The following is a 72,089-nucleotide window of genomic DNA, read 5'->3' as shown; positions in this document are numbered from 1 at the left end:
AAGCAAGCGGGACGACGGCCCACCCAGGTGGGCACGAGCTAGGGGAGCCCCCAGTCGCAGCCAAGGGAGGCGGTGATTGTGCGACTCTGCCCAGGAAACCACGCTTCTCCCACGGATCTTGGCAACCTGCAGATCAGGAGGTCCCCTCGTGAGCCCAGCCCCCATGGCCTGGGTCTGAAGCACAGAGCTGTGTGGAGTCTCGGCGGAGAGCTCGCTGGCTCACTGGGGCATGCTGGAAACTCAGGAGTTTTGCGTACTCTGCCCGGAGAATTCCAGCAAAGCGGGATACATCCACGTATTCCCCTAGGAAGGGGGCTGAATCCAGGGAGCCAAGTGACGTCATTCTGAGGCCCCACTCCCACAGCACCTCACAAGTGACATCATTCTGAGGCCCCACTCCCACAGCCCCTCACAAGTGACGTCATTCAAAATAATTTTCATGTAGAGGTTTACATATGCGGATCAGGAATCTCCATGTATTACAAAATTTATGAGAACATAACAAATGTTGATATACACATTTAATTCTGAAATAAATCTTACAACAAATAAAATTATAACAAATCAAGAAAATTCTGTAGGTTACACATTTTATGTCTAAAAATACAGGTATTGAACACTCAAGGATGGATAAAAGAAGAAATCATAAGAGAAAACAGAAAATATTTAGAGACAAATTAAAAATATGAAATACCAAAAGTTAAGAGAGATGTCAAAAACAGTACTAGAAGAGAAAAATTTATAGCTACAAATGATTATAAAAAAATAAGACATCAAATCAACAACTTAACTTTATACCTAATGAACTAAAAACAGAGGGGAAAAGAGGGAACAAAGAAAAGCTAGCAAAATAAAAAATGATAAAGATAGCAGTGGAAATAAGTGAAACAGAGAATATAAAAACAATATCAAAAATCAACAAAACCGAGTTTATTCTCTGAAAAAGTTCAACAAAACTGAAAAACCTTTAACTAGACTGACTAAGAAAAAAAAGAGAATAATCAAATTACAAAACTCAAATAAAATGGGTTCATTACTACCAAATTTTTGGAGTAAATAAAGGATGTTAGAGAGTACCATAAGGAATTGTACACTAAAAAATTGAATAACCTAAATAAAATGAACAAATTCCTAGAAACAAAAAACCTACTAAGACTGAATCAGAAAAGTTGAATAAACCTATTCAGCAAGGAGATTCAGCAAGAAGATGGCATCAGTAATCAAAAACTCAGCAACGAAGAAAAGCCTGGACCAGACAAAATTAACGCCAGTTTTTCTCAAACTTTTTCCAAACATTGAAGAGGAGGTAACATTTTTCTAACTTATTCTATGAGGCTAGTATTACCCTGACACCAAGCCAGACAAAGGCACCATAAGAAAACTACAAACAAACATCCCTTACCAATGCTGATGCAAAAATCCTCAACAAAATACCAGCAATTCAAATTTAGCAGTACATTAAAAGGATTATACACTATGAATGAGTATAATTGACTCCTGAAATAAAAGTATGTTCCAACACGTGAAAATCAGTGTAATATCACATTAACATAAAGAAGGAAAAAACCCTCATGTGTATCTTAATCAAAGAAGAAAAAGCATTTGTCAAAATTTAACCCACATTCATGATAAAATATACTTAATAAACTATAAAAAGGAATAAAACACCTTAACATAATGTTACATTTAAAAAAAAAAAAAACCAGCAAACACAGCTAACATTATAATGAAAGACTGAAAGCTTTTACCCTAAGAGCAAAAACAAGGATACCTGCTTTTACTACTTTTATTTAATATAGTACTGAAGGTTCTAGTTAGCTAAAACAATAAGGCAAGTAAAATAATAAAAGATATTCCGATTTTTAAAAAAGTAAAATTTTCCGTTCGCAGATGACAAAATCTTATATATTAAAAATACTTTACTTTCTGTGAGATAAACTATCAGATGCAATAAATAACATTCAGCAAAACTACAGGATACAAAATCAACACACAAAAATCAGTTGTATTTCTACAATAACAAACTATCTGAAGAAGAAATCAAGACAACAGTATCATTTATGATAGCGTCAAAAAATAAAATATTTAGAAACCAACTTAACCAAGGAAATGAAAAACTTGCATAGCAAAAACTATAAACATTGCAGAAAAATATTAAAGATGACACAAATAAATGAAAAGACATCATGTGTTTATGAATTGGAAGACAAAACCTTGTCAAGATGCCATTGTTATCTATAGTCACCTACAGATTCAATAAAATCACTATAAAAATTCCAATATTTGAAAAAATAGAAAATCCTATTCTAAAATTCAGATGAAATCTCAAAAAACCCCAAGTAGCCAAATCAATCTTAAAAACTAACAAAGTTAGAGAACTAACACCTCCTGGTTTCAAACTTACTGTAATGCTTCAGTGCCCAAAACGATGTTGTACCAGCATAGAGACAGACATAAAGACCAATGCAATAGAAAAAAAGAACCAAAAAATATGGTCATGATTTTTAACAACGGAGTCAAAACTATTCAATGGGGAAAGGACAGTATATTTTTTAATGGTGTTAAAAATGAATATTTACATGGAAACCAATAAAGCTGGACCCTTGCTTTACACCATATAAAAAACTTAATTTAAAATGGACCAAACATCTAATTGTAAGAGCTAAAACTATAAAACCCTTAGAAGAAAACACAGGAAATATGTTTCATATCGTAGAATCTGGCAATAATTTCCTGGATATGACAGTGAAAGCACAGACAACAACAACAAAAATACATAAAAAGAACTTCATCAAAGTGAAAAGCTTTTATGTATCTGAAGATACAATCAATAGGTTGAAAATAAATTCACGAAGGGAAAGAAAATATCCATACATTATATATTTGAGAAGTAATAACCAGGCTATATAAAGACCTCAGCAATAACAACAAAACAATCAAATTTAAACATGAGCAAAGGTTTTAAAATACACATTTCTTTAAAGAAGACAGATAAATGACCAGTAAGCACAGTATAAACTGCGCAGCATCACTACTCATGAGAAAAATGTAAATCCAAACCACAACGCAATACCAACTGACACATATAAGTGTAGCTGCCATCAAAAAAACCACCAGCAGCAAACCAAAACAATAAAGCCCCAGAAAACAGCAAATGCTGGATGTGGAGAAGTCAGGACTCCTGCACACTGCTGGTGGGAAAGTAAGATGCCACAGCCACTGTGGAAAACAGTAATCATCATATGATCCAGTAATTCCACATCTGGGTATATACGCCAAGAAACCGAAAGTGGGAATTTGCACACCCATGTTTATAGCAGCATTCACAAGAGCCAAAGGGTAGAAAAAGCCCAAATGTCCATGTACAGATGAATGGATAAGCAAATATGATCAATACACACAATGATATATTATTCAGCCTTAAAAAGGAAAGGCATTCTAATACATGCTACAACATAAACCTTGAAAAGATTAACACAAAAAATGCAAATACTCTATGTTTTCCACTTTTATAGCGTACCTAGAGCAGTTAAATTCATAGACACAGAGAGTAGGATGTGGTTTCCAGGGAATGGGGGGAAGGGAAAGGGGAGCTATTGTTCCGTGGATACAGAGTTTCACTTTGGGGTGATGACAGGTTTGGAATGGATAGTGGTGATAGTTGCACAACAACGTATTTGTACTTAATGTACTTAAATTTTCTGTTATACATATTTTACCACAGTAAAAAAATTAGCAAATATTTAAAAATCTACATATTTCTTTGAACTGTTTCTTTACATCCCTTGTCCATTTTTCAATTTGGCTGTTGGTCTTTTAATAATTTAGGATATATATATACATATATACACACACACACACACACACACACACACACACATATATATATATATATATAAAAACCCAAATTAGCTTTTTGTGTGTCATGTATGTTGCAGATCTATTTCCCCAGTCTGTTGACTTTTGACTTTGAGGCATTTTTCTCGCCTATAGAGTTTTAATTTTTATGGAGTCAAATGCATCAGAGTCTTCTAGTCAAAGACTTATTTATGGGTATGGTGTTTCAGTTTAGGATGATAAAGAAGTTGTAGATATGGATAAAGCAGAGGTGTAAAAAGTTGTAGATATGGGAAAGCAGAGGTAGAAAAAGTCCAAAAAGTTGTCCCCTGTTCTGGATCAGATGGGAAGGCATGCATGCAGGTGAGCTGGAGGTCAAAGACCTCCCACCCCCTACTCTGGAATCAGATGGAGGAAGGCAATGCAGGCTGAGCTTGAGGTCAGTGTGAGACCTCCCACCCCCTGTACTCTGGAATCAGATGGAGGAAGGCATGCATGCAGGCTGAGCTGGAGGTCAGTGTGGGACCTCCCACCCCCTACTCTGGAATCAGATGGAGGAAGGCACGCATGCAGGCTGAGCTGGAGGTCAGTGTGGGACCTCCCACCCCCTACTCTGGAATCAGATGGAGGAAGGCACGCATGCAGGCTGAGCTGGAGGTCAGTGTGAGACCTCCCACCCCCTACTCTGGAATCAGATGGAGGAAGGCATGGATGCAGGCTGAGCTGGAGGTCAGTGTGGGACCTCCCATCCCCTACTCTGGAATCAGACGGAGGAAGGCATGCATGCAGGCTGAGCTGGAGGTCAGTGTGAGACCTCCCACCCCCTACTCTGGAATCAGATGGAGGAAGGCATGCATGCAGGCTGAGCTGGAGGTCAGTGTGGGACCTCCCACCCCCTGCTCTGGAATCAGATGGAGGAAGGCATGCATGCAGGCTGAGCTGGAGGTCAGTGTGGGACCTCCCACCCTCTACTCTGGAATCAGATGGAGGAAGGCATGCATGCAGGCTAAGCTGGAGAGATGAGCTGGGTGGCAGAACAGTCCTCCCATGACCCTAGACCTTAAGTGCTCCCACATGCTCTCAGGCATGTATCAAACCAAGAAAGCAGGCTAGGAGGGTAACACAGCTACCTGTGTACAGGGAGCTACGAAATACTTGAGCTGAGCAAATGACACACAAGGAGACAGAAGCAGTATGACTTTTACACAGTGACCTGGCTCAAATCATTTCAGGCTCTCATTAACCAGGCGAGCTCCACTTTCTCTCTGAGGTAGGTAAACTTGAGGGGGTAAAGTGGGAGTTGGGGAAAACAGAAAAGAAAGCCTGGCAGTATTTCTTCTAACTCTGTTATAAATAAAAAGTAAAACATAAATGCCCTGTCTCAGGGCCCAAATGTTAGGTGAAAACATGTTTGTCATCTCAGTCATGTGACATGGACTGTAGCAGAGCAGTACACACATGGTCATTATTCCTTTCCCTCTGCACGTTGTGTGCTTTCTCAGTTTTATAACGTACCTGATCCACTTGTCTCATCACACTAGCTGCAAACAAGGCCACTGAATGTCACACCAGGTGGCCAGCATGTCTGTGAAGGGCGGAAACTGGGGCAGCCAAACAGCTGGCAGAGGCCCGCTAGAAAGTCTCCGATGCCCACTCCATGGAGGACTCCACACTTAAAAGACAAGGTAAGCACGTGTCCGGCTGCCTCACTAGCTATCCCCCCAAATAAAAAAATAAAAGTAACCCCTCCAGGGAACGTGTGTACACACAAAAGTACGTGCACACAGCTACATGCAAAGGGGAAAGGCTGGGAAGGAACCAAATTCACCTCTGAACACCAGTTACTTGTGGCGAAGGGGCAGGTGAAGCCGCCTGTCCACATTACTCACCTTTTCAACTGATGAGCTTGCATCGGTTTCGGCAATTTCTCATAAAAAGGCAATTTTCACTCCTTGGGTGATCACCCAGGTCCTGCAAAACTGAGCCACCAACAACCACCTGCACCACTTCCCATGAGGCCAAATAATGGCTTCCCTCAAAGCTCAGCCCTCCCACCCACCTCCCAGTCCTGTCCCATGCAGGGGGCTACCGGCCTCCTGGGGTACAGGGGTCCAGGCCAAACCCAACCCATAGACGGTTGGTGAAACCAGCATGTATCCAAGGGCCTTTCCCCAACCTAGGCCACGTGCCCACTGCATAGATAGGCCTGTGCTTGCTCCCCTAGGACACAGACTCCCTTTTCTTCAGTTGGAATGAGGGATGGGGAGATTCGATGGTGTCCTGTACAGGTTGGTTTCTTCGGTTGGAACGAGGGATGGGGGGATTCGATGGTGTCCTGTACAGGTTGATTTCTTCGGTTGGAACGAGGGATGGGGGGATTCGATGGTGTCCTGTACAGGTTGATTTCTTCGGCTGGAACGAGGGATGGGGAGATTCGATGGTGTCCTGTACAGGTTGATTTCTTCGGCTGGAACGAGGGATGGGGAGATTCGATGGTGTCCTGTACAGGTTGGTTTCTTCGGCTGGAACGAGGGATGGGGAGATTCGATGGTGTCCTGTACAGGTTGGTTTCTTCGGCTGGAACGAGGGATGGGGAGATTCGATGGTGTCCTGTACAGGTTGGTTTCTTCGGCTGGAAGGAGGGATGGGGAGATTCGATGGTGTCCTGTACAGGTTGGTTTCTTCGGCTGGAAGGAGGGATGGGGAGATTCGATGGTGTCCTGTACAGGTTGGTTTCTTCGGTTGGAACGAGGGATGGGGAGATTCGATGGTGTCCTGTACAGGTTGATTTCTGTGGTTGGAATGAGGGATGGGGAGATTTGATGGTGTCCTGTACAGGTTGATTTCTTCGGTTGGAACGAGGGATGGGGGGATTTGATGGTGTCCTGTACAGGTTGGATGCTATTCTGATGAGGTGCTCTTGGAGAAGCTTGCCTGAGTTCCGCGCTTTCTCAGCACGTGATGTGTGCTGCTCTTCAAGCTTCAGAAGTCCTGGAAGGAAAGTGCTTCTGTAACCCCCATTTACTGGTGAACAGAGGTCAGGTGGTTTGCAACCGGCCAAGCAGCTGCTAAGTGGCCAACAGGCTGGATCTGTGTCTCACTTGCAGAGGCCCTGCCTGGCTGCTGGGGCTGCCCTGAGACTCCCTCCTCCTCCTCTTCCCTCCACAGCTTTCCTGGCTTCTATCCACAGCTGTGCTCCAGGTGGGGAACACCTGTGGGTGCACCAGGGTGCAACTACTCAGATTCCAGCGTGCAGAAGGGCCCTGGCTCCATGCTATTTCCGTATCCAAGCCCAAGCCTGTCTATAGTTTCAGCGAATCCAAGCCTCCCTGAATTCCCTGCAAGACCAAACTGAGCCCTACAACCCCCACTACACTGGTTAGCTGCCAGTCCCAGCCCCTGCTGCCTCCTGAGCCGCTGTCTGTACAGTTCTGAAGTCCTTCAAGAATGTTGAGATCCTAAGCCGACTCTCACCCAAAGAGGTAAACAACCAGGGTCCCCCAGGGGTAGAGAACATACCCAGACAGGTTCTGCTGCCTGTAGGCTTGATGTCCTTCCCCTACAACACACCATGCTTGCCGGGCTGGAAGAGCGGCTCCAGAAACTTGGGAAACCTGGGCCTATAGCTGGCATGTGGAAAAGAGGCCTGGAAAAGCACACTCCTGTCCATGAAGCCCCCAGATGGAACCAGGTAATTGGGAAATACATGGGTACCCAGGCTGACTCCCACTCAGATCCAGGTGGGAACTGCAGCAGTGACTTGCGCCCTCTGCCACTCTGGCTGCACCACTACAGGAGGGAGGAGCATCTAGCCCCACGCATGAGTGGAGACACTAGGTGTGGGCAGGTTCCAGTTGTTGCTGCAACTGAACCTTCCCAACCAGGTCCATGCAAGGCCATCTCAGATGGGTGCGCACCTGGGTTGGGCAAGGACACCCCTCAGAGTGAGAGCCACTGAGCAGGGCTGTCACAGAGGCCCCTTTTCCTGCTCCAAGAGCAGGTTGGGGGAGTATGAGGGACCTCTGCCCCCTCCCAGCTGCTTCCAGGAGCCACTTCTTTCGAGATGAGGCACTCTCCTGCCTGCCCGTTCCCATTTGGCTGCAATAGACCATTGCCAACATTCAGATAACAAAAAGGGGCCTCACCTGTTTCCCCGACACGTCGGAGGCAGGTGGGTATGCCCAGGGGATCTGGGGTAGAACCTGTACATGGGCCCACCCCCAGGCCATGCTGGCTTCATCTTACCTGTGTGATGGGGGTGGGGGTGGGAATTACCAAGAAACCATCACACAGGCCGTGGACAAGTTCTACAAGAGCCAGGTAGAGGAGCACCGTCCGTGCATGCTGCCCAGCACCCAGCTCACACACACATCTTATTTGACAGCTTCCCCAAAGCAGGCTTTGAAGTCCAGGCTCCCAGAGAAGCCTGGGGAGGAGACTGCCAGGCTAAAGGGCCTATCCACAAAGGTGCCACCCTCACCAGTCTCATCCTGACGATCTTGGGTTATTTTTGCCCTGAAGTTTTGGAGTGGGGGACAGGGAGACGCAGACAGTACGCATTAGCCACCTTTCCAGAGAGCATCAGGCCTCCAGACTGGGGCAGGTCAGACCTCCACTCGGGCGTTTTTCTCACTGGCTGCCAGTTGGGGGAAGCAGCATTGTGAGCACCTGCCCGTCTCCCCAGGTCCTGTTCAGAAACCCCATCTGTGCCTCTGGAGAGACTGCCCCGAGCACACAGGCCCAGCAACCGCCATCTATGGTCCCCAGGACCTAATCCCCTTCTACATAGGGGTCAGTGCATGTGAGTATACGCTGGGTTTGATTTCTGCCCACTAGTCCCTGCCAGATATCCCATGCCCACCTCAAGAGAATGAGGCCACACAAACACACCCAGGCCGTCATGGTGATGGAGTGGCTGGGGTCCTACTTGCCCACCCTTCATTGCTGGTTCAGAGCCAGCTGTCTGACCACATTCCTACCCTGAGATGGGACTTTGGGGACATTGCCCACCAGGGTCACTGACCATTTTTAGGGTTCCAGAAACAGAGGGCCAGCTGGTCCCCTAGAAGTCTGGAACATGGGATAAGCCAAGGCTTGCCTTCAGAACAGGTTTTCCACCACGCAGCCACCCAAGGCCCAGGGCATCCCCAAGTTCATGTGAAGCCTGCCTGCCATGTCCACAGCCCATGCCGACCCCTCCTGGAGCCACTGGAATGCTTGTTCCTGGGCACGTGACAAACCCAGACAGCTTCAGCCTTGCAGGACAACCATGCGCACCTGGCAGCCGCAGCCAGAGGGGGGCCCACAGATAGAAGTTGGAGGTGAAGCCAGATGCTATGAGAATACTTTATTAGGCAAAATCGTATACTATAAAAATGCTTTACAATGCAGCAGGAGGAGAGGTGAAGACACGAACAAGTGCGTAGTGACACATGGCAGTCAGAACACAGTAAAGAATCCACACTGCTTCCCCCCTTTACCTAGAAAAGGAAAGTTCTAGGCCTCTCCTCCTCCTCGGCTGTGGCATCCTGATACTGTCGATACTCAGAAACCAGGTCGTTCATGTTGCTCTCCGCCTCCGTAAATTCCATCTCATCCATCCCCTCGCCCGTATACCAATGGAGGAAGGCCTTGCGCCGGAACATTGCTGTAAACTGCTCTGAGACACGCTTGAAGAGCTCCTGGATGGCCGTGTTGTTCCCAATGAAGGTGGCTGACATTTTTAGCCCCCGGGGTGGGATGTCACAGACGGCTGTTTTGACGTTGTGGGGGAGCCAGTCAGCGAAGTAGCTGCTGTTCTTATTTTGAATGTTGAACATTTGTTCATCCACCTCCCTCATGGGCATGCGACCCCTGAAAATGGCAGCCGCCGTTAGGTAGCGGCCATGACGGGGGTCACACGCGGCCATCATATTCCTAGCATCAGACATCTGCTGCGTAAGCTCAGCCACCGTCAGGGCCCGGTACTGCTGCCTGCCCCGGCTGGTCAGTGGGGCAAAGCCAGGCAGGAAGAAATGCAGCCAGGGAAACGGGACCATGTTCACAGCCAGCTTCTGCAGGTCAGCATTCAGCTGGCCTGGGAAGTGCAGGCACGTGGTGACCCCGCTCATGGTGGCAGACACCAGGTGGTTCAGGTCACCATAGGTGGGCGTGGGCAGTTTCAGGGTCCTGGAACAGATGTCGTATAACGCTTCATTGTCTATACAGAAGGTCTCATCCGCATTTTCTGAGCTGGTGGACCGAGAGGGTGGCGTTGTAGGGCTCCACCACCGTGTCTGACACCCTGGGCGAGGGCAGGATGCTGAATGTGTTTATGATCCTGTCTGGGTACTCCTCCCGGATCTTACTGAGCAGAAGGGTACCCATCCCAGACCCCGTCCCCCCACCCAGGGAGTGGGTCAGCTGGAAACCCTGCAGGCAGTCACAGCTCTCAGCCTCCTTTCTGACAACGTCCATCACTGACTCCATCAGCTCCGCGCCTTCTGTGTAGTGCCCCCTGGCCCAGTTGTTTCCGGCCCCACACTGACCTGTAAGACAGTACAGCCAGTCACTCGATGGCCAGGTATACGGTCATCAGTGGTCACCATAATGCAAAAAGGGCCAAGTGTCATGTGAGGTGAGCGCAGCGTTCTCCCTACAGGTGAGCAAATGAAACCCCTCCCCCAGAGTTACAGGACAGCAGCCTCCCCTGTTAGAAATTAAGTCAGGAGTCAAACCTGAGACGGGCTAACAGACCTCCCTGCAGGTGGCTCCTGCCCATTTTCAGGGAAGGCAGTAGCCACAGCCCCAGCTCAGCTCCCTGAAGGGAGTTCACATCAGTAGCTCTTCACCTTGAGGAGACACCTGGGCCTTCCTCCCAAAGCCCGTTTAGGAGGCAGTTGGAGCCACTCGACTCGGAGGATAGGAGGGTGTTCTGGGGCCCTGGCTCCACAATTCCCACGGCAACGACCTTGAGGCACTCCTAGATTTTGAGCGGCTAAGGAACCTCACCCCAGTCCTCCCCCACAGCTCACCAAAGATGAAGCTGTCCGGCCTGAAGATCTGCCCGAAAGGCCCCGAGCGCACAGAGTCCAGGGTGCCCGGCTCCAGATCCACCAGCACAGCGCGGGGCACGTACCTGCCACCTGAGAGGGGCGGGAGGGCATGAGCGAGGGGAGGGCCGCGTTCCCAGGAGGGCGGTGGGGAAGGTCGGGGGTCTCACCGCAGGCCTCGTTGTAGTACACGTCGATGCGCTCCAGCTGCAGGCGGCTGTCCCCGTGGTAGGTGCCCGCGGAGTCGATGGCGTGTTCATCAGAGATCACCTCCCAGAACTGCGAGACGGGAGGGGCCGGACAGGCCAGGGCCAGTCACGGGGGTGCCCCATCTCCTCTCCCACCCCCACCCTCCGCACCCCCATCCCTAGGCCGCCGTGTCCCTGGGTCCACCCCGGCCGCCTCGCCAGCCGCCCAGTCCCACCGCGTCCCCGGCAGGGACCCGCCCCCGCCCCCGCCACTGCCAACACCTTCCCTGGCCACCCGCAGGCCCGAGCTGAGCCCTCAGAGGCCCCGCTGCCAACCTTGGCGCCGATCTGGTTCCCGCACTGCCCGGCCTGCGTGAGCACGATCTCCCTCATGGCTAAGGCGGGATCAGGGCGGCAGGAGAAACGCGAGGAGGAGGAGCAGACGCGCAGTGACCCAGCCCGCCCTCCGCCAAGGCTGAAATAGCCCCGCGCCCACCTCCCCAGCCTCACATTGGGCTCCCAGAATAAGCAACGGAAAGTTGGTCAGCTGGAGAACTTCCTCCCACGTCTTTACTAAGACTAAATCCCTAGCTGAACTGAAACTGAATTTTCCTCCCATGTGGGAGAGGAGGACTCCAGTTTCAACACTCACAGAATGCCTTGCACCTGCCCTAGATTGAGGACATATTTTTGTAATTGATGAGTCCTGTCCTCTATTAGGAGACCTGTGGTTAGGAAAGGCCTTCCCTATGTTAACTCAACAAGACTTCGTTATAAGTTTGACTTTGGAGCAGTTCAAACCCACGGTAAGCTATGGGTGTTAGAGATAGGCCTCTGATTTAGCTAGAGTCTTCTTTAGAGTGGGATTAGCCCTTTCACCTTTCCAGAGGACTGCAGTCTCCATGCAGAGTGAAGGTCATATTGGATTCCTAAAGCTGAGGATAGGTGTGGGATATGCCTGCTGTGAAAGATGGGCCATTGTCACTTTGCAGGCTTTTAGATGACCCAAACTGAGGAGTTATTTCTTCTGGCAAACATTTTTCAGATAGGGTGGGAAATGCCTCGATCTAATCAGTGAAGGTATCAGTGAGCATTAGCAAATATACGAATCTCCTGTAGAAAGACAGCTGAGTAAATTAGAGTTGCCAGTTCTCACCTGGATAGGTTCCTCAATTTTGGACAGGTTTAACTGGAGAAGGAGAAAATTGCTGGCTGTTTGGGTCATGTCAGGCACAAAGCTCTCAGTGCTGAGTCACCTGTTTTAGTGTCTTGAAAAGATTTACCCCATAAGCAAATGAGATATTAACAAAAACAAAGAATCCCTTCTAGAGTGAAAAGAATCATGAAAGTGCTGAATTATATTTCTATGATTGGTACTTGGCATTAGTAATTTATTACCATCATTCAGCCAGCCAGAGGGGCCCTGGACTGAAATGCAATCCCTGGCCCATTTTTGTTCTTCTTCAGAGTATTCTGGCCCAGTTCTATGTATGCTGACCAGCACACCCATAAGCTTCATTGGCCCTTTCAGTGCAGGGGCCTTGGCTGTGGCATCTACAAGGGCATTTCCTTTTACACGGTCAGTCTCTCTTTTGATGTCCTCTGCAATTAATTATAGTCACTTTTTGGCAGCAAAGCAGCATTCTAACAAGCTCAAAATCTGAATGATGTTGTATGGAAAAGCCCTTGGGGGTCAGGAGTCCCTACCCATTCCAAACTGCAGCATAAGCATGAAGCACTAAAAAAATCACACTTGGAATCAGTGTAAATGTTAACTCTTAAATCCTTTCCCAACTGTAGGGGCCTAGTAAGTTCAATTAACTCAGGTTTCTGAGCTGAGGTAGAGGCCAGCAAGGCTTGTGCCTTGACTCTCTTGTGCTGACTAATAATAGCATATCTAGCCCTCCTGTTTTCCCGATGCATAAAACAACTTGCATTTGTTAACCACTCTTCTTTGGGATGGTCAAGGGATTCATCTCTCTTAAGTCTGGCCTCCTAGAGTAAATTTGTTTCATAATCTGTGACATGCTTTGGCTGTGTCCCCAGTCAAATCTTATCTTGAACTGTAGCTCCCATCATTCCCATATATCATGGGAGGGACCCAGTGGGAGGTAATCAAATCGGGGGATGGGTCTTTTCCATGCTGTTCTTGTGACAGTGAATAAGCCTCGTGAGATTGGAGGTTTATTTATTTATTTATTTTTGAGACATAGTCTTGCTCCATTGCTCAGGCTGGAGTGCAGTAGCATGATCTTGGCTGACTGCAACCTCTGACTCCCGGGTTCAAGTGATTCTCCTGTCTCAGCCTCCTGAGTAGCTGGGATTACAGGCACCCACCATCATGCCTGTCTAATCTTTAGTATAGATGAGGTTTCACCATGTTGGCCAGGCTGGCCTCGATCTCCTCACCTCAGGTCATCCACTGCCTTGGCCTCCCAAAGTGCTGGGATTACAGCTGATGGTTTATAAAGGGGAGTTTCGCTACACAAGCTCTTTTGCCTGCTGCCATGTAAGAGATGTGACTTTGCTCCTCATTTGCCTTCTGCCATGAGTGTGAGGCCTCCCCAACCATGTGCAACTGTGAGTCAATTAAACCTCTTTCTTTAAATATAAATTATCCAGCCTTAGATATGTCTTTATTAGCAGCATGAGAATAGACTAATACAACGTGTATGCCGGAAAGGCTAGGAGCACCTGTGGACTCTGGCAGATAGGTAGCTGCGTTTATGGTTTGGCAGGCTTTAAGGGTTATGTCTGGAGTGTCTAGCAATAAGGCCTGATGCTTTCATAAATATTCTCCTATTATCCACTGGTGCCCTTTATCTTCTAGGACCACCTTCCCTTGGTGTGGGGTCAAAAACCTGTAGGTGCTGTTCTAATGTTAGTTTATTAGCTTTGCCTACTAGAAAAGTGGTAGCAGCAATAGCTCTAAGACATCAAGGCCACCCTGAGGCCACCTGGTCTATCTGCTTAGAAAATTAGGCTACTGGCCTTGGAATGTCCCCCAGTTTTGGGACAAGATTACCCAAGGCCTATGCCTTGCTTTTTGGCTACATAAAGGAAAAAATGGTTCATCTAACTTGGGGACTGCCACGGCTGCAGCAGAGCCCAATTTCTCCTTGAGAGTAATGAAGGTTTGCTTGCAGTTCTAATTACATTCTAGGAGTTCTAAATCTTTCCCTTTAGTGTATCATATAAAGACTTGGCTACATATCCAAATCTGGGTACCCATAAACAGCAGTACCCAGCCATCTCCTTAAAAAGCCCACAGTCATTTGTTGGGCTGGGACCCTTGGATGACTAAAATAACTTTTATCTTCTAGGGATGTTGATCAGTTCTAGAGGTTAAGATAGATTCCAAATATTTAAGTCTTTGAGTCAAAATCTGTGCCCTGTATGGTGATACCATGTATCTGCAAGTTCCCAGAAAATTTACCAACTTAACAGTATTATTATTTGAGTCTTCTTTAGTTGAGCTAGCAATGAGCAAGTCACCTACATACTAATAATTTTGTCCCTTTCCAACTGTAGATTTCTTAAGTCCTTAGCTAGAGCATTTTCAAATAAGTGGGGGCTATCCCAGAACCCTTCAGAGATGACTGTCCACGTTAGTTTTGAGGCTGAATGTGTATCTGGATCAGTCCATTCAAAGGCAAACATATTATGAATCTGGATGCAATAAGATGCAGAAAAATCCATCTTTCAGATTTAAGAATGTAAACCAGCTTGCATCCCCTGAGACTTGCTAAGTATTGGGGACAATGAGTTGTATGGAAACAACTGCATTTATTAATGCTCTAAGGTTTCTGACAAATCTGTACTTGCCATTAGGCTTTTCATCTGGTGACGTGCAAGTATTGTAAGGAGACTCTCGCGGCCTTAGTAACTCATGCCATTAGGCTTTTCATCTGGTGACGTGCGAGTATTGTAAGGAGACTCTCACGGCCTTAGTAACTCATACGGCAAGAATTTGGCAATAAGGGGTTGAATTTCCCCCTCATGCTTCTTGCCTTAAAATGTATTGTCTCTTCTGAGGGTGAGGAGCACTAGGCTGAAGTTGGATTTGAATGGAGGAGGTGTGTAGTGAGTTTCCCAGAGCCTGTGTGGCCCAAACCTCAATATTTACTTGAGACAACACCTCAGGTGGTAAATGTGACAGCTCATTCTTAACTTTTTTTTTCCCCTGAGGGGTCAGGAACAAAAGAACAGATCTATGCTTTATGATCTGTGAAGGTGACCATGACTTGGTCTCCTGAGTCAATAAACCTCTCCCCAGTAAGAGGTCAGGCATTCAGACAGTACTAAAAAGGCAGGTGAGAAACCCAGAGGCCCTGGAGGACAACTTAGAAGATATGAAAAGCAGTGTTTTGGGGCTTGTCCATCATGAGAAGACAGGAGCCCATTGTATTGAATCAGGACAGAGTCATCTGCTCCCATATCTAATAAGAAATTAATGCTCCTACCTGCCACTTCAAGAGTCACCTGAGGCCCCTACATCTCTTGATAGATAATAGTCCAATGGGAGTGGAGGTAGGAAGTATCAGGCCCTGAGTCTGCTGAGCTCTGATGATGACTCCCTTGGAAGCACAGTGCATTTCCTTTGGCAGTGGCCGACCTTCTTACAGAAGGCACATTGATTTATATGCAAGGCACAGTGGCCCAGAGGCACGGACTGGGGACTTTTACCTTCTCACTTCCTCTGTGAGGGCCAGGGATTAAAGGGCTGCCTCTGAAGTCGTAGAGAACACAAGGCTGTAGCTAGAAGCTGGGCCTCTTGGGAGATTTGCTTTATGTTTTCTCTGCCCTATACCTGTGATGGAAAACTGCAAAATCCAAGTCTAAAATCTGATCCATGGGAGTCTGGAAGCCTAAGGCTGCTTTTGGCAGCTTCCTGCAGATATCAGAAGCAGACTGGACTATAAAATAAACTCCTAGCAATGCCTGTCCCTTCTTTGAGTCAGGGTCAGTGTTAGTGTATGTCCTCAAAGTCTAAATTATCCACCCTTGTAATAAGGCTAGGTTTTTATCTTTTCCCTGACCAATTTTCTAGACTTTATAAAAATTAAAAAGCTTTATCACACTTTTTTTATTTCTTCAAGGAGTCAAATGATCATAATTTTTTCTCTCTATGTCCCACTTTCTTCCTAATTCATTTCCCTTTTCTAGATTCTAGTTGTCTTTTGGGTCCTAGTCAGGCACTGCTGTGCCTCCTACTTGATAGGTGTCAGGTCCCTGGTTGCAGGCTGCCACCCTGTTAGCATGTGCTCTAGTCACTCCCATAATACACTGCTTTTCTACCATGCAGCAGGTGAACATAAATATATGCAAATCTTGCCTGGTCAGATCATACATCAAGATTAGCCTCTCAAATTTGTCTATGAATTTTCCTGGAACTTCTGAAAACTGTTTTAGTTTTTCCTTGCATATGGCTAATTCAGACATAGAAAGGGGTACATATACCTATATAGTATCCCTATTATCATCTGTTACTTCCCAGAGAGGGCAAACATTCAACTTTGCCAGCTGATAAGAGGCCCCACCGCATGTTGTTCTGGTGAAGCTCGGATGTTTCGAGAGTGGGGTATGTATGTAAGCCAGGACTCGAAGGGCAGGGAGAAGATGATGACAGGACACTAGAAAGCTCTGGAAAACTAGAAGAAATTAATAACATGTTGCACACCTCACCAGAACTGGAAGGAGTCTGACTGTGTTCTTATGGGGTGCTCGGACTGGCAGGGGAGAGTTCAGCCCCAGCTAAGAAAAGCCTAATATTAAGAGGCACTTGCATTAAAAGGGTAATCAATTATCTGCCATCCCTATTTTGTCTTTTCCTCAATCAAACATATAGAAACCCATTTAAATTTTTTATCCTGACCAAGCATCAGAGAAGCCTCTATGTAAAGTATTTCCTCCTATTTAGTTTCTCTTCTATAAAACAAATTAAGCTGCAAAAAAGGGAGTCAGACCGAACAGGGGAAATGGGGAGGCTATAACTTGTGTATTGTAATGTATTAGTCCATTTTCACACTGCTATGACAAAACTCTTTCAGGAAAAAAGTGACATGCTGGGTTTAGAAAGTAGTGTCCAGCTGCCCTATATCAGCTCATCAAAGATGACCTTAAGGTTAAGAAATGAGAGAAAACTGTTAAGAAAAAGTCTCATGTTCTCCATCTTGAGGCTAATTGTTTGCAGGCGGTTGTCATAAAAGAGGCTGTCACTAAACAGGCATATCTGATCCTATCATGTAGGGCTGTTAAATACCACATTTCAACTCCTAGTCATAATGATGGAGAGGTTATTGCTGATCTTTTCTGATAACTAAGGTACAAAAATACTAGGTTCCAAGACATCTCTTTTTTCAGAGTAACTTGGACCAATGGCAAGTTAAATAAGCAATCAGCTAAAAGTCAGAGGATCACTGAGAAAGTAAAAGCTAAACTGTTTGGGGCCTCTTTCTTGGGGCAGCCTCCAGGCTACTACAAAACAGAATCGGTGAGCAGAAAGGTGACAAGATGCAGAGCACTCAGGTAAGGGACAAAGAGCACAAGGTGGACAGTCCAAAAAGAGAAAGTGGCAAACATCTTCTTTAGCTACTTTACACTGTTGGTGGGACTGTAAACTAGTTCAACCATTGTGGAAAAGAGTGTGGCGATTCCTTAAGGATCTACAACTAGAAATACCATTTGACCCAGCCATCCCATTACTGGGGATATACTCAAAGGATTATAAGTCATGCTGCTATAAAGACACATGCACACGTATGTTTATTGCACACTATTCACAATTGCAAAGACTTGGAATCAACCCAAATATCCATCAGTGACAGACTGGATTAAGAAAATGTGGCACATATACACCATGGAATACTATGCAGCCATAAAAAAGGATGAGTTCGTGTCCTTTGTAGGGACATGGATGCAGCTGGAAACCATCATTCTCAGCAAACTATCGCAAGAACAGAAAACCAAATACCGCATGTTCTCACTCATAGGTGGGAATTGAACAATGAGATCACTTGGACACAGGAAGAGGAACATCACACACCGGGTCCTATTGTGGGGAGGGAGGAGGGACGAGGGATAGCATTAGGAGATACACCTAATGTAAATGATGAGTTAATGGGTGCAGCACACCAACATGGCACATGTATACATATGTAACAAACCTGCACATTGTGCACATGTACCCTAGATCTTAAAGTATAATAAAAAAAGAAAAAACTTGCCTTCCTGGAGGGTATTTGTAGCTAAAAATAAACTAGATTTCAACTTAGATTGCCACTAAAATACATTATAAACTGCAAAGTATTACAAAAATACATATATAATATTAAGGCTATATGTGTATCTAAATTTTACCTAAATCTGAATTTGCTTTATTTGACAAAGTCTATAAACAACCCCAGGACAATAAAAATTTTATCCTTAGAAAGTTTCTACCAATCCCCTTTCATCCTATCCCCAACTGCACCTGCCTACGGGTTCCCAGCCTGCCCAGGCTCTGTAGCTTCCATACACTTCTTCCATTTGCAACTGCTCCTGTGTTGTATATTTTATAATAAATGGTTAAACACAAGTACAGTGTTTGGCTGAGTTCTGTGAGTATTTTAATCAAATTCTTAAACTTGAGAAGGGGGTTATGGGAGTCCCCATTTCTTAGTAGCTCGGAAGTATGTATGGGTACTTGTAGTTTGTGACTGGCATTTGCTGTAAGAGCAGTGTTGTGGGACTAAGCACTGGATTCTAGGGCCTGTGCGGACTTTGGGTGGTGTGAGATGTAAAATGTTAAACAACTAGTTGGTGTTGGAGAACTGCTTTGTATTCCTCAAACTCTACAGATGTAGTGTTAGAAGAAAGACACCGGCCAGGTGCGGTGGCTCACATCTGTAATCCCAACACTTTGGGAGGCTGAGGTGGGCAGATCACAAGGTCAGGAGTTTGAGATCAGCCTGACCAACATGGTGAAACCCCATCTCTACTAAAAATACAAAAATTAGCCGGGCGTGGTTGTGGGCGCCTGTAGTCCCAGCTACCCAGGAGGCTGAGGCAGGAGAATCGCTTGAACCCAGGAGGCGGAGGTTGCAGGGAGCTGAGATCGTGCCACTGCACTCCAGCCTAAGCGACAGAGTGAGAGTCCGTCTCAAAAAAAAAAAAGAAGAAGAAGAAGAAAAAGAACAAGGAAGAAGATATCACAGGGGCTGGAGCTGGAGAAAGACTGGGTGTCTGGGGAAGAAGGGCTCTCTTCTCCGGTATACAGGCTGTCACTCTGCACATTCTCCTGTGATTCCAGATCTTCTCCCCTGGCGAGAGGGGACTAAACACTTCAGAACAGACCCCCTTCGCCTACAGCTACCATCACGTACATTTCACTCACTTATAAACATACTCTTAGGAGATATTAATGTGGCCATGCCCCTCCCAGAACTAAGTACCGCCCTCAGCAATCCCATCACAGTGCCTTCTCTTCTAGTTTCTTGCCAAAAACCTACACAAGTGCCCATGGGTATCCTAGTTTAGTTCTACCCTCAGACACTGAATCTGCAGCAGCAATCTGTTCTCTCCACCACCTGTTAATAATCTCAACTGCCTGCATGGACACAGGAGTAATTCTGAGTATAGCCCCTCCTAGACCATTATCTTTAACACAAATCAGTCCTTCCAACTACCTTTTACTCTCCCCCACTCATGGATTTTTGGTGGCTCCTTTCTCTTTTCTACATTTTTCCCCACAGCCTCTCTTTTACGTGTACACAGTGTGTCCAGGATCACCCATTAGATACCTAAATCCAGTGTATACTGAAATTCAGATGTCTGGAAGTTCAAGATCATGTCCATAATCCGGCTGTTGCTTTTCTTTAAAAAGCATTTAGCCTACATGTACATTTTTCTTTGCTTCTTTTGAAATATACATATATACAAATTATTTTAACAGCTAAATAAACCTTAACTTTTTTTTTTTTTTGACTCAGGATTCTCTTTACCTAGGACCTGAGAACCATTACTTTGTTTTTGCTTTTGATTTGGCAAAGGTTTTGGTTCCCCCCCCCCCCCATTTTCAGCCTTTTAAAGAAGACACAGATTTGTTTAGAATAATAAAGCTCATTTTAAGGTCACACAAAAGTTGACCACAAAGAATAGGATTCAATTCAGCAATACAGAGTAATGAAGAGTAAAAGACACTAAGTTTCTCCAACAGAAAACTAATCATCCAAGGCGATTATATTAAAGGTGATAATATCTGGAGCCTAAAGTATTTAACACTGCAAAAGCAAGAACAGTTTAGGGTATAAACTGAGCAGTGGAATTTTTAGCTGTGCCTTGGTTTCTACTTATTACTTAAGAAAGATTGGCCGGGCGCGGTGGCTCAAGCCTGTAATCCCAGCACTTTGGGAGGCCGAGGCGGGCGGATCACAAGGTCAGGAGATCGAGATCCTGGCTACCACAGTGAAACCCCGTCTCTACTAAAAATACAAAAAATTAGCCGGGCGCGGTGGCGGGCGCCTGTAGTCCCAGCTACTCAGGAGGCTGAGGCAGGAGAATGGCGGGAACCCGGGAGGCGGAGCTTGCAGTGAGCCGAGATCGCGCCACTGCACTCCAGCCTGGGCAACAGCCTGAGACTCCGTCTCAAAAAAAAAAAAAAAAAAAAAAAAAGAAAGATTAGCATAGTTTTGTGTAGTCTTTAGTAGACAACATGCATCCATGTAAATTAAACAGTATTTTCTACAATTGTGTGACTATAAGGCCACAATATTTATTTTGAATAAACCTCTTAAATAGTAATTTTAATATTATTAATTTGTTTGAAATATAAAGCATTATAGCTTTATTTAAGTTTATATAACTTTATTATAAGTATTAATTTGTTTGAATTAAGTTTATATAACTTTAATATAAGTATTAATTTGTTTGAAATATAAAGTATTATAAAATATTGTAATTAAGCTTACAGATAATTTTAAAAATATATACATTATGAGTAGTATATTAAAATCATTTATATGTAGACATTTATATTTAATACCCAAAGAAAATTTACTACCACATTGCTATAGTAGATATTAACCTGACATGCTTATTAATTGATCCTATAGGTATAATTATAGGTCAACATAATTTTACAGCCTATTCTTTTATTTTACTAAATTAGGAATGCCACTATTCCAGGACAAATAAATGCAGGTGATGTGGCCACCCAAGAATCATAGTAGCTCTTTAGTTAGCTATCTTGCAGTCTCTGATATAACTCTACTATGTGAATAGAGCGAATTCCAATTCTTCATCAAAAAGTGCCGGTGGAGGTTGTCAGGTGTGTTACAGTATAGATTCCCAATCCAATGGCCAGCAGATGGGAGAGCAGCAGAGGTGGAAATTCTGCTCAGAATAAGCTCTCTTTCTTCATAATACTTGTGTGTCTCATGCTGAGAGTAGTACTGCACTTTCAGGTGTTTAGAGAAGAACTTCCTTGGGAGAATATTTTCTGGTCAATTTGACCAATGTTATATGTAATCTGAATTTGTCTTTAAGATTCTTTCAACCTCTTTTCTTCTCTCAGTACAGTTTTACTCAGACTGAGAGCTGTCTTTCTCTTCAATGCTCTGGGTATCTGTGTCTAAGCCCTATTACTATCACATGGTGTCTGTGAGTGAGGGGGCTGTCACTGTGAGAACTCCTGGAGCTCCTCTATCTAGATCCATGCTGTGTATCCAGCAATATTCTTTTTGTGTCACTATTATAAACAGAAACTGAGGCTGAAACATTGCTCCTGTTCCCCCTATCGCAAAAGTGCAATTCTACCCAGGAGCCCTGCAGGCTCTCCTCCAGCAGCTCAGGGACCCCGCTCTGTAACGCGGCACTGCAGTGCATCTGTGGCAGTTGTGTTCCATGTAAAATGTGAGCTGCCAGCTGTGGGCTGTGCCTCAGTGGTAGATGGCAGGGTTTGGGAGAGGACACAGGCCACCAGGAGAGGGCAAGCAGAATTGCTGCAGCCCAGGGCTTAGGGAGTAGGTATCCATTGCTTTGAAATATAAATAGCCAGCCCGGCACGGTGGCCCACGCCTGTAATCCCAGCACTTTGGGAGGCTGAGGTGGGCGGATCACAAGGTCAGGAGATCAAGACCATCCTGGCTAACATGGAGAAACCCCGTCTCTACTAAAAATACAAAAAAATTAGCCAGGTGTGATGGCGAGCACCTGTAGTCCCGGCTACTCAGGATGCTGAGGCAGGAGAATGGCGTGAACCCAGGAGGTAGAGCTTGCAGTGAGCCGAGATCGCACCACTGCACTCCAGCCTGGGCAACAGAGCAAGACTCCGTCTCAAAAAAAAAAAAAAAAAAAAAATATATATATATATATAGCCAAGATGATAGTACCCTATCTCACTGTTTCTGTAAGAGATTGAGAGTGACTTAGAGCTGAAAGTAAGGTAGGCTTACCTGCAACAGGCACCTGGCTCTAAGTTGCAAAACTGCCTCCTATCATGATGTTGGAAGTTTATTGTTTCTTTGCATATAACCAACCAGTATACACAGAAGACCTCCCCAATTACCAGGTGAGTTTAGGATGAACTATGTATGACTAATGGTTTGTACAGAAGGGAGGCAGGAGAATGGGGTCTGGAGGCAGAGAACTTAAGGCCAATTTGTGCTGATTTCCTAAAAGAAAAAAAAAACAAGGTCTGGAGGCAGGGACCCTAAGGCCAATTAAGGCAAACTTCCAACAGCTAAACCAAAAGAAAAAAATCCCATCTCCCCACACCTGAGTAGCAAAGGCTCAAAGGCTACTCTCCCTACAACCCTTCCCCTTCTACCACTTCTCAGATGGAAAGGGAAGGTGCCTTGGAGTGGCTGCAGGCCAAGCACCGGCCATCCCTTCATCTGCATAGGGTGCCAATTTACCTAAGCCTTTAGTTAGCCACGGACCAAATCCTTCATCCAGATCAGTGGTAGCTGATAGGGACCTCAAAAGGAGTAGTTAAAACCCAGAAAACTTCGTAACCACGACCTTGAGTCATTTGCTCACGCCCACACCCACTTTATTCCTTACCTTAATAAATTTCTGCTTTTGATGCTTCCTTCCTGTGTTCCTTTGTTACTTTGTGCATTTTGTTCAATTATTTGTTCAAGTTGCCAAGGACCTGGACAACTCACTCACGGTCTTCCTTCTGGGAACAGAAGTACAGGTAGATGTGGATGCATGTGATTGGTGCTTAAACTCACACAGTGCCCCACACCACAGGAGAAAAACACACAGTTACAGCCTGTGTGTCCAAATTAGGTCCAGATTAGGTCCAAAGACAAATAGCAAAACAAGAAGATTGCCTTTAATCTTTTCCCTCCACTTCTAAACTCTGGAGGACAAGGCGGTGAAGAGATCTGAAGACATGGTGCTCTCTCCTCCTGTGGCCCCCACATTCTTTGTTTACTGTCTGGTATTTGAAAGGAAGAGGAACCTTTGATAGAGGAGGTGGTCGGAGGCTGGTTAGGCAGGTAGAGACAAAGGGTCTGGGGAGAAGGAAAACACCTGTAGGACCGCACCTGCACCACCCCTGTAGCTAGCAGGAAGAAATGTGGTTAAGAACTTCCTCTAAGGCCAGGATGTTGCTCCAAAGGGACTGTCCCAACTTAGGCACAGGCGCAATAAATCAATCTAAGTGTCTGTAACTTGACCCAGCTCATTATAAGGTCATTAATATGACATTAGCATTGTGGTTTTAGCTCCCCCCGCCCCAAGTTTCACTTAGGCACTCATGGGTAACAACCAAAACGGAGTCACTGTGGCCAATCCCAAGCATCCGCAGATGCAACACCCTTAGTGGGGAACTTTACCCATCCCATTTGGGCAGAACCCACAGAAGACATACTTGTTCTTGCCACATAAAAGACCTAGACCTCAGCCTCATTTCTGGCAACCTGCTTTCAGGTCCCCTCTTGCTTCTGAGAACTTTCCTTTTGCTTAATAAATCTTACTTTGCCTTACTCACTCTCTGGCACCCGTGTGCTTCATTTTTTTTTGGTCGTGGCACAAGAGTTCCGACCTGGCTCAATCAAGGAGACCACCACATCTCCACCAAACAGTAACTGGGAAACCGTGGTCTTCACGTGGATACTCTCAGCTTGCAGCCCCTGGTCTCTCTGGGGGCACTGTCCCACCCACCCTTGAGCCTGAGAAAAGTTGGTAGAGAGGCTGGTCCCTTACTTCCAGCAGAAAAGAAGTGTTCAGGCCCTCACTTCCCTGATGGAAGACAGGCCCTCATGGCTGCACTCAATGTGGCAGCCACCTGCCATATGTAGCTACTGGGCAACTGGAATGTGACTGGTTTGAAGTAAAATGTGCTGCAAACATAAAATACACCGTGAGTGTAGAAGAATTAGATCAGAAATATACTTTATTTCTAATTGTATATTGATCACATATTAATACAATATTTTGGATACAATGGATTAAAAATTATTACCAACAATTTCACTCTAAAAATTATTTTTGACGTGGCTAATAAAAAACGGAAAATTCACAAATAGCTAACATTTTATATTTTAGAGGATTGCTTCCCTCTTAAATCAGGTCTCCTACTCAAAAGACTAGCGGCCAGAAGGGTTATGAAATCTAAACTATTAAAATAATTGTCATTATATTGCTTCCACTTGTGAAAAAGTGTGTGCCTGTGCATGCATGTGTGTGTGTGCGTCCGTATCTACGTGTGCGCGCGTGTGTGTACGTCTGTGTGTCCGTGCGTGCGTGTATTTTATAAGTGGACATAACCTTACACACAAGGTCAAAAAGGGACCCCTGGGCTGCTTCAGGTCAAGCCCGGAGAGAAAGCCCTGCCTGAAAGGGCCTGGAGGCCCCAGCTTGTCACTCTTGCCTCATCAGTGGAGTGTGTGGTCGCGATTTCTGTTACTCAAGGCCTGAGGGCGGGGATTGGAGTATTATCCAATCAGAGTGTCGGACTGAGAACTGCCCAATCAGGCGCGCAGCCAGAGAGGAGGCGGTGGCTTCCGGGATCTGGCGGGGCCTTTTCCTATGGCTCCTGCCAGGGCTTGGGTTAGGGCTACTGTTGTTTGCGTCCTCGGCTCAGGGAGGCCTGGGGGATTCGGCAGCAGCCTCAGCCTCTCGTCGCTCAGTGACCAGCGGGTATTGGATGATTTGTAGCTAAGACTCCCGGATCCCCTGAAGTGGGGAAATGGTGAGTGTGCCGGGCAGGGCGTCGCGAGGCTGTGGGGGCCTCATCGGCAGCGGCGGGAAATGGCGGCGGCGGGACAGAGTCTGTGAACGGAGTCCCCGCTGCCGCCGCTCAGCGCTCGGTCCTCAGTCCCCTCCGGTGAGGGACCCGAGCTCCTGTCGGTCCCCGCAGGGCGGCTTTGCCCAGCCTGCAGCCCTCCTCGTTCAGCTCTGCGCCCGCAGCCCCGCACCTTCCCCGGGCTGTGGGGTGAGGAGCTCACCGGGAAGACCCCGGCCGTGCGCGGGCACCGCGTGGGAGGAGCTGTGGTCCGGGGTCCTGTCCCTACTTTACCCTTTTCAGAATGAGATGGAGGCCCCGTCAAAACATAGAGTTCATGTGAGCAAACAGGACTCATTAATGGGACAGCGCCGGCCATGGCTCGCGGTTTGGGGGCTGCCAGCCGGTCTTGAAGGAAAGGCTTTTGTGAGGTGTGTGAGGAAGGGAAGCCATTCACCCGCCCGCCCCAACTTTCCCACCAGTCCCCTTGCCCTGAGCGCCTCCTCCGCGTGGCTGTTCCTGAGCGGCATCTTTTAGAATACGCTGGTGTCATGCGCACAGCGCTTCGCTGGGTTCTGTGAGTGGTTCTGCCACATTATGGAACTTGAGGAGGGTGTGGGCGCCCCTGGTTTGTTGCAGACGTTCAGAAATGAAGACGGGTGTCCAGAGGCAGGGACTGGCGTCTGCAGGGGGGCAGTTGCGGGAAGAGCGCGGAGCTTGTGGGTCTGCGCTGACTCTGGCTGGGGTCGTTAGTGAGTTGCTGGACACCCCGTTGGGGTTGGAGCATTGGCTGGTGTTGAGGAAACTCCGCAAGTTTTCTGTCAGAAGAAAGACGTGGCTGAGCCTGGGCTGGAGGAAGATGCCTGGTGTCTGCGGGAGGCGCGCCTGGATTTTGCACATGCGCGGTCCCGCTGGGCACTGTCGGGTTCCTCCAGGTCTCCTCCCGGGGAGAGGGGACTCAGAACTCAGAGGAAAGGAGTTCTGAGGAACATCCCTTCCCTTCACCCTGCTGCCAGCCCCCACCCAATGCTAACCCACTCCTGAGCGCGCCCACCGGGTATTCGCATTGCCCCACTCCTCCCAGTACAGGGTTCCACCCTCAGGAATTGTGCCCATGGCTGCTTTGCTCCTAGCGTTTTCTGCCAAAAACACACGCAGTGCCCAGAAGTCTCCTGGCTCATCTCAACCGCAGACACTGGATCTGTAGCAGGAACTTGCTTCCTTCACCTACCCAGCCTTCTGGACCGCCTGATCCTAATCTCTTCTGTCTTTATAGATACAGGAATCAGAGCATAGCCCTGCCTCAGCCTGTACCTGTAGTACAAACCAGTGCTTTAGTCAGTCCTGCCCTGCTGCCACCCATGGCTCTTGATAGCTTCTTTCTCTCTTCTGCTTTTTCCTTCCCCACAAATTCTCTACGGTGTCCATCCCTCAGGTGCCTATGAGAATTCAGACATAGTGAGTTCAAGACAAGGTCTTTAGGCCTGGATGTTGTAGGAGCAAACACAAATTAGAAGAGGCTTAATGCTTTCTCTTTAGAATGAGGGAAGAATTTTTGCTCTTCTCCCTTTTCTTAAAGCATTTAGGTTGAGAACTTATATATTTAAATATTTTCTTTGCTTCTTTGAAATATATGTAAGTCATTTTTTATCAGTTAAATAGGTCATTTGTCTTTTTTGGCTCCAAATTGCCTTCATCTGGGACCTGGGAACTATTGCTTTGAAATGTAAATAGCAAGAACATACCACCCTATTTCACAGTTTCTGTAGGAGACTAGGAGGCTGCCTTCAGCAGGTACCTAGCCACATTGCAAATCTACATCCTGTCATGAAGATGTGGATGTTTTTTTCTTTAATTATTAGAAAAAATTAGAAAACCCAGATGACCTCTCAGATTACAAGGTGAAATTATAATAAATCGTGTATAGCAAATGGTGCTTTCAAGGCTTCTACTTGAGATTTAATTATGGTGACTTTCTGTGTTTGCGTTCTCTTAGATTGCTTGTGATGCACATCACATTTTGATTTAATTATACAACAAAACATTTTCTTGCGGTTCTGTTATTGTGGAGACTTTTTTAGGATTGCAGATGTTTTAGCTTTTATATTTTCCACACACTGTCCAGAATTACCAGATGTTGTACACAAAATGTCCAGCAGTCTTCACTTCAGAAAACATTCTTTCTTAAGATTCCAGTCACAACCTAAAATTGTGCGGCAAAGTGTTTCCCAAATCTGCAAACAGAATGGTCTCTCTCTTGGGATCTACAGTCCTTTCTAGAGCAGTTAGACTAAATTTCTACAAAAATAACTTTTCAGAACAGTAATCAGTTATTTCACCTCCTTCAGTGCTCCTGGCATCTTCCATTCTGACACTGATTTCAGAGATTTGGGGCCCATAAACCTAACCAGAATCACACATACGCATCGATTAAACCTGAGAAATTCTGCTCCCTCCCACTTCCCCTTCCCCAAATGCCCACAAATGTGCATAGCTCACCAGCCCTCCAAGACCTAAATGTGCAGTTCTAGATTCTGAATTTATGTCCTGGAATTTGATAAAAGAACTTTTATCTGAGAAATATAAGTTTTTAAATGTATCAGACCCAGAGATGTGTTAAAAAGAGACCACACTCACATACTGTTCCCCTCCTTGAACTATTTGTCTTTTGAAATTGCTTGCTATTGCCACAGGTGTCTGTAAATTAACCTAATAATGCCACGCTGGACACTATAACCCATATCCTATAGCTTAACTATGTATATGACCAATCACTAACCAATGTTACTTCTATAAACCAGTAAGAATATCTGACACCTTTCTATCAGTCTGCTCTCTGGCTTCCTTTTTGCCTTTAAAAATATGCTTGTAACTGCTTCTAATTGGAGTGTATATTCAGGGCAACTTTATACTCCAGGATTGCAGTCTTCAAGCTTTGGCTCAAACTCTGTACTTATGTTTACCCCAATTTTTTCCTTTTAGCTCAAAATATTCTTTAGAATGTGTTGAAGGAGGCTTCATGAGGTCTTTCCTCTGATTTTACTCTGCTTCCTGTAACTCAAGAATGCAGCACACATTGATCTCACCTAGAATCTGCACGTAAAAGCTGGCCTCTGCCTAAGAGTCACAAGACAGGGCCAGACTGTGGGTTGAAGAGATACAGAAAAGTCACAGAAGGTGTTTTCTGCATCATGAGAGGTCAACATAGACATCTTAAGCCCCACTTTCAGAGTGGAGCCCTTTGAGTTTTCTGGATCTTGTCCAGTGACCTGCTACAGCTGTGTAAGAGGCTTCTGGTGTGAACACAATGCTGTGACAGAATCTGTAAATGTAAACAAGCACCTTAGCAGTGGGAAGTCAAGGCCACTAAATATCCAGAGCCATAATCCCAACTATGCCTCCCTGTGTTACTAGAGTACTTTTGTCCTTCCCCTGCCTGAGTTAGCTGATCAGGGACAGGGGATATCACATCCGGATCCAGGATCTGCAGCTCCATCAGGGCAGTTCCATTTTCTGTTTGCACCCCGCAAAGTCAGCCTGAGTCTCTCCTGCCTGGATCACTATGGGGGCATCAGCCTAGGGTCACTGGGGACACTCTCAGCAGCGTCAGTGAGTATTTGAGACATTTGAGGATGTCCTGTGCAGACTGGGGTCAGTGTTTCATATGGTCATTAGGAAAAGAGATGAAATAGTCATGGTCCCTACCATCAAGGAACTTGCATTCTAGAGCACATGAATAAATGATTAAATTCAGTGTCATGTATTCAGTACAAAGATGAAAACTGTACAGGAGACTTAAGCTTCATTTGGGTTACTTCCCTTTTATTGTTTGGTGAGTTTTGATGCCACCACCTGCAGGGCTGTTTATGGACAAAAGAGAAGTCATTATTTGTATTGTGTTTGCCTTGCTAAGAATAAATATTTAGCTTCAAATATAATTGGTCGGGAAAAACAAAAGGGTTTTGGTTAAATTCCTTGTTATTGTATGTTACAGATGGGGAAGTGGCAAAATAGATAAAAAATTACACAAACTCTGGGAATCAAATTTCTCTTGGATGGGCTTAGAAAAGACAAAACTGAAACTACTTAGTGGCCTAGAAAGCAGAAGCCTAGGGCCCATTTTCTGTCCCAACTCTGCCCAGATCCACCATCTACTGAACCTTGTCCAGGTCTGACCCCACACTGCAATGCCTCACAGAACTGCTTAGAGAAGATGAGAGTTTGGGGTAGCTATTCGTACTCTCTCCAGAGCTGGTGCTCCCAATTTCCTGAAACCCAAAAGCAGATAAATGGGGAAAAGCAATGTACTTTGGGGCCTTAAATTATTTTACAAAAAATTAAAACCAGTATTTCTAGAGACATCCCATCCAGCAACCTGTTCTCCATCTTTGCAGTTCCAGTGGATTTTTCACAAGTCTCATAGTAACTACAAACACAAAAATAAAAAATTCCTGAATTGTACTTAAAATTTTCTTCTATGTCTGTCCCATTTATCTACATTGAGCTATTATTCTATGTATTTTTTTTAAAATCACCGATAGGAAAACAAGAAAAAACAGAAAATGCTGGGACCCTGCATTTAAATCCTGGGAAGTATGACACACTTTGTACCCACCTCCCAGGATGCTATGAGAATTAGCACACATCATATGAGCTTCCCAGCACAGTGCTCTGTTACATACTCCTGAGCACATAGTACATGCTCCATAAATATCGCATTAATGCATGTGGATGTGCTGTTTTTCAAATGCAGACTTACTCAGACATTGCAACCATCTCCAGCCTCTGTAACCTTTAAAGGGCTTGCAGAGAATGCCATCTTTCAGGATGATGATTGCTGGTCTTGTCTTCAGATGAAAAGTATTTGTATTGTGATAAGGGTGTTGGGGTAAGGGACTCTGCTGTGTCTGCTTTCTCTAGCTGAGTGGTACTGTAATGGATCTAGGGGGAGGAGCATCAGCATTAACGGGAGACTTGCTGTAAAAAGCTAATTCGTGGACCCTTTTCAAACCTGCAGAATTGTGTAACTTACAGTGAGGCCTAGAATACCAAATTTATATGCACATTGAAGCTTGAGAGGCAATGTTTAACTAAGTGACCCTCAGCCCAGTCTTCCAGTAGAATCACATGGCAGTTTGAAGAGAAACAGTCACCTGTTCCCTCCCTATAGATCCTGTTAAGTTTCTTGTGTGACATTAACAGCAAGGCCAGGGTCAAGCGTGAGGGCTTCCATACTTTAATGAGACGTGAGTTCACCTTTTGTTCCAGGAGGTCATAGGACCTGCTTTGCTCCGTTTTGGTAGGGACAGGTGAGTGTAGCCTATATTCCTACTGCAGCAACAAAAATTGCTGGCATGCCCTCCTTTTTCCTCAGAGTTATAGAATACTTTAGATAACATTACTGTGTTAAAAGTCATTTTATCAGATGATTCCAGTCAGTCCCATAAGTCACAACTAGTTCTCTTATTTCACTTATGGTCAAATTAAGAACTCTGTCACATGATAAATATATGTTTTCAGGAACTCTTAACATTCAGGGATGTGGCCATAGAATTCTCCCCTGAAGAGTGGAAATGCCTGGATCCTGCCCAGCAGAATTTATATAAAGATGTGATGTTGGAGAACTACAGAAACCTGGTCTCCCTGGGTAAGGATAACTTTTAATACGTAATTCCTAGTACTTTATCAGAGTTTCATTTTCTTTCTTTGTAGAATGTCTCTTGGGAGCTTCTGCTTTGCATTAATTAATTTTCAGTTCCTTTCTACAAGAAAAAAATTGGGAATTTGCTGGTGTAAAAAAAAATCTTTAGGATGTTTCATCATTACATAAACCTTCTCTTTTCTTGAACGAATTTGTGTTCTTCACTCTAGGATAGTAGTAATTCTAGAAATTCAGTGATGTAAAATACTGTTTTCCACATCTTAAAATCCAATTTGCACCACTTATTTTTGATTCAGTGGGTAGTGGAACTTAGAACCCACAGATTTAAAATATTTAAGTATTCTAAAGATTCTGTCAGGAAACAATTTTTGGATTAAATTTCTTTATTGTACTTAGCATAGTAATAGATTGGTCATTGGAGTATCCCCAGCAATAGTCATGTTAATTTTTTTTTTTAATAAAACAGGTTTTGTGATCTCCAACCCAGACCTGGTCACCTGTCTGGAGCAAATAAAAGAGCCCTACAACTTGAAGATACATGAGACAGCAGCCAAACCCCCAGGTAGGTGAGAGTGAATGAAGGAGAGGACACAGGCAAGGAGGCAAAAGGTCAGGAAGGAAGCCAGGCCTTCAAATGTAGTTTGGGAAACTGTGCCAATGAAAATAATTTCTGAGAAGGCTGCATTTTTTCTCTTATTCACAAATAGAGTCATCTTCTGTCCTATGCTCTTAAATCTTCTAAGAATTTCCTTTTTTTCTTCAGTGACCTCCATTCAAGTTTACAGGGAGAGCCAGTGTCCACTTTATCGCTTGTAAGGGGCTGCATGATCTGACTGCTGTTGCATTGCTTTTAGAGACATAGGAGTATTTGTATTATTGAAGACCTCTATGTTAAAGTATTTTTTCAAATATTATTTTTGCATCAGGCCTAAAATATGTAAGGTGAGTAGTGGACATAATGGGATTTGGTTTAGAAATCCCAGGAACACGAAGGACAGATGTTGCATCTTTTCCACTTAGTGATTTTTAATCCTGTAGAAGTTGCAAATGTAATTCTACAAAAACTCTTACTCAGAAGTTTATCAGAACAATAAGTATTTTTCCAAACATGAAAAAAATGTTATTTTACTTCAAAATGTTATTTAGTATAAACTGAAATTTGTGATTTAAACTCTATATATTCAAATTTTCAAATTGTAATATAGTTTAAAGCACAGGTTTTCAAACTCTTGGCTTCCCTGGGCCACTTTGGAAGAAGATTTGTCTTGGGCCACACTTAAAATTATAAAATACACAAACAATAATGATAGCTGATGAGCTAAGAAACAAGAAATAGGTTTGTGAATAATTTTTGTGATACCGCAAAAAGTCCTCACACTCAAAGGATTGGATACCATTGGTTTAAAGTATCTACTCACCTTCTAGATTTTTCTTTTTTTTTTTTTTTGAGACGGAGTCTTGCTCTGTCACCAAGGCTGGAGTGCAGTGACATGACCTCGGCTCAGTGCAACCTCCGCCACCCTGCAACCTCCACCTCCTGGGTTCAAACGATTCTTCTGCCTCAGTCTCCCGAGTAACTGGGATTACGGGTGCCTGCCACGGGGTTTCACCATGTTGGCCAGGCTGGTTTTGAACTCCTGACCTCAAGTGATCTGCCCACCTCCGCCTTCCAAAGTGCTAGAATTACAGGCGTGAGCCACCACGCCCAGCCTAACTTCTAGATTTCTTAAATGCACTATGTCATTAACCAGCTTAGAACATTCCTAAGTGTATGTTAAGCTCTCATTTGTTAACCCTATTTCTTAATAAACTATTATCTTATAATTTTGTGTTATTTAGTAGGAAGCCTACTGGGATTCTGTCATTGAACTATAATCCATCTATGTATAGAACTATGTGTCACACACATACACATACCTATATAAGTCATATATGTGTATAGGAAATTCTCACTTAACATTGTTGATAGGTTCTTGGAAACTAAGTAAAGCAACATATTGTTTAAGAAAACTAATTTTACCAGAGTTTAATTGATAAAAACAAGTTATGTTTAAATGGCATATAGCAACATTGTTTCATTTAAAGATGCAGTTTTCAAGAACCTATTTTGAACACTAAATGAGGACTTAGATATATGTGGGTTTGTGTGATATGGATTTTTCTGATAAAATTGTATAACTATATATTTAATTTGTACAATGTAATGATTTGATATGCATATACATTTTGAAACAAAATATTGTCAAGTTGATGAACACATCTGTTACCTCACATAGATAACCATTTTTTTGGTCATAAGAATACTTAAGGTCTACTGTTGTAGCAAATTATAAGCATACATTACAGTATTACTGTAAAGACAATTGTGTTTTGCTAATCTAATGCTAATGTACATTAGCTTTCTCAGACTTACTCAACTTATAACTAAAAATTTGTACTCTTTAAACAGCATCTCCTCATATTCCCACCCTCAGGCACTAACAACCACCATTCTATTCTCTGTTCCTGAGTTTACATGTTTAGATTCCCCCCATCTAACTGAGAACGTGCAGTTTCTTTGTGTTTGGCTTATTTCACTTAGCGTAATGTCTTCAAGGTCTATCAATGTTGTAAATGGCTAGATTTTGTTCTCTTTTATGGCTGAATAGTATTCTACTGTGTGTGTATATATAAATGTTTTTGACTATTTTAAACAAAACTAAAATGAACATGGGGCTGAAGATATTTCTTTGAGGTACTAATTTTATTTCCTTTGGTAGTATACCCAGAGGTGGTATTCATACTTCCATTTTTATTTTTTACTGATATTTATGATGACTTTATCAATTTATATCTCACTAATGGCATACAGGATTTCCCTTGTATGTATGTCTTCTTTGTGGGAAAAACAAAACAACTAACCTTTTGCCTATTTTTGAATAGGTTATCATCATTATTGTTTTGCTTTGAATTGCAGAAGTTTCTTACACATTTTGGGTATTAACTATCAGATATATGGCTTGCAAATGTTTTTCTATTTTGTAGGATTTTTTTAAATGTCATTTTTTTCCTTTACTGTACAGAAGCTGTTCACTTTGATGCAGTCCCACTCTTTTGTTATTTTCTTCTGTTGCTGTGCTTTTGATGACATACCAAATTGCCAAGACCAGTATCAACAAGGTTTTTCCATATGTTTTATTCAGGAGTTTTACGTTGTTTTTTTGTTTGTTTGTTTTTTGTTTTTTGTTTTTTTTAATGAGGCGGAGTCTGGCTCTGTCGCCCAGGCTGGAGTGCAGTGGCACGATCTCGGCTCACTGCAAGCTCCGCCTCCCTGGGTTCACACAGTTCTCCTGCCTCAGCCTCCCGAGTAGCTGGGACTACAGGCGCCCGCCATCACGCCCGGCTAATTTTTTTGTATTTTTAGTAGAGATGGGGGTTTCACCGTGTTAGCCAGGATGGTCTCGATCTCCTGACCTCATGATCCGCCCGCCTTGGCCTCCCAAAGTGCTGGGATTACAGGCGTGAGCCACTGCGCCCGGCCAGTTTTACGCTTTTATGTCTTGCATTTAAGTCTTTTATTTTGAGTTAATTTTGGGGTGTAGTATAAGAAAATTTTATTTATGGTATAATCTAATTTTATTCTTTTGCTTGTGGATAATTTTTTTGGTACCATGTATTGACAAGACTATACTTTCTGCATTGTATATTTTTGGTGGCCTTGTCAAAGGTTAGTTGACCTTGTATGCATGGATGTGTTTCTGGGCTCCCTGTTGTGTTGCATTGGTGTTTGTATCTGTTTTTATGCACATACCATACTCTTTTGATTACTGTGACCTTTAAGTAAAGTTTGAAATTAGAACGTATCATGCCCCCAGCTTTGTTCTTTCTCAAGATTGCTCAGGGTATTTTAAGTTATTTAAGATTACACTTACATTTTACAATTGTGTTTTCTATTACTGTGAAAAATGCCACTAAAATTCTGATAGGGATCACATTGAATCTACAGGTCACTTCCTTGACAATATTAGTTATCCTAATGGAATATATTTTCATTTATTTGTACCTACTTCAATTTCTGTCATCAATAACTTAACTGTATTAGTGTATACATTTTTATCTCATCCTTTACTATTTTAATTTATTTTATGTATTTACTTATTTTCTGAGACAGATTCTCGCTGTGTCACCCAGGCTGGAGTGCAGTGGCGTTAGCTCACTGCAACCCCTGCCTCTCAGGTTCAAGGGATTCTCCTGCCTCAGCCTCCCGAGTAGCTGGGATTATAGGCACGCGCCATCACGCCTGGCTAATTTTTTTGTATTTTTAGTGGAGATGGGGTTTTGTCGTGCTGGCCAGGCTGGTCTGGAACTCCTGGTCTCAAGTGTTCTCCCCACCTCGGCATCCCAATGTGCTGGGATTACAGGTGTGAGCCACTGTGCTCGGCCCCTTTACATTTATTTTGATTAAGTTCCTTATTTTTATACTATTGCAATTGGAAACTTTTTCTTTTTTTTTGGAAAGTTTGTTGTTACTATATGGAAATGCAACAGACATTTGTTTGTAGGGTCAGGTGCAGTGCTTCATTTCTGTAATCCCTGCACACTTTCAGAGGTTAGAGGCCAAGGAAGGTGAATCACTTGAGCACAGGAGTTTGAGATAAGCCCGGGCAACAGAGTGAGACCCTATCTCAAACAAACAAAAAAAACCCCACAAGTATTTTTATGTTGATTATGTATCCTGATACCTTAATGAATGCATTTATTAGTTCAGTTTTTGTTGTTTTACTCTAGGGTTTTTTATATATGCATGATCATATTATCTACAAACAGTAACATTTTTACTTTTATTCCAAGCTGGAAAGCTTTATTATTTTCCTTGTCTAATTGTTCTGATACAAAACTTTCGGTAATATGTTAAGGTACAAGCTGTGGCCCTGGAGGCATGCTTGCAGATCTTGGTCTCAGCTTTGGTCCCTGAAACAGCCCCATGTCTGCACATTTGAAGGATCTAACAACTCTTACAGTTTCTATAGACTGTCTTTGGCAAGTAAAGATCTCCTTTTATTGGGTCCCCAGGCTGATGAGATTATCTCTGGGGTTGCTAAGAAGAAAGGTCGTAGCTGGGTCACGAGGGTGCTGCTGAGTCTGTTGTTTGAATGGCATATAGCAGCATTGTTTCATTTAAAGATGCAGTTTTCAAGAACCTATTTTGAACATTAAGTGAAGACCTACCATACATCCATTTTGAGTGATATGGGGTCTGCCTTTGATGGTTGTATTACCAGAGATTTGGACAGTCATGGATTCTTTCTGGGCCATGGAAAGATTAAATATCCTTGAGGACATTAATCTATATGGCAGGCAGTAGGGTAGGGTTTTGAAGTTTGTCTGCATATGATGGGCAAAATGCCATGTGTATGAATGGGATTGGCTTCTACTAACTACCTGGGAAAAGTTTTCACAAGTCTCTGTGTGGGTCTGGGTGTGTACAACTGGCCATGGACTGTGGCTGTGAGCGCTAGAACTGAGTCACAGGGCTGCTTCAGGGACCACAGCTGAGGCCAAGATCTGCAGGCCTGCCTCCAGGGCCATGACTGGGTGTGTTTCCCTGCGGGTCTCTTGACAGGAAGGACCACTTTTGGATTATAACTGAAAGAGTTTGAAAGAGGTTGCAGAACTGCTTCATAATCTTCAGTAAAACCAAGCTTGGTGCCCCATTTCCTTATCTGTAGCCATGTCTGTGGACCCTTGAGTTGGCCACCTGGGTGAGGGCCTGCTTTACCCAAATAACCCTTTTTGATCTTTGGCACCACTGAGGTTTCACAACCCTAACCATAGGCAAGCACCTTTCTACTTCCGTTTTCCAGGAGTTTACTATTTAAACTATCTTGTATATGTGGAATCATACACTGTCACTTTGTTGGTGTCTTATTTCACTTAAAATAATGGCTTTAAGATTTATCCTTATTGTAGCAACTGATGAGATATTTTCATTTGAGGCTAAAGAATATTTCATTGTATGTATAAGCCACATCTTTTTAAATCATTCATCTATTGATGGTGTTTGAGTTTTTTCACTTTTTGGCTTTTGTAAATTATATGGTTTGGATCTGTGTCCCCATTCAAATCTCATGTCAAATTGCATTCCCTAGTGTTGGAGGTGGGCCTGGTGGGAGGTGATTGGATCATAGGGTTGGCTTCTCATGAATAGTTTAGCACCAGCCCCTTTGGTACTGTCTTTGCCATAGTGAGTGACTTCTCCTGAGATCTCATTTTTCAAAAGCATGTGGCACCTTCCCTCTTGTGCTCTCTTGCTCCTGCTCCCACCATGTGAGATGACTCACTGTCCCTTTCTGCCATGACCGGAAGCTTTTCAAGGCCTCCCCTAAAGCAGAAGCTGCTATGCTTGCTGTACAGCCTGCAGAACCATAAGCCAATTAAACCTCTTTTTAAAAATGAATTACTAAGTCTCAGGAATTTTTTTATAGCAGTGCAAGAATAAAACAGTGAATATTACTGCAGTAGACATGGATGTGCAAATACTTCTTTCAGGTATACATTGCACACTTCAAGTAGATGCTCAGAAGTGGAATTACTGGGTCATACAATAACTTGATTTTTAATTTTTGGAGGAACCTCTACACATTTTTCATGTGACTGCATCATGTTTTTTCTACCAACAGTGTACAAGGGTTTCAATTTCTCTACATTGTTGACAATATATATTATTTTTTGTTTGCTTGATATTGGCCATCCTAATTAATGCACAGTAATACCTCATTGTGGTTTTTCTTTACATTTTTCTAAAGATTAGAACTTTTTTTCAATAATTGTTTGTGTATTTCCTCTTTGGAGAAACATTTTCATCTCCTGTCTATTAGTCATGTAACTTTTTTTTTGTTGTTTTTTGGAGTTTTTCTGGATGTTATCTTCTGTCAAATATATGCATATATTTTGGCTTTTCTGCTGCTTAAGTGGGACTCTTACTACATATTTAATGTGGAGAGATAAATTTAATGTCCCACTTTTCTGTGCTTTTAAATTTTTTGCTCATGTATTTGATGTTACATGCAAGAAAACATTGCTGAGATCAATGTCATAATCTTTCTTCCTATATTTAACTCATTCAAGACAGTTTTTGTATATGGTTCAGGGGAAGGATCCAACCTCAGTATTTTCGTATGGATATAGAGTTTTCCAACACGATTTATTGAAAAGACTGTCTTTTTCTTATTGTGTGGTTATTGCAACCTTGTTGAAGATCATTTGAACATGTACGCAATGATTTGTTTTTGAGTTCTGGGCTCTGTTCCGTCATCTATTTGTCTTCTTGCAAGTACCACACTATTTTTATTTATTTAGTTTTGTTATCTGTTCGAAAAACAGGAAACATCGTGCCTGTAACTTTGTTCTTGTTTTCTAAGAATGTTTGGGCTATCAGTGGTCCTTTGAAACTCCATGTAAAAGTAAGAATTGTAAAAAATACTTTTTCACAAAGTATCATTTTTATTTTCATTAGGACTACATTGAATTTTAATATCACTGTGTAGTGTGGTCATTTAACAATATTAAATCAACTGACACAAATAAAAATATGTTCAAGACTGTGTTGAGTTTCACATATTTTTGAATTTGGCAATTTTGCTTCTGCTTTTGATTTCTAGTTTTATTACAGGTGGTATGAAAGGATGTGTTGTATAATTCAGTGTTACATAATGAGAACTAGGCTCAATACTTTGATGACCAAACAATCTATCTGTACAACAAACCTCCATGACAGAAGTTTACCTGTATAAGAAACCTGCACATCATATACTCTGATCTTAAAATAAAGTTTAAAAAAAAAAAAAGTTGTTTTGCATTCTAACAGGTTGTCCATGAAACAACAGCTACTCATTTTCTTCTCCACTTAACCCCAACACACTTTAGTCTTCTTTCTGTTTCTATAAGTTTAACTACTTTAGGTATCTTACATAAGTGGAATTATATTGTTACTCTCCTTTTGTGCCTGGGCTTCTTCCACATAAATAAAGCCTTAAAAATGTATCCTTATTGTGGATTTAGCAAAATTTTCTACTTTAAAGAAGCTGAATAATATTTAATTATTTATATATTTGAAATTGTCTTTATTCATTTATTTGAGAAAAGTTGGTTCTTTTCACATACTTGCTTTTGTAGATAATGCTACCGTGAATATGGATGTGTAAATTACTCTTCATTTGATAATATGTGCAAAGGATTATTTGTGTGCTCTGTTCTGTTTCACTGGTATTTTATAAAGTATTTCAATTACTATAACTTTATAATAGGTTTTTGAAATCAGGATGTATGGTGCTTCTGATGTTGTTTCTCTTTTTGACAGTTGTTCAGCACTTCTGGTCTCTTTAGTTCTGATATGCTTTTAGGATTGCTTTTTTTTTTTTTTTTTTTTTTTTTTGAGATGGAGTCTCACTCTGTTGCCCAGGCTGGAGTGCAGTGGCGCAATCTCGGCTCATTACAAGCTCCAGCTCATTACAAGCTCCGCCTTCCGGGTTCACGCCATTCTCCTGCCTCAGCCTCCTGAGTAGCTGGGACTACAGGTACCCACCACCGCACCCTGCTAGTTTTTTGTATTTTTAGTAGAGACGGGGTTTTTTTTTTTTTTTTTTTGAGACAGAGTCTCGCTCTGTGGCCCAGGCTGGAGTGCAGTGGCCGGATCTCAGCTCACTGCAAGCTCCGCCTCCCGGGTTCACGCCATTCTCCTGCCTCAGCCTCCCGAGTAGCTGGGACTACAGGCGCCGTCACTGCGCCCGGCTAATTTTTTCCAGAGTGGCTCGATCTCCTGACCTTGTGATCCGCCAGCCTCGGCCTCCCAAAGTGCTGGGATTACAGGCGTGAGCCACCGCGCCCGGCGAGACGGGGTTTCACAGTGTTAGCCAGGATGGTCTCAATCTCCTGACCTCGTGATCTGCCCGACTCGGCCTCCCAGAGTGCTGAGATTACAGGCGTGAGCCACCGCGCCCAACCAGGATTGCTTCTTATGTTAATGCAAAATATGCATAGCTGTCATCCGAAGTATACCACCATCTCCTTCAGCACTCTACATCAGGGGAAACAAAATTCCTCTTTGGACAGTCCCTCAAAAGACAGGAATGTAGACATACATTCCACGTTTCTCTTTCTCTCCTGAGGAAGAAGCATAGAGTTGGGAGTTTCTCCTGGGTTGCACTATGCTGTATTGGGAGGAGGTCAGGCTGTGCTGCACATATGTAATAGAATTTTTCTTCTCTTCTACATGTTTTTGGCATTGTGCTCAACTGAAGTAGTACAAATTCTTAACTGTGTTCAGGAATTCTCACAAAGGCAATGTGATCAGCATGGTGTTAAGTTCATATATCTGTGAAGAAATGAGGACCAGTGTTTGTTTTTACACTTTTCATTTTAAATTTATATTTTATTTATTATTATAATTTTTGTGAGTACATAGTACCTATATGTATCTATGGGTTATGTGAGTTATTTTGATGAAGGCATGAAATGCATAAAAATCATATCAGCATAAATGGTTATTCATTGCCTCAAGTATTCTTTGTTTTACGAACAATATAATAACATTCTTTTAGTTACTTAAAAATGTACAATTTAATTGCTTTTGACTATAGTCCCTCTGTTGTACTAGCAACTATTAAATCTTACCCTTTCTAATTATTTTTGTATCCATTAATCTTCCCCACTTCCCCCAACCCCTCACTATACCTTCCAGCGTCTGGTAACAATCCTTCTGCTCTCTATCTCCGTGAATTAAATCAATTTAGTTTTTAGCTCCAGCAAATGTGTGAGAACATGCAAAGTTTGCCATCATGGGCCTGGCTTATTTCTCTTAACATAATGACTTCTAGTTCTATCCATGTTGTTGCAAATGACAGTATCTTATTCTTTTTTATGATTGAAAAGTACTCCGTTGTGTATTTGTACCACATTTGCTTTATTCATTCATCTGTTGATAAATAATGGATAAATCTTGGCTAATGTGAACACTGCTGCAGTAAAATGGAGGTGCAAATATCTCTTTGATGTCCTGATTTATGTACATACCTAGGAATGGGATTATTGGATAATATAGTAGCTCTATTTTTCATTTTTTGAGGAACCTCTAAGCTGTCCTGCATAGTGGTTGGACTAATTTACATTCACATCAAGAGAATAGTAGAGTTTTTTTCTCCACATCCTCACCGGCATTTGTTATTGCCTGACTTTTGGATAAGAGCCATTGTAATTGGGGCGAGATAATATCTCATTGTCATTTTCATTTGCATTTCTCTGATGATAATGATGTTGAGCACCTCGTCATATACCTTTTTGTTATTTGTATGCCCTCTTTTGAGAAATGTCTATAAACATTCTTTGCACATTCATAATCAGATTATTTGATCTTATCCTATAAAGCTGTTCTGGTTATTGATGGGCAGTTTGCAAATATTTTCTCTCATTTTGTGTGTCTTCTCTTTGTTTATTGTTTCATTTGCTGTTTAGAAGCTCTTTATGGTGATTGTTTTGTTTGCTGTTTAGAAGCTCTTTAACTTGATGTGATTCCGTTTGTTCAGTTTTGCATTGGCTCCCTGTGCTTGTGGGGGTATTATTCAAGACATTTTTGCCCAGTTTAATTTCCTGGAGAGTTTCACCAATGTTTTCTTGTAGTAGTTTCATAGTTTGATGCGGGGGTCTGCCCACAGACCCTGACCCAAACGACGGATGAATAAAGTACACTGATACACAGATACTCTGTTTTGCCAGTCTAGCTGATGTCTGGGCCACTTACAGACTCCCCGGAGAGTTCTGTAAACAGTTTTGACTGTGGCCCTGACCAGCTAGTGAGACTCACGTTTGTTTAGTAAAGATAAATTGACAAAGGCTTGAGTCAACACTACTAGAGAGTAATTGACATTGTGGACTTCCCAAGTAGAAAGCAATTAAGCATAGATAGAAAACTATCTTTAATATTTTTCCCACCAGCTTGATTGAATCCCTGCAGTTCGAGGTATTAGATTTAAGTCTCTAATCCATTTTGATTTAATTTTTTATATGGCCAGAGATAGGGGTCTAGTTTCGTTCTTCTGAATATGAATATTGAGTTTTTATAGCAGTTTCCCTGATAAACACCTTTTTTTCTTTTCTTTTTTTTTTTTTTTTTTTTTTTTTTTAAAGACAGAGACTTGCTTTGTCACCCAGGCTGGAGTTCAGTGGCACAGTCTTGGCTCACTGCAACCTCTGCCTTCCAGGTTCAAGCAATTCTCCCACCTCAGCCTCTGGAGTAGCTGGGACTACAGGCTTGCGCCCCCACATCCGACTAATTTTTCTATTTTTATTAGAGACAGGGTTTCATCATGTTGGCCACTCTGGTCTCAAACTCCTGATCCAGGAGTTTGAGAAAGTGATCCACCTGTCTCAGCCTTTTAGAGTTCTGGGATTAGGCATGAGTCAGCATGCTAAGCCCCCAATAAATATTCTTGACACCTTTATCAAAAATAAGTTTGCTGTAGATGTATGGATTTATATTTGTGTTCTGTCTACTGTTTTACTGATCAGCCCCATGCTGTTCTAATTACTGTAGCTCTGTAATATCATTTATAGTTAAATAGTATGATTCCTCCAGTTTCTTTTTTCTTACAGTGACTTTGGCTGTTCTGAGTCTTTTGTGGTTCTGTCTACATTGTAGAATTGTTTTTCCTATTTCTGTGAAGAATGTCATTGATCATTTGATAGGGATTGCATTAAATCTGTAGATTGCTTCAGGTAGTATTGACATTTAGAAAGTATTGATTCTTTTTATTCATGAACATAAAATATCTTTCCTTTTTTTGTCTTTTTAAATTTCTTGCATTAGTATTTCATAGTATTCATTGTAGAGACCTTTCACTTCTTTGCTTAAGTTAATTTCCTAGGTATTTGATTTTAATTTGTAGCTATTGTAAATGGGATTACTCTCTTGATTTCTTTTTCACATCGTTCACTGTTGGCATGTGGAAACACTACTAATTTTTAAATCCTGTATTTTGACTAAATTTATTAGTTCTAATAGTGTTCTAGTTAGGTTTTTTTCAAATATAAAACTACATCATCTGCAAACAAAGATATAATTTGACTTCTTTCTTTCCAATTTGGATGCCCTTTATTTTTTTGTTCTCTTTTTTTTTTTTTTTTTGAGATGGAGACTCGGTCTGTCGCCCAGGCTGGAGTGCAGTGGCCGGATCTTAGCTCACTGCAAACTCCGCCTCCCGGGTTCCCGCCATTCTCCTGCCTCAGCCTCCCGAGCAGCTGGGACTACAGGCGCCCGCCACCTCGCCCGGCTAGTTTTTTCTATTTTTTAGTAAAGACGGGGTTTCACCGTGTTAGCCAGGATGGTCTCGATCTCCTGACCTCGTGATCCGCCCGTCTCGGCCTCCCAAAGTGCTGGGATTACAGGCTTGAGCCACCGCGCCCGGCCTATTTTTTTGTTCTATTGTCAGATTGCTCTGGCTGGCACTTCCAGTACTATGTTGAATAACAGTGGTGAAAACATGCATCTTTTTTCAGGTGCAGACACCTTATCAGAATGTGCTTGGATTTAGGTTCCCAACTTTAGAAGGTAATTCGTCCTCATCCATCCTATTGTCTTCCTGGTCCTAGGTTTCAGAACTGTCTGGAAAGACCACAGATACCTATGGTGGCCATGTCTCTTGGAATGTCTAGGGAATAACAGCTACTACATCATCTCCTCATGGTGGACAGCCTGAGGTTTAGGGTGGAGCCTCAGGGGAGCAGCTGAGTGCCCTGATGCTGAGAGCACTCATCTTGTTTACTTTTCATCCAAAAAACCAAATCCTTGTGGCATTGAGATTTTATTTCTCCAAATCCAGTTTCCATGTTTTAGAGACACATTGCTGGTCAGCCAATGGAATGCTGATATTGATGGGAAAGGCAGAAATAATTCCTACCATCTGGATTTTTTCAGAATAGTGAAGGGAGAAAAAGTATCCCCAACAACATTGAATGTTCATTCTAGCAAGGTGATACAAGGACCTGCAAAACAAAAAATGTACTCCAGGCACACAGGCACACAGTGCAGAGGCCCTTGGGAGGGTGGTCATTGAGGATTTCAATGAGCAGGATGGGGGTGGGAGGATCTATATCATAGGATGGCCTAACTTGCCACTTGAGTCAGACATACCATTCTAGCCAGTACTGCCACTCCCTGGGATTGTCATCTTGAAAAGATTATTTACTTATTTCAGCTTTCATTTTTATTAACTGCACACTGCATTCTATTGGTAGAGCCTGAAAAATAGGAAAATATTGTCAAAGAGGCATAAAAATACGAATTTTAAAAAAATATAGTGATGTATTTTATTTGTCAAAAATTCTTACTTTCATTTTTTTTCCCTGACCATGGATAGTAAGTTTCTGAAATCTGTACATTTTGGGAGTTATTTCACACAGGATCTCAGGGCTTAGTTATAAAAATATTACTGGGTGAAAAGAAGTAGGAAAAATTTCTCTTCTTTTATGGCTGCAGAAAAGTGAATACATTTCCACAAGAAATTGTGGTAGATAAATTGGTGATTTATAGAGATTTGCCAAAACATCAGTTTCTTTTTTCTGCATGGTGGAGAATTTGTGACAGTGGATAAGTCTACTCTGTATCCTGTTACCTGCATGTTTGAGTTTAATGTTAAATTCTATGGACTAGGACTTGACATTCCTGGAAGTGCTCATAAATGATTGCTTAATTATTTGTTACTATGGAAATAATACCTAAATGACATGTTTGCTGTCTGAAATTGATATTTTGCCTTTTCTCGTTGAAGTATGAAATGTAAGTGCCTTCCAACTTCCATTTCTCCTGTAAACATCAGCACTGAGTTTGAGGAATTCTGCTGGATTCTTCAAACACTGAGTTCCTTTTGTAGAAAACGAAGGGGATAACCTTGACTGGGAATCAGACCTAAGCCCGTTAACTGCAGGGTAAGGCCAATCTTGACACTGTCAAAGGAGGTAATCAATAGCCCAGTTGTTACTTACTGGGGAACCTTTCCTGCAGGTGTCCCAGCCTGGCTCAAATTAGACATGGAAGGAGCCTTTATACTGAGAAGCTGCAGAACCCTGGAAAGCTGAGGATCCATAGGTAGATTCAGTGAGAGTTGGGATAGGAGGTTGTTTCTGATGTCCTCTGAGAGGGGGTAATTGTTATTGTCATGGGGCTCTTCCTAGATATTGTCAAATAAATTTCAGTGAGGTAAGAAGTGACTTTATTCTAAGGAATATTGCATTGGGGAAAGCACCAAGCATAAGACGTGCAAGCATCTCCAAAATGAGGCAGAAAAGGGCTATTTGTCATGTGGAGGAGCAGACAAGATTAGAAAGAAGGTGTGAGGGAGAGGGCAGAATGGAGAATGGCAAAATCAGATTCAGGATCGGAGAATGTTTCACCCTGACGTCAACCTGTTCTTGGGAGGGACATGAAGAGGGGTTGTATGCTATCTCAAACTGAAGGTGGAGCAGAGTCCAGGGGCCTGGGTAAAGGAGAGAAACTTAAGTAAAGTTTGGTTAACCAGTATTCTGTTGTGAACACTGGAGACAAAATTATTTGTTTATAAGGGAAAAATGAGAATTTAGAGTCTGTGAATTTGAGATACCTAAAGAGGGAGCACCATCAAAGTCAATGAAAAGGTTATTTGTTAGCTGTAAGCTTTTTTTATAGGGCACAAAGGATTGGAGAGACCATAGTTAAAACTACCAAGATTCACTAACCCACCTCCTCTTTTCCCTCACTTTGTTTTGTCCTATATATTTTTTCCCTTTCTTTTACTGAATTGTACCCAACATTAATAATCTGGTAAAAATAGGTAAAGTGTTTTTGTTAAGCTCTGTGAGTGGTTTTATCAAATCCTTTAATTGAGGGAGGGAGTTATGGAAGCCCAGGATTTATAGGCAGTTGCTCTGAAGTATAGATGGGTCCCTGGGGCTTGTGACTGGCATGTGGAGTGGAAGCAGTATTGTGGGACTGAGCCGTGAGCCGGTGGGGTCTATACTGACCCTGGTGTTGTCAGAATTGAGTTGTTGGACACCCATTTGGTGATGGAAGATTGGTTGGTGTTCAGCAAACTCCATATATTTGGTGTTAGAATAAAGATATCAGATCGGGTGCGGTGATTCACGCCTGTAGTCTTAACACTTTGGGAGGCCACAGAGGGCAGATCGCTTGAGCTCAGGGGTTCAACACCAGCCTGGGCAATATGGTGAAATCTTATGTCTACCAAAAATTTTTTTAAAAATTAGCTTGGCAAGGTGGTGCACACCTGTAGTCCCAGCTGGGGCTGAGGCAGGAGGATCACTTGAAGACTGGAATGTTGAGGCTCGCCAGATTTATGATGTATCCTGGAGAATGTTCCATGTGTGTTTGAGAAGAATAAGTATACTGTTGGGTGAAAGGTTATCTATATATGTCTTTTAGGTGTAGTTCTTTAGTGCTATGCAAGTACATTATTTTCTTTCTGTCTGAATGATGTGTTGTATTAAGTAGGGCAATAAAGTCCCCTAGTATTATCATATTTGTCTGTTTTTCTGCATCTGTTAATATATTTTCATATTTTTGAAACAGGTCTCAGTTAATTTAGAAAGTTTATTTTGCCAAGGTCAAGGACACGCACACCTGTGACAGGAAGTCCTGGAGACATGTGCCCCAGGTGGAGGGGAACAACTTAATTTTATACATTTTAAGGAGACATAAGACAGCAGACAATATACGTAAGAAGTACATTGATTCAGTGTGGAAAGGTGGGACAACTTGAAGCAAAGGTGGGAAGACTCGAAGTGAGGAGGGGGCTTCCAGGTCGTACGTAGATAAGAGACAAATGATTGTATTCTTTTGAGTTTCTGATTAGCCTCTCCAAAGGAGGCAGTCAGATACACATTTGTGTCAGTGGCAGAGAGGTGAGTGAATAGAATGGGAGGTAGGTTGGCACTAAGCAGTTCCCAGCTTGACTTTTCCCTTTAGCTTAGTGATTTGGAGGCCCTAAAATTTATTTTCCTTTTACAATATATTTATGTGCTCCTATATTGGGTATGTATATATTTTTAATTGTTATATTATTTTGACAAATTAGCCTTTTATTACCATATAGTAAAGTTCTTTTTGTAGTGACAGATTTTTTTTTTCCTAAAAATCTCTTTTGTCTGAGAGTCTGAAAGATACACTCTTTTAGTTATTATTGACATGGAATATTCTTTTTCATCCATGAACCATTAACGTATGTGTGTCCTTAACTCTAAGTCTCTTGTGTGCAGCATATTGTTGGTTTTATTTATCTATTCAGACATTTTGTGAATGCTTTATTTTTTGCTTCAATAACAATATCCTAGAGTTGGTAATTTATAAAGAATAAAAGTTTGCTTAGCACACAATCGTGGATGCCAAGAAGTCCAAGAGCATGCCATTCCCATCTGATGAGAATCAGACTTCCACATCACAACATGACTAAAGGCTTGAGGATGACAGAATGTGTGTGCACCAGAGCTCACTTTGATAATAGACCCACTCTCATGATGACTAACCCACTGTGGAAATACTGATACTAATCCTTTCATGAGAGTAGAGCGCTCATGACCTAATAACTTCTTAAGGGCCTCATTCTCACAATGGCAGTTAAATTTTAACATGAAGTTTGGAGAGGACTCTCAAACCATAGCAATGTGTTTTCATTGGATAATTAAATCTTTATATATTTAAAAGAATTACTGATTGGTAAGAACTTATTACTGCCATTTTGTTCGTTGTTTTCTGACCATTTAGTAGTTTCTGTTTTGTAATTGTTACATGCTGTCTTCCCCTGTATTTTCTTGAGTTTTGTTTTGTTTTCGTTGTTGGATGCTTTCATTCTTTTTCTTTTGTGTGTATCTACTACAGTGTTGTTTTTTGTTTTTTGTTTTTTAATTTCCAAGAGACTTACATAAAATATCTCATAGTTATAAAGTCTAGTTTAAGATAACAATTTAACTTTCTGTTTTATGCAGATAGGGTCTTGCTTTATCCCGGGCTGTAGTGCAATGGTGCATTCACAGCTCAGTGCAGCCTTCACCTCCCCAGGCTCAAGCAATTCTCCCATCACAGCCTCCTGAGTAGCTAGGATTACAAGTACGTGCCCCCATGTCCGGCTAATTTTGTCAGTATTTTTTGTAGAGACAGGGTTTTGCCGTGTTGCTTAGGCTGGTCTTGAACTTCCAGGCTCAAACAATTCACCTACTTTGGCTTCCCAAAGTGCTGGGATTACCAGCATGAGCCATCAGACCCAGCCAGTTGTTTTAAGTAAATAGCTTTCTGAAATCTGTATTTTATTTTATGTATTTATTTTAGAGACAGGGTCCTGCTATATAGAGCCAGGCTGGTTTTGACCTCCTGGCCACAAGCAAGAGTTAACTTCTTTATGTAGAAAAACCAAACAGTTGTACTCCCTACAACACATTATTTATGTCATACAATCTTTTATATTGTATACCCATTAACAAATTATCAAGGTTATGTATTTTAATACTTTTTTTGTAACTTAGTACCAGAGTTAAAAGTGACTTATGTACCATAATTACAGTTCTATAGCTGTCTACATTTGACTATATGTATATATATTTTCCGGTAACATTTATACTTTTATATGTTTTCTTGTTGTAAATTAGGAGTCCATTACAACTTGAAAAATTCTTATTAGGGTTTCCTGTAAGGTCAAATGATTACACATTTCCTCTACTTATTTGTTTAATATGAGAATATCTTGATTGCTATTTCATTTCTAAAGAACAGTTTTGTCAGGTATAGTCTTCTTCATTGTCAAAGTTTTTTCTTTTTCTCTCTCCATCTTCACTTTAAATATATGATCTCACACCTGTCTGGCTTGCATGGTTTCTGCTGAGCAATCTGCTGATAACCTTATAGGGTTCCCTTGTATGAGAAAAATTTCTTTTCTTTTAAGAATTTCTCTTTGTCTTTGAATTTTGGCAGTTTAATTATGTGTTCTGGGCAATTTTTATTAGTTCCTTTTGCTATAGACATTTTAAGCTTCATAAAACTGAATGTATTCCTTCTAAGATTGGAAAAATTTAAGACATATATTTAAACAAATTTTTAAGATTTTTCTCTTTTTACCCTGAACATGCTAAAATATGTACATTTTTACAGTTTATTATGCAGTATGTGGCCCAAATGCTTTATTCACTCTTTCATTCTTTTTTTTTAATTAGGAACTTTCAAATGACTTAATTTTAACTTTGCTGATTTTTTTTTCTGTATAGCTATCTGTCTTCCGTTAAAAACTTTTTGTTATGTTTTGCGTTCTTCAGTTCCAGCATATCCATTTGGTTCTCTTTGTTTGCTGCAATTGTAATTTTGTTCATGCATTCTTCCAAAAAAAAATTAGTGTTTTTTTCATCTCATTGAGATTCTTTAAGATAATTATTTTGAATTCTTAGCCATTTTTTAGATCTGTGTTTTGTTGTAAGTGGTTACTGGAAAATTTTCAGTTTCTTTTGGTGGTGTTATGTTTACCTGATCCTTTATTATCCATGAAGCCTTGTTTTGAAGTCCTTGCATCTGAAGGAGCAAATACCTCTTTCAGTCATTATAGACTTGTTGGGAGGTAAATACTTCTGTTTGATCTCTGGGCTGATGATATTTCCATTGAGATTGCAATTAAATCCTTTGGAGCCGGGCACATAACTACTACGGTGTCTGCAGTGAAGTTCATGTTTGGCAGACCTGTTATCAGGCCATCAGATTCTATTTTCTGGGAAGACTAGACTTTCTTCAGGAACTTTATCAATATGACCGGCACTGAGAAAAAAAAATCTCCAGTTATATATGCAGATGAGGGTGCTGATACAATAAATGTGAGCAGGTGTGGCTCCTGATGTGTGGTTCTTGCTGGATGTTTCAAAATGCTCTAACCTGGTCATTGGACAGGTTCCTAGATGAGTAGTACTGACCCTTGAACACAGCTGAGAGGGTGTGAAACTCATTCTTAGGGCTGCTTCAGGATACATAGTTGAAACCAAAGTCTTGGGGTTTGTTTCTGGGCTCATGGCATTTCTCCCTCTAGATTCCTGGGTGGGCAGTACTTCTCCCAGACTCTAGGTGACAGGGACTGGAGCTGGGTTATAGGGCTGTTTCCCGATTCACAGTGGGAATAAAGTTAACCAGCATGCCTACAGTGGCACATACAGGTGTCTTTTTTGGCAGGTCCCAGGTTAGGAAAAACTGCTCCTGGACTTTGGTTGCATGGACTTGGAGCCAGGTTATAGTGCCACATCAGGATCCATCATCAAATAAATACTGGCAAACCTACATCCAAGGGCCCAAATGGAAGTTTCTCTCTGTGGGTCCCTGTGTGTTTGGGATTTCTTCCACACCATGACTGACTTGTGCAAGGGGAGGATTTTAGGCTAATTCAGAGATCACAGATGGCACCAACAGACTTTTCACCTGAGACACAGGACATTATGAATTCTTCTAGGTGTCTTGGCAAATGGTACTAGTGGCAGAAACAAAACCAAATGTTCTACAGCTAATTCTACAATGAGAATTGGACATGTTTTTTATTCTGTAGCTGGGACTATGATGGGCAAGCATACCCATGCCACTCAAGGGCATGCCCTCTCAATACAACCTTCCTCAGTCTTGGGTTCTTCTGTTTTTATGACACATCTATATTACATTCAATATTTTATAGGTAAAAATTTTCTACTTTTTTCAACTCCATTTTACTGGGGAATTTTTTTCATGTAGGTTCTCCTCAATTATTTATTTATCTATTTATTTATTTATTTTTTTTTTTTTTTGAGGCGGAGTCTCCCTCTGTTTACCCAGGCTGGAGTGCAGTGGCGCCATCTCACCGCACTCTCTGCCTCCCGAGTTCACGCCATTCTCCTGCCTCAGCCCCCTGAGTAGCTGGGACTACAGGCGACCTCAGATGATCCACTTGCCTCGGCCTCCCAAAGTGCTGGGATTACAGGCATGAGCCATCGCCCCCGGCCAACACTTTCAAGTATATGGTCTAGTGGTGTTAAGTACATTTACTTTATTTTGCAATGGATCTCTATGAATTTTACCTTACAGAAGTAAAATTTAATACCCTATAAACAATAAGCTGCCCTTTTTTTCTCTCTTCAGCTCCTGAAGAACACTATTTTTACTTACTCTCTATAATTTTATAATTCTCAGTGTAATTACATAATGTCTGTTTCTGTTTGACTCTCATTTTATTTAAGGTAATGTTCTAAGCTTTTGTAAGATGTGTCAGAATATCTTTCTGTTTTAAAATGAAATAATATTTAATTGTGTGTATATGTCACATTTTAAAAATCTGATACTGATCTCTAAAGGGACATTTGTGTTGTTTCCAGGAATTGTCTTTTGTACATAACAATGAATGAACATGCATGTGTAAATATCTATTTAAAGTCCTGCTTTATCATGTGGATAACTAATATTTCTAGTACCATTTATTGAAAAGACTGTCTTTTTCCAGCTGTGTGTTCTGGACATCTTTGTTAAAAATCACTGGGCTGTAGGTTCATGAATTTGTTACTAGGCTCACTGGATACTTTGATCTCTCTGTTTTTATGCCAATATTTTGCTGTCTTGCTTATTATAGCTTTATAGTATATTTTGGAATCAGGTAATGCAGTATCTCCAGCTTTGGTTTTGTTGTTGTTGTTTGTTTGTTTTGCTCAGGATTACTTTGGCTATTTGGGGGTCTTTGGTTGTTCCCTATAAATTTTAAGCTAGTTTTTTTTTTTTTTTTCATTTCTTTGAAAAAAGCCATTGGTATTTTGATAGAGATTTTATTGATCCTGTAGGTCACCTTGGGTAGTATAGCCACATTTTTAATATTATTTCAATTCATAAGCAAAAAAATATTTTTTCAAATTTTCATGTCTTTTTCAGTTTCTTACCAATGTTTTATAATTTTCAGTTTAGAGTGTTCACCTTTTTAATTAAGTTTGCTGCTAAACATCTTTATTTTTAGTCTGGATGGTGTGGATACAGAAGCAGCATTGGGCAAAATTGAATGTGTCTTTTTTTTTTTTGAGACAGAGTTTAACTCTTGTTGCCCAGGCTGGAGTGCAATGGCGTGATCTCAGCTCACTGTAACCACCGCGTCCCAGGTTCAAGCAGTTCTCCTGCCTCAGCCTCCGGAGTAGCTGGGATTACAGGCGTGCACCACCCAGCTAATTTTGTATTTTTAGTAGAGATGGGGTTTCTCCATGTTTAGGCTGGTCTCGAACTCCTGACCCCAGGTGATCCGCCTGCCTCAGCCCCCCATAGTGCTGGGATTACAGGCGTGAGCCACCGCACCCAGCCTGGACATGTCTTTGTGACTTAAAAAACTCAACAAATTAGATATAGATGGTATATACCTCAACACAATAAAGGCCATATGTGACAAGTCAATGGCTCATATCATACTGGACAGGAAAGGGAAAACTTTATTTTTCATTTTGTTATTTTTGTCATGCGCATCTGTGTAAAGAGACCCCCAAAGGGCTTTGTGTGAGCAATAAAGCTTTTTAATCACCTGGGTGCAGGCGGGCTGAGTCCGAAAAGAGAGTCAGCAAAGGGAGATAGGGGTGGGGCAATTTTACAGGTTTGGGTAGGTAATGGAAAATTACAGTCAAAGGGGTTGTTTTCTGGTGGGTAGGGACGGAGTCACAAGGTGCTCTGTGGGGGAGTTTCTGAGCCAGGAGAAGGAATTTCTCCAGGTAGTGTCATCACTTTTTTTTTTTTTTTTTTTTTTTTTTTTTTGAGACGGAGTCTCGCTCTTTCACCCAGGCTGGAGTGCAGTGGCCGGATCTCAGCTCACTGCAAGCTCTGCCTCCCGGGTTCACGCCATTCTCCCGACTCAGCCTCCCGAGTAGCTGGGACTACAGGCGCCTGCCACCTCGCCCGGCTAAGTGTTTGTATTTTTAGTAGAGACGGGGTTTCACTGTGTTAGCCAGGATGGTCTCGATCTCCTGACCTCGTGATCCGCCCGTCTCGGCCTCCCAAAGTGCTGGGATTACAGGCTTGAGCCACCGCGCCCGGCCCGTATTGATAGATTTTTACTTCTTATTTTTTTATGTATCTGTACAGGTACTTTGTGGTATCTTGGAAATTACATAAAATTTCTTAAAGTTAAAATAATATATTTTAAACTGGTAATTTCAGTTGCTTTTGAAAATTTTTCCTCATTACATCTGCCCTCGACTTTGTTATTAATGTCACTAATTATATTTTTATGTTGTATTTTTATTAACAGATTATGATGAAAAGTTTATGATCATTTTTATGGTCTTTAAAATTTTAGAGAATAATTAAAATGTTTTCTGCACTATCATGATAATGGTACAGAACCTTACATTTGTATATGTTCATGTCTTTCCCAAAAAGTTATTTATTTTCATATGTTTTGTTTTCTTGCATCATGCTATTTTCGGTGGAAGATGTTTTCTTCAGCATTTCTTTTGTAAGGCAGGTGTTGTGCTAATATACTTTTTAACATTTGGTTATCTTGAAAGAGCACTACTTTTTCTTCATTTTTAGGACAGTTTTGTATGTTATATTATTCCTACTTACAAGCTATCTTTCTTTCAGCATTTTAACTATATCACAATTCCCTCTTGTCTAAAAAAAATTTGTTGACAGATTTGCTGGTTATCTAAGACCACACTTATAAATGACACATCACTTTTATCTTGCAGCTCCTAAGATTCTCTGTCTTTGACTTCTGAAAACTTTGCTTATATATGTGCCTTTTTATAAATCTGTGTGTATGTATCCTAGGTGAAGTTCATTGAGCTTCTTCATTTTTTACATCCTTCTTTTACTTTTGGAAATTTCTCACTCATTACTTTTGTATTTTTCACCTCCATAATTTTTTTTTTATATTTTAACATTTTCATCGATATTCTCATTTGTCTTATTATATTTTAGTTGTATGTGTTCCCCTTTAGCTCATTGAGGATTATTCAGGTTAAATTTTTTAAATTTCTGCATCTTCATTGTTTTATGGTCGTTTTCTGAAAAGTTTTAAATCTTTTAATTGGGCCATGTTGCCCTGATATTTTGTATATATTGTAACATTTGTTTGTTATTTGAACATTAACAAAAAGGTATTTGTCACAATCATTTCAGTGTTGCTTTGTCCTGACATGGTCTGAAACCAATTGTCTTTGACAGAGATAATGGGAGCCTCTCATACATGTTCTAAGGATGTGTCTTGTCTGGAATTTTGTGTTTGTTTTTCAGTTAAAAGGGATTGTTCATGTTTCTTCTTATGGTCTCTAATCACTCTTCTACCTATTCCCTGTATTTAACACTGCAGCCTGCTCCTGAAACATTTGCATTTGGTCTTAGCTGACCCATAGCACCATTTCTCTCAGCTCTCTGTGTTGTTGGAGACAGAAACCAGATTTTGTAAAGACCCCAAAAAGCCAGAAGTAAGGATATGTGTATCAGTATTTTTCTTCTAAGTAAGAAGCCAGGAGTTAACAGTTTACTCCTATAGGCACAATGCTATATTGGGGAGGAGGAAAGCTATGGTGAGTAAATGTAACAAACTTTCCTTTCTGTTCCATGTGGTTCTTAGTATTGTGGTTACCTGTGGCATTGCATACAATTAACTCGTTTACAGATTTTGCACAAAGGCATTTTGGTCAGTATATTTTTGTTACATGTCTGTGAAGAAATTATGGCCTGTGATATTTTGTTATGCTATCTTACTAATGTAGTTTGTATACATTTTCTATATTGTAAAGTATATTCATATGAATCTGGTAGGATAATTTGTTATTTTTATTTCTTTCAGCTATGTGTTCTCCTTTCAGCCAAGACCTTTCACCAGTGCAGGGGATAGAAGATTCATTCCAAAAACTTGTACTGAGAAGATACGAGAAATGTGGATATGAGAATTTACAATTAAGAAAGGGCTGTAAACATGTGAATGAGTGTAAGGTGCAGAAAGGAGTTAATAGTGGAGTTTATCAATGCTTGTCAACTACCCAAAGCAAAATATTTCAATGTAATACATGTGTTAAAGTTTTTAGTAAACTTTCAAATTCAAACAATCATAAGACAAGACATACTGGAGAGAAACCCTTTAAATGTACAGAATGTGGCAGATCATTTTACATGTCACACCTAATTGAACATACAGGAATTCATGCTGGAGAGAAACCCTACAAATGTGAAAAATGCAGCAAAGCCTTTAATAGGTCGACATCACTTACTAAACATAAGAGAATTCATACTGGAGAGAAACCCTACACATGTGAAGAATGTGGGAAAGCCTTTAGACGGTCCACAGTTCTGAATGAACATAAGAAAATTCATACTGGAGAGAAACCCTACAAATGTGAAGAATGTGGCAAAGCCTTTACAAGGTCCACAACGCTGAATGAACACAAGAAAATTCATACTGGAGAGAAGCCCTACAAATGTAAAGAATGTGGCAAAACCTTTAGATGGTCCACAAGCCTGAACGAACATAAGAATATTCATACTGGAGAGAAACCCTACAAATGTGAAGAATGTGGCAAAGCCTTTAGACAGTCCAGGAGTCTGAATGAACATAAAAATATTCATACCGGAGAAAAACCCTACTCATGTGAAAAATGTGGCAAAGCCTTTAACCAATCCTCAAGTCTTATTATACACAGGAGCATTCATTCTGAACAAAAACTTTACAAATGTGAAGAATGTGGCAAAGCCTTTACTTGGTCCTCATCCCTTAATAAACATAAGAGAATTCATACTGGAGAGAAACCCTACACATGTGAAGAATGTGGCAAAGCCTTTTATCGGTCCTCACACCTTGCTAAACATAAGAGAATTCATACTGGAGAGAAACCCTACCCATGTGAAGAATGTGGCAAAGCTTTCAACCAATCCTCGACCCTTATATTACACAAGAGGATTCATTCTGGACAAAAACCTTACAAATGTGAAGAATGTGGCAAAGCCTTTACACGGTCCACAACACTGAATGAACATAAGAAAATTCATACTGGTGAGAAACCCTACAAATGTGAAGAATGTGGCAAAGCTTTCATATGGTCCGCAAGCCTGAATGAACATAAGAATATTCATACTGGAGAGAAACCCTACAAATGTAAAGAATGTGGCAAAGCTTTTAACCAGTCCTCAGGCCTTATTATACACAGGAGCATTCATTCTGAACAAAAGCTTTACAAATGCGAAGAATGCGGCAAAGCCTTTACTCGGTCCACAGCCCTGAATGAACACAAGAAAATTCATTCTGGAGAGAAACCCTACAAATGTAAAGAATGTGGCAAAGCCTATAACTTATCCTCAACCCTTACTAAACATAGGAGAATTCATACCGGAGAGAAACCCTTCACATGTGAAGAATGTGGCAAAGCCTTCAATTGGTCTTCATCCCTTACTAAACATAAGATAATTCATACTGGAGAGAAATTCTACAAATGTGAACAATGTGGCAAAGCTTTTCATCGGCCCTCAATCCTTACTGTACACAAGCGAATTCATACTGGCGAGGAACATAGTTGAATGACATTTCTAGTTCTCTCTTCTAGTGTCTTTAAACAGCAAATAAATTGAAGAATATTGTTCCCATATAAACTTTTATTATTTTTCTTATTTTAAATTTTTAAAAATTTCTGTAGGTACATAGTATGTGTATATATTTATGGCTTATTTGGGTTATTTTGATACAGGCATATGACATGTAATTATATCAGAGTAAATGAGTTGTTCATCACAAGCATTTATTCTTTGTATTACACACAGTCCAGTAAATATACTTTATTTAGATTTTATTTTATTTTATTTTATTTTATTTTGAGACAGAGTCTTGCTCTGTCACCCAGGCTGGAGTGCAATGGTGCAATCTTGGCTCACTGCAACCTCCATCTGCCAGGTTCAAGCAGTTCTCCTGCCTCAGCCTCATGAGTAGCTGTGACTACAGGCACGTGCCACCATGCCTAGCTAATTTTTGTATTTTTAGTAGAGATGAGGTTTCACAATGCTGGCCAGGATGTTCTCAAACTCCTGACCTCATGATCTGCCCACCTTGGCCTCCCAAAGTGCTGGGATTACAGGCATGAGCCATCGCACCCGGCCACTTTAATTATTTTTAAATGTACAATTTTTTTTTTACTACAGGTCGTTTTATGATTATAATAACTATATAAGTATAATTCACACATGTATAAGTCATTAATGCTTTTAAAAAAGTTCCATATTTATCTTTGAACATGCAGTATCTCTTTCTGCAAATAAATACAGACTTTGGTTTTGATTGACATGGAGTTAAATATGTAAATGTATTGCTCTAAAGATAAAATTTAGGTGTAAGAAAATTATGGGACAAGCAGTTGTGTTTGTGTGAGAGTTTGTATCTATTTTCCAAAGAAAATTGCAATATTGGAACAAAGATTATTTTAATAAGGTGGATAATTTACTAGGAATCTAGAAACCTAAAACATTCTGAAATCAGATCTATATTGTATTACTGTAAAATTTAATGGACCATTGTTGAGACTGTCCCCATGCAAATTCTGTTATTTGTCTGTTACTCATGCTAGAAGCTATAATTGACTTCTTTCTTATATTTTTTTTATTTTTATGAAGTATTATGTGAGCTGGTCAGAAATTACAGTGTTATAAAATTTAGTAGTACACACAAAATTTTTAGATGCAAGTTCACAATTTATGTATTAAGTTATATTTTAGTTAGAACATTTCATTTTGTTGCTTTAATTGGGTAACCCTATATGAGCTGTTTAATTATGCCTTTCACTATTTATAATTGACATAAATGAGTTTATTGTGCCAATTTGTTCAGGTAAGTACTGGGAAAACTTTATAATTCATGGGATGTTTTGATAAATATAGTAAACATAAGAAAGTACTGGGTGTGTAATAAATGCTCCATAATTAGCCATAAATAATAATCTTTCTGGAGTGAGTTTGTAGCTCCAAGTAAGAGAATGAAAATGTATATAGTGAAGAAATGGCAGTCTGCATTTGGAGAGAACATCTGTTCCCAGGCTGCAAAACTGACTCATTCTGAATTTAAAGAGTATCTCTGATTTTATTTTCTAATTATCTTCAGTTTGGGGATAGCTGTGTTTATTCCCAGCTATGTATGCCTCACAGCCCTTCTTCTTTGTGTTATGGCTACAGTCTTCTCACTGTTCTCTTTTTGCCATGTAATTTCATAGACTTTCTACATTCTGATTAGAAGTTTGAAATTTTTAATGTGGTAAATTGTTTTTAACTGGTGTTTGAGGTTATTTATAGCTTATCAATGCAATGTTTAGATCACTTAATTGAGATAAGTCATGTACTGTCCACAGGGGCATTGGTGGAACATGAAGTGAAACACCAGGACCTGGTTCTGGAATTATGGAGGGCAACTCCAGTCCCCAGTGTGGGCCCCAGCCTCTGGCACACTGGTGCATGCCAAATGTACTCCTCAGACCACCACTACTCTGATCAGGGCCCTTGCTGCTGTCACTGTTGTCATCTGTGCTTGCAGTCCTCTGGTGCCTGGAAGTTCTGTTCTCCAGGTAGCAGATGACTTTGCTCCAAGCATTCACATCTTTTTATTCCATCTGTACAGGAGTACTTTATAATTCTGAATGTCTTCTAAACATCATTTTACTTAAGATAGCTCATATAAATGGGATGTATACTCTTTGTCACTATGTTTGTGGTATATTTCACTGAATATGATGTCTTAAAGTTTTATGCTTATTGTAGCATGGGCATAATTTGCTGTTTGAAGGTACAGCCATATTCCATTGCCTACTTATGCCATATTTTATCCATTTATCAGGAAACTTAAGTAGCTATCACCTTCTTATGGGGGGAGCGTTGGAAAATGCTCTTAAAAATGTGTATGCAAATGTCTATTCCAGGTCCTGCTTTGCATACATAGATTCCCAGAAGTATACCTGAATGGTATAATTTCTCTTTTCTTTCTCTTCTTTTTCTTTCTTTCTTTTTTTTTTTTTTTTTTTTTTTTGAGATTGGGTTTCACTTTGTCACCCAGGCTAGAGTGCAGTGGTGCAATAATGGCTCACTGCAGCCTTGACATCCCAGGCTCAAATGATCCTTCCACCTCAGTCACCCAAGTAGCTGGGACTACAGGCACATGCCAGCATACCTGGCTAATTTTTGTATTTTTTCGAGAGATAGGGTCTCACTGTGTTGCCCAGGCTGAACTCAAAATTCTGAGCCTAAGTAATTCTCCCACTTTAGCCTCCTAAAGTGTTGAAATTACAGGCATGAGCCACAGTTCGTTTTTAGTATTTTGGAAAACCTGCATCCTACTTTTATTGAGGGCTGCATTATTCTTTTCCACCAGCAGTGCATAGAGGTTCCAAATCCTACATACTTGACAACATTGATTACTTTTTATTTGTTGAATAGTGGCCATTGCTAATGGGTGAGACTTCAAGATTTTACTTTGCATTCTTCTCATAAGTAATTTTGATTGTCTTTTCAAATTCCTCTTGGTCATTTGCATAACTACTTTTAGGAAATGTCTTTGAAGACACTGGTCCATTTAAAAAAAGTTATTCACCCTTGGTGGTGGTTATGTTTCAGAAGTCAAATGGTGAATGGCATTTGTACTCCACTTAGTGTTTCCCTTGATGTGTGGATGTGCAGAAGGTTTTGAAAGTTTGATATAGTACCTTTTCTAATTATCTTATTGCTTCTGCTTTTAATGTGATACTCCAAAAGCCATCCAAAACCAATGTTACTAAGCTTCTCCCTATATTTTCTTCTAAGTGTTCAAGAGTTACGTCTTTTTAAGTTTTATGTTTAGTGTATGTAAAATGTTTTGTTTGCATTGAAGAGAAAGGTCCAAGTTCATTACCTTTCTTTCTTTTTTTTTCATTCATTTAGACGTTGAGTTTTCTCACACCATTGGTTGGCGAGTCTGACCTTTTCTTCACTGTTTGGTCATAGTAACCTAGTAAAAGATTATTTGATAATATTTGCACAGGCTTATTTCTGGGTTCTTTGTTCTGTCATGTGTTTGTTTTTTTCTTTATGCCATTACCACATTGGTTTTATTTTTGTAGCTTTGGAATCTGTTTTGACATCATGAGATGTGGTATTTCTTTGTTCTTTTCTAAAGCTGTTGGCTATTCATGTACCCTTGAGACTACACATGAATTTTAGAATTATATAAAATATCTCTGCCAAATAAGTAACATTGGAATTTTAATAAGGATGACATTGAATTTGTGCAATACTCAGAAGTATTGACAGCTTAACAATATTACATCTCCTGACGGAGAAACATGCATTTGTGTCTGTGGTGTGTTTGTGAGTGTGTGGATTGGCATCAGAGATAGTGCTGAGATGCAAGAGAAAGAGTTCAAAGTGTTTCCTTGGCCTTTCTCTGGTCTCCTGCACAGCTCGTATCCACTGGTTAGCCTACCTTCAACTGCTTTATCTTCTTAGATATATCATTGTCAAGTTGGTAGGACAATAAAAATTCCTTTCACAAGTTGAAGACATTTGTCTACTTTTGGCCCAATCTCACACCCAAAGACCCAGAAAGTTGGAAGTTAGGGAAGATAAATTCTCCGTGGTAGATTTGTAGGTTAATTTGTTTTATTGAATTGTGTTTTTATTTTCTAATTTTTTGGCATTGTGTCATTTAATCAGAACAAGACACCATGTATGTTTTATCCTTGCCTATATTTTCATGTCCATATAAAATGGAAAGAGAACAAAAGAAAGAGACATAAAAAACAAAGGAAATAATGTAAAATGAGAAGAGAGGATAAAGGAAGCAAAAAAGAGGAAAATGCAAGTTTAAAAGTGCTAGAAATTAGAACTAAGAAAGCATCTGGGCTGTGTAATCACCATTTTGTTGTACAAGGCCCAAACCAACAGGTCCTCCTGAAACAGAGATATCAGACTGCAAATAACTCCTGAACATTTTCTATTTTTACGGTATTTTATTCTTTCCCTAAGTTACCTCACTTTGTGTTGTCAGCTGAAACTAAACCCAGATATATTCATTTGTATTTACACTGCTACGAAGAAATACCTGAGAATGGGTAATTTATAAAGGAAAGAGATGGCTGGGTGTGGTGTCTCACGCCTGTAATCCCAACATTTTCAGAGGCTGAGTTGGGTGGGTCACAAGGTCAGGAGTTTGAGACCAGCTTGGCCAACATGGTGAAACCCCATCTCTACTAAAAATACAAAAATTAGTCAGGTATGGTGGCTGGCACTGTAATCCCAGCTACTCAGGAGGCTGAGGCAGGAAAATCACTTGGATCCGGGAGGCGGAGGTTGCAGTGAGCCAAGATCATGCCAGAACAGCATAGGGGAACCACGCCCACAATCTAATAAGCACCCGTGAGTTCCCTCCCCAAATGTAGGGATTACAGTTCAGATTACAATTCAAGATCAAATTTGGGTAGATACACAAAGCCAGACCCTATTATTCCACCTTTGGTCACTCCCAAATCACATGTTTCTCACATTCCAAAACCCAATTATGCCTTCCCAACATATCCCCAAAGTCTTATTTCAGCATTAACCCAAAAAGTCTAAGTCCATAGTCTCATCTGAGACAAGGCAAGTCCCTTCCTATGAGCCTGTGAAATCAAAAGCAAGTTAGCTACTTCCAAGATATAATGGGGGTACAGGCATTGGGTAAATATACCCATTTCAAATGGAGAAATTGGCCAAAATAAAGGGGCTGCAGGCCCCACCCAAGTCAAAAATTCAGTAGGGCAGTCATTAAACCTTAAAGTGATCTTGTTTGACTCCATGTCTCACATTTAATTCACACCGATGCAAGAGGTGAGCTTTCACAGCCTTGGGCAGCTTCACCTCTGTGGCTTTGCAGGGTAGTCTCCTTCCCTGCTGCTTCACAGTCTGGTGCTGGGTGTCTGTGACTTTCTGGCACACAATGCAAGCTGAGGGTGGATCTACCATTCTTGGTTCTGGAGGACTTTGCCCTCTTCTCACAGCTTCAGTAGGCAGTGCCCCAGTGGGGACTCTGTGTGTAGGCCTCAACTTGACATTTTTTTCTGCACTGCCCTAGCAGAGATTCTCCATGAGGGTTCAGCCCCTGCAGCAAACTTCTGCCTGGACATCCAGGCATTTCCACACATTCTCTGAAATCTAAACTGAGGCTTCTAAACTTCAATTCTGTGTGCCTACAGGACCAACACCATGAGGAAGATGCCAAGGCTTGGAGCTTACATCTTTAAAGCAATGGCTCAAGCTGTACCTTGGCCCCTTTTAGCCTTGGCTGGAGTGACTGGTATCCAGGGAACCAAGTCCTGAGACTACACGGCAGGGTTTCCTGGGCCCAGCCAATGAAATTTTTTTTGTCTCCTAGGCCTCCAGGCCTGTGACAGGAGGGGATACCACAAAGATCTCTAACATGCCCTGAAGGCATTTTCCCCATTGTCTTGGTGATGAACATTTGCTCCTCACTTCTACAGCCAGCTTCACTTTCTTCTGAGAAAATAGGTCTTTTCTACCACATCATTAAGCTGTGAATTGTCTAAACTTTTATGCTCTGTCAACTTTTGGATGTTTTTGCCGCTTAATTTCTTTTGCCATATACCATAAATTATCTCTCAAGTTCAACCTTCCACAGATCTCTAGGACAGGAGTAAAATGCCACCAGTCTCTTTGCTAAAGCATAGCATGGGTCACCTTTATTCCAGTTCCCAACAAGTTCCTCACCTCCACCTGAGACCATCTCAGCCTGGACTTCATTGTCCATCAATACCAGCTTTTTGGTCAAAGCGATTCAACAAGTCTCTAGGAAGTCCAAACTTTGCTACATCTTTCCTTCTTACAAGTCCTCCAAAATTCCAGCCTCTGCCTGTTACTCAGTTCCAAAGTCACTTCCACATTTTTGGGTATCCTTATAGCAGTGCCCCACTGCGTCAGTACCAATTTACTGATAAGTTTATTTTCATGCTGCTGTGAAGAAATACTTGAGACTAATTTGGAAGAAAAGAGGTTGCATTGACTTAGCGTTTTGCATAGCTGCTAAGACCTCAGGAATCTTATAGTCATGGTGGAAAGGGAACCACACACATCCTACTTTACATGGTGGCAGGAGAGAGAAGTGTTGTGCAAAGGGAAGAAAAGCTTCTTACAAAACCATCAGATCTCATGGGAACTCACTATCATGAGAACAGCATAAGGGAATTACCCACATGATCTAATCACCTATGATATCTCTCCCTGAAAATGTGGGGATTGCAATTTGAATTAAAATTGAAAATGAGATTTGGCTGGGGACACAGAGCCAGACCATATCATCAGATCTCTAACAATATTTTACTTTGTTACTATAATCCAGGTCCAAATAATAAAAATAAAAATGTTTTCTAGTCATGGTTGTTTTGTTTAAAGTAGCCTGGGCAGATTGATCAATTGTTATATGAAGTTGGGACAGAAATCATTTATTAGCATTCTGAACCGGGATCCTGGCCAAGAAGAGAAATTCTCTAGAAAGGAGCCAAGGGGTACATATATAAGAAAAATTCTTGGCCAGGTTCAGTGAAAATCACAAGCTCTCGTGAGACAGAATTCTGGCTGGCTCTGTGGACAAAAAGCCCAACTTTGGGGAATTCAATCCAGGACCTATCTACCTTCAATCTTTTGCTGACCTTTGGATGGGGTTGTTGTGGGTTTTTTTGTTTTTTGTTTTTTGTTTTTTGTTTTTTTTTTTACAATCTGGCCACTATTTTGTAGGGTGACTGTGGTTTGCTGGGGCTCCACTCCAGGCCCTAGTCACCTTGGATTTTCCAGTACCTGGAAGTATCATCAGGGAAGGCTGAAAACCAGCAAAGATAGCAGCCTGCCCCTTCCTCTGGCATCTCCATCCTAGGGGGATACTGACCTGTTCCCTGCCTGAATGCATCTGTAGGAGGTGGCTGGAGGCCATGGTTTGGAAGAAAAAGTCTGGCTGTGTTTTGGTAGAGCATCTGTGCTGTTGATAGATGCAGGAGGCAGATGAGGGAACCTGCCCAGGTCTTGTCTGCACAAGCCCACAATAAACTGGAGACCCACCAGTGCACTGGGAGAATGGGATGGAGCCAATGGAAAGTTCACGCTTTGTGCAGGGGGAGAGGAACCTGGCCTCTTTAGTTCCTATGTGGTGGCCTGGTGTTCAAGATTCCCTCTCACTTTGCTCTTTGCTGAGAGGTTGGTTTTTTTGTTTGTTTGTTTGTTTTCTTTTCCTTTTTACCCAATAAATTCTGCTCCTCACCCTTTAGGGTGACTGGGAGCCTAATCTTTCCTTAGTATGATAAGAACTCTGTTTTAGCTGAGCTAAGGAGAAAATTCTAAAAAATGTTGGTGCCCAGACATGGGCCTTGAGGAAGGGCAAGATGCAAACCCAGAATCTTTTCCCCTTTTGCTTCTAAGCCTTTTCATCCTTGTACTTCTGAGAATAGAGGAAACAGCACACCAACCCACCCCAACAGTCGCAGGTGCACATGAGATGGACCAGTGAATGGTCACTCCCCTGCACCCTCTGGGTTGGAGCCAGAGTGCATGGCTTGGGCAGTGAGTTCTCTGCCACTTATCCGCAATTTCTCCCCCTCCTCTGACCAAGGACTCCAGCTCTGTTGGAGCCCTGGAGAAAATAATCCATTTGCATAAGAAGCTTCCCTGTCCTACCCTTAAACCTTTTTTATTCATTTTCTCCACGCCATTAGCAGTTAACTTTTAAGTGAGAGGGTTTTTCCCCCTCTTTTAGAGCACATGTTACTAGGCCAGTACACCAAGTATCACTGTGTATATTCTCTGTAAAGTTTTAATTATTTTAAAAAAAAAGTTGTGAAGTTGGTCCTAAGCTGTATACAATCTGGTGCCCTTTGCATGTCTTCCTGTTTGGTCAGTAGGGATCTTTGCTGCAGGCCTCCATTTTGTTTTATGTCCTTGGGAGCATGACCTGTAACCACATGGCAATATTTTGCTTTAGCCTCTGCAGTCTGGGTTCAGTCCTGGGTAAAGGAATGAGTACTTGTGAGTTGGTATCTGTGTGACTGTTGCCATTTGGTGATTATCTTCTCTTCATGAACAACTCTTGAGTTTTATCTTAAACCTTCCTTTTTCTGGGTTGCCTTTAAAGGTTTTAGATTTTGTGGCCAGGCGCGATGGTTCACGTCTGTAATTCCAGCACTTTGGGAGGCAGAGGCAGCTGGATCACGAGGTCAGGAGTTTGAGACCAGCCTGGCCAAGATGGTGAAACCCCATCTCTACTAAAAATACAAAAATTAGCAGGGCGTGGTGGTGGGCACCTGTAATCCCAGTTACTCAGAGGCTGAGACAGGAGAATTGCTTGAACTCAGGAGGCAGAGGTTACAATGAGCCAAGATTGCTGCACTCTAGCCTGGGCAACAGAGCAAGACTCCATCTCAGAAAAATAATAATAAAATAGATTTTGTGAGAACTGCTAACCCCTTTGAAACTCACAGTTAAATCATAACCTTAATTGGTGCTTGTTGGTTTCACCTGTACAGTTACTTTTAGGAAAGTCTGAAAGCCAGAAATATTGGCTGCTTGGCACAGCTAAAGCAGGTAATGGGGAATTTAAAAGAATTTTCTTAAAGTACATTCAGCTTAATTAAAAGTGCATATCCAAATTTCATATATATATATACACACACTTGTGTATATATATATATGCACACACACACACACATATATATACACACACACACACATATATATATTTTGTTTGTTTATTTTATTTTTTTTGAGACTGATCTCACTCTGTAGCCAAGCTGGAGTGCAAGGGTGTGATCTCGGCTCACTGCAACCTCCACTTCCTGGGTCCAAGTGATTCTCCAGCCTCAGCCTCCCGAGTAGCTGATACTACAGACGCATACCACCACACCCAGCTAATTTTTGTATTTTTAGTAGAGACAGGGTTTCACCATGTTGGCCAGGATGATCTCGATCTCTTGACCTTGTGTTCCACCTGCCTTAGCCTCCCAAAGTGCTGGGATTACAGGCATGAGCCACCGTGCCTGGCCCAAGTTATAGGTATATTTAAAGACATTTTTTTTTATTGGACCTTGTTTTGCTGAATTCTCAGTTTTCTCCATTTTCTCCATTTTGTTTTTCCACTCAATACATGCATGAGAGGCCAATAATCTAATTAGGAGATTGGGAAACAAAACATCTTATAGCTACTGGATTCTTTTTTGCCTATCTGTGTAGTTACATATGTGCTATATCTGTGTAATGTCTATTTTTATAAAGCTGTAATTGACCTAGAGAAAAACGAGTTCTTGGGTCAGATATTTTTTGAAGGGAAGGTAAAAGCTGTGGTACATTGAAGTTCACAAGACTTTAATCATTGAGAACTAAAAACAGACTTAGCAATTATTGGTAAAAAGCAGAAGTCATCAAAATACACATTTTTGTTTAGGGTTAAAGGATTGTTCTGAATTAGATAAGACAAAGCTAAAAGTTTAAATGAGTTATAAAAAGTTTCTATAAAATTCATCTTGCCAAAGATTTTGTCTATGAACATTAAATTACAAAGGGTATTATATTTTTTTTGGTAAATTAAGCATTTAAATAATAGCACAACAAGGTACTCTTAAGGCACTAATCTGCTCTTTAGAAAAATTTGTGAAGTGTTATAAAAGGGCTTTACTTTTGTAAATTTTTTAAAACAATTGTGACAAATAACATGGTAATCTGGAATTATTTCATAACATCAAGTGTTTTAAACCTCTAACATTTCTTCCCAAAATCAAGCTTCAGTTTCAAAATTGTCTTTCCTCATGCCTGATTTTTGAATGCTACAGAGCGCCACTGGAGTATCCAAAAGAGATAAACCGGATTATTTGACATATTTAGTTACGTGGGATTGCCAAAATGGTGTTCAGTTTTCTTTAGGTTATATTTTGGTAAATGATACTAATCTAATATATGTTCCAAAATTGTATGGGATTTCTAATATTCTAATGTCTTGAGTATATGCTACCAAAATTAAGGTTTTTATGTTAAGTTATTATAAACCAGAGAGATTATCAAACTTCTTTGTCAATTGTGTTTCTGACTATAACTACCCTGGACATTTTGTTATTCAAAGACGATCGTTGTCTTGTTTAGATCCTTTTCAAGAGATGGTTTATAAGAAGCTACAGAACTGTTACAGGTGCTCTCAAATGCAGGTTTCCAAATAACTTTGGAGATCATGACATTGAAATAAAGTTCACAAATATCAAGCAGAACAAGAGTTAGCTAAATGGACTGAACTAATAGAAAACTGAAATTATTATTATTATTATTTTTTACTTATGCTTGGACCATTGCTAATTCTTATTTTGTTTTTCAGAGTCAAGGAAACTTATTTTGAGCTATTTATAACCTTTAATAATTGAGTAAGGTATACTCCTATGAAGAAAATTTGGAGCACATTTATCTTTTTCTCTCTGCCTGGCTTCTCTAGAACTTCAAAACTAGTTGTGAGTATTCTTAACTTATGACAATATAGTTGTTTGCATCAGTGCAATAAGAATTCATTTTTCTTTTTCAACAGGATACAACTGGAGAAACTGGTTGTTTCACCAAGGCTTTGACTGGAAGGGTACATTTCCCTTTAAGGAGTTAAGCTTGACTTGTAGAGATGATAAAAGCCTCTTGGAAAAACGGGCCTTATACTTTGTTACACAGTCCCCATACAAGGTTCCTAACCTGCAGTGAGTAAAGAATGTCACTTTCCAACAGGCCCAGGAGCCACATGCTCTTGGGACCTCAAGAAGAGAGGAGTTTACCCAACTCACAGGTATTTGAGAATATAAACCCATGGTTGGACTTAGCTTTGGAAAGTCCTATCTGAGATTCTTTGTGGTACAGAGTTCCATCAAAGCCAATCTAAAAGGCCTATATAGAAATAATTATTCTTGCTGTATTTTATGCAAATAATCAGGCCAAGTATATGACTGAAGACTATTTTGCAAACAACACTGTCCTATCATGGTTTTTTGTTTGTTTGCTTTTTGTTTTAGATGGAGTCTCATTCTGTCACCCAGGCTGGATGGCAGTGGCACGATCTCGGCTCACTACAACCTCCGCCTGCCAGGTTCAAGTGATTCTCTTGACTCAGCCTCCTGAGTAGTTGGGATTACAGGCACACATCACCATGCCCAGCTAGTTTTTTTTTTTTTTTTTTTAATAGAGATGGTGTTTCACTATGTTGGTCAGGCTGGTCTCAAGCTCCTGACCTCATGATTCACCTGCCTCAGCCTCCCAAAGTGCTGGGATTACAGTTGTGAGCCACCACACCCAGGCCATGGTTTTTTAATACAAATGAGAGAAAAATTCTTTTTTTTTTTTTTTTTGAGACAGAGTCTCGCTCTTTCACCCAGGCTGGAGAACAGTGGCATGATCTTGGCTCACTGCATGCTTCACCTCCCAGGTTCACGCCATTCTCCTGCCCTAGCCTCCCAAGTAGCTGGGACTACAGGTGCCCGCCACCACACCCAGCCAATTTTTTGTATTTTTAGCAGAGACGGGGCTTCACAGTTTTAGCCAGGATGGTCTGGATCTCCTGACCTCGTGATCTGCCCGCCTTGGCCTCCCAAGAGAGAGAAATTCAGTTTCAATACTTATCATCATTAAATTCTAGACTCATTGGTTGTCTTTAAGTTTTGCCTACATTTTAGATTAAACCTGCTTATTCCTATAAACCAACCATCAATCTCTGGCTACAGCTCAGAAGGAACAAAAGGGATGGGTAATGTAAAAACCTGGATCAACATTCTAGTTCTGGGCAATTATTATGCAAATCCTGTCAGGTGGTAGGAATAAATAGGGTGCCCACCCAAATCTTAGCAAGCATAACTATAGCCACTAGTTATCTGGGTATGTCATAAGACATCCTTTTCTCTCCCTTGTTAAAGGAGGACTCAGTTCCACAGTTTCACCTTAGCATTTAGCTTATGACAGTCTGTGCAACCACTCAGAGACACATTTTTGTCCCAATCTCAATTCCAATCTTCAGGTCAACGCCCTAGGAAAGAAAACTGGATCTGCGGGATTAGGAGGCAGATGATAATGGAGATTAGAAGGCACAGTGTAGGTGAGCACGACTAATTCCTGCTGATTAAGACAAACTTCCAGTTTCATAGATAAAGGTAATCTCTCGTACCCATGGCATAAATGAGGTTTAGGGAACTCCAAACTCCTGACAGCAGAGCATATAGGGTGTATGGGGGTAAGAGCGGATATTCCACCCCCTAGGCCTCCCTGTTAATGTGGGTAAAAGCCACATTGACACCCATGGGCAGCACCCTGTTGCAGTCACCAGGACTTAGGGATACAAGGATGGAAGAGGTAACGAAGATGCTCTTCCTTTCCTCCCTCACATACTCTGAGTATTTTCTAGGAAGAGAAGAGAACCAGGGATGCCTGCTCCCCTCTTTCTAGATGAGTAGCCATTCATCTTCAGTCTGAACCTATTTTGATTGCATTCTGAATCCCTTTGAGAAAAAAATGCCTTTTTTCCTTTCTCCTCCTCTGTCCTCTTCACTGACAGGTAATTGTGTCTCTGTAATATGGGACACTCACTTCAGATGCATCCTTCAAACTAGGAAAAGTTAATTTTCAAAACCTTAAACTGGTTGGCTTAGGACTGGGCTGACAAAAGGGTTTGCCAGAAGACTGACATGCTGGCAAAAGCATGCAAGTTGTTTTGCCAGCTGGGCTTTTGGCCTCCCTCTCCCTGTGCAAACTGGTAAAAGGCTTTGGGATTTTTAAGCTGTCCTTACCCCCACCACAGCTTTGTTTTAATACATGTTTTCTAATAACCTGGTTTGTCTCTTCAGCTTCAGGCCATCAAAGTCCAAAACATTATGCAAACAGACTGGAGCCTCAAACAATAACCTTTTCTTGCCAGGAACCCTTAGATAGGCCCCTGAGGGAGATCAGACTGCTGTTTTCTGAAAACAGTACCCCCTGTCAGCAGGAAGCAGTTAAGATTGGTCTTCATCCTTATCTTTATTCTAACGGCAGTTAGATGTACTTCTTTAGGGTGGAAGATGATAGATGCAGGAGGCAGTTGAGGGAACCTGCCCAGGGCGTTGTATGTGTATGCCTGCAATGGACTAGTTACCCACCTGCACGCTGGAAGAGTGGGGTGGAGCCACGGAACGTTTACACCTTTTGCAGAAGGGAGGAGCCTGGCATCTTCAGTTCCTGTGTGGTTGCCTGATGTTCAAGATTCCCTCTTGGTTTGCTGAGAGTTGTTTTTCCTTTTTCCTTTTCACCCAATAAATTCTGCTGCTTATCCATCAGTGTGTCGGTGAGCCTAATCTTTCCTGGTCATGTGACAAGAACCCAGTTTTAGCTAAGGAGAAAATTCTGAAACACTGTGTTGGGGATTCCTTCATCCCCTGATTGGTTTGGGCACTCCAAGTCCCACAGGCTTCATTGGCTGAGATACACAAACAGCAAAAGTGATAGCCCACCATGCCCTCCTGGGCATTCCATCTCAAAGAAACTAGAACTCTGATGGACTTAGAACATAAACAGGGGTGGTAGGAATCTCTGGTTGGGAGGACACTCCCAGTAAGGAGGAATGAATTGGGGTCCCATTTAAAGAAAAAGTCAACCCATGCCTCAACAAAACAGCAATGCCAATGGTGAGGCACTACCTCTACCCTGGTCAGCTTGGACTCTCCAAAGCCTGCTGGCTGGAATGACTGAGTCACCCAAAAGACAAAGATGGCAGCCTGGCCCCTCTCCCTGGGCACGCCATCCCAGACAAAAATCAGAATTCTGACATAGAATATGGGTGGGGGTGCCTGGAGGCCCCTGCTGGGAGGAGTCACCCAGTGAGCGGAATGAATTGGAGTCCCATTTAAAGAAGTTGGCCACATGTTCGTAAAGCAGCTGTGCTGTGCTATGGGGTTTCTTCCTCATTTGGATCATTAGGACTCTTCAAAGCCCACAGGCTGCAATGGCTGCATTAACCAAAGAGCAAAAATGGTGGCTCACCTCTCCTGTCAGGGAGTCTCACCCATCTCAAGCAGGTGCTACTCTGTTGCCAGTGGCTGTCTGGAATTCTGAGCCAGTGGGTTTTATCTTATGAGGTGCCATGGAAGTGAGACCAACAGGAATTTCTTAAGCATGTACTTCAAGAAAAAAATATTTTTGTGTCTGAAGTTAAAAATGAAAGAGGAAGAAACTTGATTTGAGAGCTGACATGTCCTTTCCTCAGGGTTGTCAGTCCCTGGCAGGCTTTCACTCACAACACTCTAGAGTTCACAAAATGTTCCTATATCCCATCTCCTCTCTGATCTTTATACCCTGAGGCTGTGCAGAATAGGGGCTTGAGTCCCATTTTGCAGATGAAAAAGCTGAGGCTCGGAAAGAAAAAGATAATACACAAAGTTTGAGGCAGAGCTGGAACTAGAACACAAGATTCTCAAACCAATACTTTTCCCAGCATTAAATCATTCCTAGGGCTAGGAATCCATTAAGACTCCAAAAGATAGAGCACTATTCAATGCATCCCATCAACATTAGATCTTACCCACCCCAGAAAACTAAGCAGCTCTGGGACCCTGAGGTGGAGAACTCAAAGAGAATGATGCCTACATTTGCACATCTGATCTCCAATCCAAACTGCCACTCAGCTACAGAACCTCACTTTCTCAGCCTCAGCCTTTTCTGCTGTAAAATGGAACTACAGAAGGCATCAAAAACCTAAGGATAAGGGCAGAACTCTACTCTGAATGCAGGAGTGACTGTAAGGTGGATAGCACTCCTTGACTTTTGGTTTAAACACATGGATAATATGTTGTGTTTCTTTGTGTCACCTCCGTTGTGTCTGGTTCATGGATCCAGATCCTGGGGGCTTCTAACCAACCCTTTGCTAACTGATGGATAGATAGATGAATGGGTGAGTAGATGAAAAGATAGATATAGAAAGACGGATGGATGTGTGGATCCTCAGGGGAAGCAGAAAGAAGTAAACAGGAAGTCAAAGAATGAGGTGATGATTGACGGATGGAGAGTCCATGCATGAAATAGAGGCATAGTCTCCAGACCTCATAACTCCACCCAGCCCCAGCACAACCTACCTTGGGGTAGCAGTGACATGCTTCAAATGATGCCCTCAGTCACC

At 41.7% G+C, this 72,089-nt stretch overlaps 1 protein-coding gene and 1 pseudogene across 1 annotated transcript; one reads left to right on the top strand and one right to left on the bottom strand.

The window, feature by feature from the left end:
• Positions 1-9,169: 9,169 nt before the first annotated feature.
• On the bottom strand, positions 9,170-11,504 carry LOC126954510 (tubulin beta-8 chain-like; annotated as a pseudogene).
• Positions 11,505-25,031: 13,527 nt separating this feature from the next.
• Positions 25,032-57,234, top strand: LOC126955171 (zinc finger protein 595). Its single transcript, XM_050791464.1, has 4 exons — positions 25,032-25,238; positions 30,792-30,918; positions 31,400-31,495; positions 54,756-57,234. The coding sequence occupies exons 1-4, from the start codon at positions 25,236-25,238 to the stop codon at positions 56,474-56,476; spliced, it is 1,947 nt and encodes a 648-aa protein (XP_050647421.1). The 5' UTR covers positions 25,032-25,235; the 3' UTR covers positions 56,477-57,234.
• Positions 57,235-72,089: the final 14,855 nt, after the last annotated feature.

This window comes from Macaca thibetana, chromosome 5 (assembly GCF_024542745.1).
Source record: "Macaca thibetana thibetana isolate TM-01 chromosome 5, ASM2454274v1, whole genome shotgun sequence".
Taxonomy (NCBI): Eukaryota; Metazoa; Chordata; class Mammalia; order Primates; family Cercopithecidae; genus Macaca; species Macaca thibetana.
Note: the sequence above shows the minus strand (reverse complement) of the source record. Positions and strands in the feature narration are given on the sequence as shown.

Excerpts from the sequence above, each read along its gene's own strand:
- LOC126955171 (XM_050791464.1), top strand. Across the intron at positions 30,919-31,399 it reads CAGAAACCTGGTCTCCCTGG|GTTTTGTGATCTCCAACCCA; the intron begins GTAAGGATAACT and ends TTAATAAAACAG. Across the intron at positions 31,496-54,755 it reads GACAGCAGCCAAACCCCCAG|CTATGTGTTCTCCTTTCAGC; the intron begins GTAGGTGAGAGT and ends TATTTCTTTCAG.